Below are 72,089 nucleotides of genomic sequence, written 5' to 3'. Positions count from 1 at the left end.
CATGAATACATCAAAGGACGGTTTTTGTTGATTAGTACTTGATTTTGATAATGAATCTTTTCGCTGAGACAAGAATATTGTTAACTACATGATTGTATGTACAAACTCCAACATGAAAGTATATTTTGTGAATTCAAGTTCAATATTACTGTTGATAAATATTTCTACCCGTGACCAGGAATCCTTGACGTTTTCACATTCATAATAATTATGTGATAAATCTTCTTTATAGCACTTACATAATGTACAAATATCATCATCAACTAAGTTCATCACAAGAAATTCTGGCTTTTTGAAGATTGTCCTATAAATAAACTATACTGGAAATCCAGCACCTTCCAGTCCTCAGAACATTTTTCTGTAGTATGAGAAAATATCTTTCCAATAAATAGGAAAAGTGGAAAATACCATTCCGGTATTCTAATTCTTGAATACTTTCCCTTTTCATCTCAGAGAATGTCAGAAAATCATTGTTGATGCTTAGTTGACATGAATTTAATTATTGTTTGAAATGACAACTTTCCAAGCTTTAGGAATATCGATAAACAGCTTTTGATAGTCCAAAACAGTTATATTCTGTATCTGCTCTTAAAATATTCAAAATTTATGTTACCATTTTCATTACAAATATCTCTTATAATATGTAAACCATGTTGAAACCAAATGCCTAATATATGAAGATTCAAAATGATGATTTAACCAGAGTGGTTTAACCATGATTTGTTCCATATCATCATTATCAAACTCATGTTTTCTATAAAATATGCCCCATACAGTCAAACATCTCTCAAATAAGGCAAGTATTCTGTTTATAATGTTTTATATGGTTTCATTGTATTGATCACCCATAGGTCCTTTTATGCATTCTAGGTAATGATTATAAATTAAAGTTATATTACTTGCCGACATTGCACATATCCAGATTGCTTTAGTCATATCAACATTCATTATAAGGCTAGAAATTAAACAAATTTTTTAAGTGTTTCTATGGCAGCATTTAGGCTATTTTCGGATCCATTCTGAAAGAGTTGAGTATCATCAGCATATTGTCCTAATTTGTGTTCAGGGTTATTGTCATGCCCTTTATGTTAGAATTAACCCTGATCTTTATACCTAATATTTCGAATACAAATATGAATAGATAGGGAGATACCGGCTCTCCCTGTCTACACCCCCTTTCTAACTAAAAAAAGAGTGAGTGAGTGAGTGAGTTATGGTTTATAGTCACATCGGCAATATTTCAGCCATATCGTGACTAAATCAAATGAACTATAAAACCTGTCGACAAAGGACAGTACAATAACTAGAGTATCACAGATTTTAGTTAAAACTAGTTTGAGAGTATATAAAAGAACAATGGAACAATTCAACAAAACAATATAAAAACGGGTTATAGATCGCCAGCAACCAAAGTTCGGCCACCACACTAGGGACCGAGGGGTCTTACGATGCTTTTGCTACCTGCACGGCTCCCTAGCAGGATTTACACCATCCCTTCAGTCGCTGGCGATTGTAAGCAAGAGTACCACCAATTAAAACGAACAAATATACTACGATTAAAAATGTGATAGCTATAAATTTACTTTGAAAGAATGGAAGTTATGGATCCTCTCCAGGGGACAATAGTTTTACTGTACTTTAACCCCCTTCGAGGATACAGCCATTTACAATCACAGTTTTTAATTTATTCTACCAAGTTGAAAACATAGTTTATATACAATATTATTTATCAAAATTTTGAAAACAATTCAATATGTTTTAAAAAATCTATAATTAAACGAGAGTTGATATTAGTAAAAAGATCCTTAAAAGATGATGTTTTGAAATATTGATCCCTTGTGATGGAAAAATCAACACAGTCAAGCGGGACATGCTTGACCGTGATTCTTTCATCACAAGGGACACAAAACGGAGGATCCTCACCTTTCAATAAATACTCGTGGGTGTAGCGACTGTGACCAATGCGACATCGTCTCAGGACAACTTCGTCGTGTCTGGACTGGCAACCCAAGTAGGTATAGCCTAATGTGGGTTTAAATTCATGAAGTTTATTTATACCTACTTGGGTGTCCCATCTTTTCTGCATCAAACTACGAATATATTCCTTGATGCCTTGTTTAAAATCACTGTAGGGAATGGTAAGATGGGACATTGGTTTATCAAGAGCTGCTTTAGCTGCAGCATCAGCTCGTGTGTTACCAGCAATACCAACATGACTAGGCAACCAACAAAGTACGATGTCGTATTGGCCAGTAGCAAGGTCATTATAAAGTTCTAAAATATCAAGAATTAACGGGTGTTTCGATTTAACAGTCTTAAGTGCTTGTAGGCATGATAAAGAATCGGAGAAAATGATGAAGCGTTTACATACAGTTTGTTTTTGAATATATGTCAAGGCTGTGTGAATAGCCTTAGCTTCAGCAGTAAAGATTGAGCTGTTATCCGGTAATCTGGAGGAAACGGTTTTTGAACCAATGATGGTGGCACTGGCAACTGTGCCATCGTCCTTGGATCCATCCGTGAAGATGGAGCGGTGAGAATTATATTTAGAGCGTAACTGGACATATTCTTGCTGAAAGATTAATTGGTTTGTATCAGATTTCTTAAAATTGGTAAGTGTAAGATCTACTTCTGGTTTGACCAATTGCCAAGGAGGCGTGGACAATAAACGGTAGGGTGCAATAATATCAAGGTCTATATTAGCTGCTGTTACATGGGGTTGTAATCTGATCCCCAGAGGTGGAACCAGTTTTGGTTTAGTTTGGAATAACTCCTTGTAGAGAGGATTAAAAACACAATCATAAGCTGGATTGGACGGGTTTGATTTTAGTTTTGTTAAATACTGTAATGCAAGTTTTAAACGACGCTGTTTCAACGGAGGCTCATCAGCCTCTACATACAGACTATCGACAGGAGAGGTCCTGAAAGCTCCAAGACAGAGTCTCAAGCCCTGGTGATGAATTGTATCTAGTTTCTGTAAATTAGTTTTACAGGCTCCACCATAAATGATGGAACCGTAGTCTAATTTTGAGCGGATCAAAGATCGGTACAAATGGAGGAGGGTTGTCTGATCCCCACCCCATTTAGAGTGTGATACGACTTTCAGCAGGTCTAGTGCTTTCAGACACTTAGCCTTGAGATATTTTATATGTGGCAAGAATGTTAGGTGGCGGTCAAAAATAAGCCCCAAGAACTTGGTCTCCTCAACTACCTTTATGGGTGTATCAGATAGAAATAGTTCGGGGTCTTTGTGCTGTCTATATTTCCTGCAGAAGTGCATACATTTAGTTTTTGTTTTAGAAAATTTAAAACCGTTAGCAAGCGACCATTTCTGGATTTTATTGAGACACAACTGCAGTTGTCTCTCAATAGTGTTCATGTTTCTCCCGCGACAAGAAATGTTAAAGTCGTCTACAAATAGCGACCCATCAACGGAATCATTCAAAACATTTGACAGACTGTTAATCTTGATACTAAATAATGTTACAGACAAAATACTGCCTTGTGGGACACCCTGATCCTGAGTATAATGGTCAGACAGGGTTGAACCCACTCGGACTTGAAATTGTCTGTCTGTTAAAAACTGGGATATGAAATGAGGCAAACGGCCTCTCAAACCAAAATCATGTAAATCCTTTAGAATGCCGTGCTTCCAAGTAGTATCATAGGCCTTTTCAAGATAAAAAAAGACTGATACTACATGCTGTTTGTTTACAATAGCATTTTTCACAAAGGATTCCAAATGTACTAAATGGTTGATAGTACTTCTATTTTTTCGGAAACCACACTGAATATTGGTAATTAGATTATTGGTTTCCAGATACCAAATTAATCTATTATTCACCATTCGTTCCATGGTTTTACACACGCAACTTGTTAAGGATATAGGTCTATAGTTAGAGGGATCTGTATGATCCCGGCCAGGCTTTGGTATTGGAACTACAATGGTATTATGCCATGAAGGAGGAAAATTCCCAGATATCCATATTTGATCAAATATATCTAAAAGTGTCTCCAGACAGGATTCAGGTAAATGTTTTAAAAGCTGATAATGTATGTTGTCAGCACCCGTTGCTGTGTCATGAGCTTGCCCAAGGGCGGTGTGTAGCTCATGTAATGAGAAGACTTTATTATAGTCTTCACCATTATCAGAAGTGAAATTTAATTTGATCTTTTCCTGTTGTTTCTTAATTTTTTTTAAACTCCGGGATATAATTAGATGTTGAAGAATGTTTTGCCAACGTTTCTCCAAGCTTATTTGCAATGTCAGTTTTATCCGTTAATAACCTGTCATCATCCTGAAGATGATGAACAGAAGATTTTGAGCCTTTGCCTTTTATTTTCTGAACCATGTTCCACACCTTGGACATGGGCGTACGGGAATTTATTTTGGAGACATAGTTCCTCCAAGATTGACGCTTATTCTGATTAAAAGCACGTCGTGCCTTGGCATTTGTAATTTTAACTCTATCCAAATTATGGACTGTAGGATGTCGGCGAAAATATTTTTCTGCTTTCTTCCTACACTTTCTGGCCTGTTTGCAGTCATTTGTAAACCATGGTTTACGAATATGGGGATTTGCAGAGGACTTCGGAATGGTTTGGTCAGCAATGTCATTCAATAAATCCGAAAACAACTGTATCGGATCTGGAATATTCTGGAAAATGTTATGTTTTAATTTGTCAGTACACAGTACCTCGTATAAGGACCAATTGGCCTTGGTAAAGTTCCACCTGGATGACGGTGGTTCATCAGTAGGGTTAACAGTTTTAAGTATAGTGGGAAAATGATCACTCCCGCAGAGGTCATCATGGACTGAGTGAGTGAGTGAGTGAGTTAAATTTTACATCGCATCGGCAATATTTCAGCCATATAGCGATGTTCATCATGGACTGACCATGCAAATTCATTATATAAAGTAGAGTCTGTGAGTGACAGATCGAGGGCAGAATAAGTACCAGTGGCTGGATGTAAATAAGTGCTGGAATCATCATTAAAGATACATAAGTTATTGTCAGAAAGAAAATCCTCAATGATTTTTCCTTTATTATTAGCATTTGGACTTCCCCACAACGGGTTGTGTCCGTTCAGATCACCCATGATAATGCAGGGCTTTGGAAGTTGATCATATAGATTTTGAAGATCAGATTGACGAAGATCAGAGGAAGGCAGAATATATAAGGAGCACAACACAAAAGCAATGTGGAGAGTCAGACGAACAGCAACAGTTTGAAGATTTGTATTAAGAGGGACTAGGCTATGTATGATGCCCTGTCGCACCAAGATAGTTGATCCTCCTGTTGCCTTATCTCCAGGAGGAGAAAAGGAATGATAATCATCGTACTGTCTTAAAGTAAACTTATCTGTACTTTTGAGGTAGGTTTCTTGAAGACATAGTGCTGACGGCTTGAAATCCTGTATCAATAATTGGATCTCATTGAAATTATGTCTAAGTCCTCTGCAATTCCATTGCATTAGATTGGGCAATTTAGTCATGGTGGCTCAATCGGAGATATTTCACGTGAATGTGAGGAGGAACTACTCCTCCGCCTGTCCTGTGAGGACAGGGTGACCTCCATATCCAGAGGTCCAAAAAGGTTCTGTAGAGGAACCTCAGAAGGTGTAGGGACGGTTGGTGTTGAATGTCTATTTAGTTTTTTTCTTTCTTTTCTTGTTAAAGGAACTGTGGCTGGTTGTGAAACAGACGTTGAGGATTGTTTGTCAGGCTGACTCTCTGTCTGAGATCCAGCACTAGACTGAGTGACTTCGGCAATAATCTGATGGATTGAATCTTTGTCAACAGGATGTTTCGACTTGACCCATGTCAAGTCAGTCTGACATGAAATAGAGGACATTGCTACAGAACGAGTGACTGCAGCAGAGTAGGTTAAGTGAGAAGGAGTCGAGGTCTGATTAGTAAAGAGTTTCTTGGCATCTAGGTATGATAGGTTTTGTTCACTTTTAATTTTCATGATTTTTGATTCTCTTTGCCACACAGGGCAGGACCTTGATGAGGCAGGATGTGGGCCATGACAGTTAAAGCATTGTACATCATTTACACAGTCGGAGTTTTCGTGGGAGCCACCACAACGATGACACACCACAGAGTTGTGACAAGATTTTGACCCATGACCGAACTGTTGGCATTTGTAACATCGGAGTGGATTGGGGACATACACCTCCACTCCGATATTGATGTAACCTGCCTTAATTGATTGCGGAATCGATGTACGCGCAAACGTCAAGAGATATGTGTTTGTATATGTTATGACACCTTCTTTCTTGACAGTGAAACGTTTCACTGCAGTAACAGCTTGCTCTTCTAACTCCGCAGCAATTTCCTCTTCCGACATGTCCGACAAGCAACGAGCCCGGTCGCGAACGATGCCTTTACAAGAATTCAATGTTCTGTGCACAGACACAGCAACCTCAATATTAGCAAATGTTGTGATAGACAAAAGATTGAGAGATTGCTGTCTCCGTGCACACTCAACCAGAAGTGAGCCACTACGGAGACGTGTGACATTTTTCACCTCTCCACAAATTCCAGATACTGCTTTAGAGATAGCAAACGGGTTCAGTTTAATGGGTAGTTGATCCTTAGCCTCAATAACTAAGAATCTAGCCCAAGTATCAATGTTTGAAGAAGTATTTCCATTTGATTGATCTATATCCTCAATACGTTTCTTCTTTTCATTTCGAGAGGAACCAGATTGTTGTAGTGACATGATGAAAGAAAATTATTCCACACCCCTGCTCCCCAGCCACCACCGAGTGACAACAAGGACGGAGTCAAATTGCACTGGATATCCAGGATGCAGACACCAGGGATACAGGGATGCTATACTCCAGAGAATATGACGCGAACAGCTGTATTTGTCTACCAATTTAATGCCAGACTGGTTCGGCCCATGACAAGAAATTGGAAACATACATCATTCGGAGGTCAACATCACCAGATTGGCCCATGAGCCACCGCCTTCTGGCGTAAGACTCTAGGCAATTTATTCAATCCAAAATTGAGAATTCACACAAGTTATGTATGGCCAAGACCAAAATATGTTTCAAAATACAACACAGGTGTGCATATACAATATTACACACAGGGCTTGGCATGACCAGCCGATTGATAAGACCGGGCCCATCTTACCACCCGTCTGGGCGAAGTAAGGGTCGAAGTAGTGTGTTGGGCAAAGGAACACAGTTCCAGGAACCAGTGCCCTCAACTACCAGACTCCCGTCCTCCGCCGACACAGGGACGCAACCCACGGCAAACAGGTTGCCCATTTTAGTCGCCTCATACGACCAGCAATGGGAGGCTGTGGAAATATTCTGCCCCGGTTCCACACGGGGGAAGAGCTATTAGCGTTACCCAGCACTCACCACGAGGAGGTTGCTCTTCACGAGTGCCAAAAAAAGATCAAATATCCCCATAATAATAAAGGTAGGTTGCAAAACATCGATATATGCATCAGAAACTGACCTTTTTGTGATCAAGGTTTATAGGATGAATATCATCATCTACTTGTATGTATCATGCGTATGAAAGAAGAGCTATTTGTTAAACAATGCTTAAAATTATGTATTCTGCCACTTCCATACTTACAAATTGTTATTTGTATATAGGCATATGGCCTTCACACTGCATTAGGTATTGAGTGATTGATTGAAATCTAATACTGGTTGATAAATTGCTTTTAGACTGTGTCAAAAGCTTTTTTCAAAATCAATTATAACATCATGGCTGGCTTGTTTATTTTTCCAGTTCCAAAGATAATTACATAGAGTATTCTTATTTCTTCAGTTACACATCTTCCAGGAATAAATCCCATGGTCCCTGGTATGGTGATCTCTCTTTAGTTACTGTCGATCCCTAGCCCATGTTTATATTGTGTTGTTCACTGATACTTATGGCTTTTATATATTCTCAACTCGTTTTAAATCGACTCTGTGATATTCTAGTTATTGTACTGTCCTTCGTTGACAGCTTTTTATTTAGTCTAAATCTATGTATTATCAATGTACTTCTCGTCACGATACGGCTGAAATACTGCCGATGTGACGTTCAATCTTAACTCACTCACTCAATCCAGGAATAAATCCTGTTTGGTTGTCATGCATAACTGTATTCAATGTTGTCTTTAGTCTATTTGCAATACATGTACGTATCATTTTATAAAGGAAAATGAACAATGTAATTGGACGCCATTTTTTAACACTTGTCTGTCTTCAGTATTTAAGTGTAAACCAAAGCATTAAAAAACAACAAATATTCTACGATTACAATCCAGGAAAATGAAATATACTTTGAATGAAGTCGGAATTACGTACCCTCTCAGGGGGACAATTATTTTACGTTCCTTCAGCCGCCTTTGAAGGTACAACCACTAACAATCACAGTTGTAAAATCATTCTACCAAATTAAAATCACATACCTTTTGCAATATATGTTATCAAAATTTGTCTATTCAGTCAATTTCCTTTAAAAAACCAAGAATCCTTGATGTATGAAACCTGTAAATAAGTATCCCTTGTGATGGGAAAATCAACAGGATATGCTTGACTGTGATTCTTTCATCACAAGGGACACAGCATGGAGGATCTTCACCTTTTAAAGAATATACATGTGCATAACGCGAATGGCCAATACGACATCGTCGCATAATGACCTCTTCAAATCTGTAGTACAAAAAGTGGTGTCACAGATTTGTTGAGAGCTGCCTTTGTAGCAGCATTAGCCATAGAGTTACCAGTGATTCCAACATAACTGGGCAACCAGCAAAAGACGATGTCGTATTGGCCAGTAGCAAGGTCACTGGATAGTTCTAAATTATCTAAAAGGAATGGATGACGTGAAGAGCTTAGAATGGGTTAGATTGTAATTTACTAATGTTTCGTAGCGATAATTTGATACGGCGTTGCTTCAATGAAGTTTCAACAGCTTCTACATATCGGCTTTCCACAGGAGATGTCCGGAATGCGCCAAGAGTCTTAGGCCCTGATGGTGAATCAAATCTAACTTTTGTAAATTGCTTTTACAGGCTCCACCATAAAAGATGGAGCCATAATCTAAGTTAGAGCGGATCAGAGACCTATATAGGTGGAGGAGGGTCGTCAGATCACTTCCCCACTTTGTATTAGCAACAACTTTCAACAAATCTAGAGCCTGCAGGTATTTAGTTTTAAGATAGTTTCTATATCGAAGAAGATTGATACTGCATGCTGATTATTGACAATTGCATTTTTGACGAAAGATTCTAAACGTACCAGATGGTACTTCTATTTGACGGAAACCACATTGAATGTTACTTATAAGATTGTAAGTTTCCAAGTACCACACCAGTTGATTGTTTACCATTCGTTTCATGGTTTTGCACACACAGCTGGTTAGTAATATTGGTCAATAATTAGATGCATTAGTATGGTCCCCACCAGGTTTGGGTATGGGAACAACATTGCATTACGCCACAAAGGAGTAAAACTTCCTGACGTCCAGATCTGATCAATTATATCAAGAAGTGTCTCTAAACATGAATCAGGCAAATGCTTCAGGAGTTTATAGTGAATATTATCAACTCTCGTTGCAGTATCGTGCCCTTGACCGAGCACAGTATTTATCTCGAAGAGCGAAAAGACCTCAGTATAATCTCCTCCATTTTGAGAAGAAAAATTAACCCTCTTCTTTTCCTGTTGTTTCTGATATTAAATTTTTGAAACTTAGGATTGTAGAATTAAGAGCTGCAAATCATTATAACTATTCCTCTACAGTTCAATTGTATTAGATTCGATGATTGAGTCATAGTGGCTCAATTGCTGATCTCTCACGTGAATGTGAGGAAGGAGAACTCCTACCACTACTGTGAGATGATGGAGTAATCTCCATGTCAAGAGCATCGAAGGAGTTGTGGAGCGATATCTCCGACGAAATTTGAGGATTGGACATTTGACTTCTGTTCAACTTTTTCTTATCTTTTATTTTTGTGGGGACTGAGGTGGAGACTGAGACTGAGTCTGAGTCTGAGCCTGAGCCTGACTGGTTGATCAGATCTGACCCATGTCAAATCAGTCTGACACAGAATAGATAAAGTTTGAACAGGACGGACGAGAGCAGCAGAGTAATTCATGATTCAAGGAGTTGTTGACTGACTGGCAACAAGTTGCTTAGCGTCTGCAAATGATATGTTGTTTTTTTTTGGGTAGTTAGTGTTAGGTCTACCTCCAGTTTACCAAGGAGGTGTAGATAGGAGAACCGGTATGGTGAGATAGTAGAAAGATCAATAATAGCTGCGATAATATGTGGCTGAATTCTGAACCCTAAAGGAGGAACAAGTTTTGGTTTTGATAGAAATAAATTTTCATACATGGGATTAAACATGTACATGGGTTTTGCAGAAACCACATTGAATATTTGTTTGTAGATTATTGGTTTCTAAGAACCAAACTAATCTATTATTTACCATTCGCTCCATGGTTTTACAGACACAACTGGTTAAGGATATAGGGCAGTAATTTGAGGGACCTGTATGATCCTGGCCAGGCTTTGGGATAGGGACTACAATGGCATTATGCCATGAAGGAGAAAAATTACCCGACGTCCATATTTGGTCAAATAATCTAAAAGTGTTTCGAGACATGATTTAGGCAAATGCTTCAGGGGCTGATAGTGAATATAATCAGCACCAGCTGCTGCATCATGAGCTTGCCCAACGGTAGAATGTAGCTCATGGAAGGAAAACACTTCATTATAGTCTTCCCCGTTATCAGAGTTGGAATTAACATTTTTCTTTTCCTGTTGTTTCTGATATTTTATGAATTCAGGGGCATAATTAGGCGATGACGAATGCTTTGGCAATGTTTCACCAAGTTTATTGGCAATGTCTGATTTATCAGTTAAAAACTGACCACCTTTCCTTAAGATGGTGAACAGAAGACTTTGATCCTTTGCCTTGGATTTATTGTACCATGTTCCATACCTTGGGTTACACTCCAGCGAGTGTCTGTTGAAGCTCTGGTAATGCACCTGTTATGCACTGATATTTATCCGGGTTACACTCCAGCAAAACTCACCAATGCACCAATTACACACTTGAATCATTCGAGTTACACTCCAGCGATGCCCTGGTAAAGCTCCGGTAATGCACCAGTTACACACGGGTGTCATTCGAGTTACACTCCAGCGATGCTCTGGTAAAGCTCCAGTAATGCACCTGTTACGCACTGGTGTCATTCGAGGTTAAATCCAGCGATGCTCTGGTAAATCTCCGGTAATGCACCTGTTACGCACTGGTGTTATTTGGGTTACACTCCAGCGACTCTCTGGTGAAGCTCCGGTTATGCTCTAGTTCCCGACGCAGACTATTCCCGATGTTGAGTCATACGCAGATTCTGATTGATTCGTCGTATTTTCGCACATAAAACTTCATCGATTGGGCCACGAGTCTTCTTGCAGGTTACGGAAACGGGCGAGTGGTGACGAATGTCCTCTGTTGACTGATCTGTATCACATACCTTTATTACATTAATAAGAGAACAAAATATATTTTTTGCAGGTTGTTTTAGATTCCTCAGAAAATGATCACAACTATATGATGGATCGTATATCACAAACTATGTACGCACATACATGAGAAGATTTTGAAATTTGTGAAAGAAAATGCTTAGTCCAACATTTGTTACAATATGTGTCTTTGATCTTGTATATACCGACACATTTCGAAAACGCAAGTTGTATAATATTTGGCGTAATGTCCCAAAATTCAAATGAAGTTGTTCTGTGCATGAGATACCAGACAAAAATGTCTCCACTACAAATTCTGTGATGGTAAAATGACACGCAATCAACCAAGTCACCGTGTCTGACCGATTACAACCGATCCATTGTCACCTCTCACCACAAGCTGGAGCTCACGTCTAACTCTGAATCACCACGGGGTTTGAATTTTACATTGTGGAAATTATTATTAAACCAAAACCCACTTTCTAATTGTCATTTTATTAAACATCTAATTTTACAATCTTAATTTGCACACCATTAGAAGAAATGAGCTGAGTTGGTTGATAAATGTCCTCTTTAACAAAATACGTGTTTCTGTCGATAAACTTTGATGCTGGTACAATAGGAGTTATCGTTCTTGTTTGAAGCAGCATCTGATGTTCATGCCTCTGCATTCCATCAAGGGACACCAGTCTCCTTTTGGCGCGAGTCAGTCACGAAGAATTCAGATGGCATTCAACATGATATGTGTCCGCCATTAGCGTTAACTGTCACACATCTAACACATTTTACTATTTGTGTTTCTGTTGTCGTACATCATATAAAAGCCCGTTGTTTATGATTCTTGTCCTGTATGTTTTGTTGATACCAATTTAGAGGGAAGAATTTGGCAGTAAGACTGGCTGTTATAAATGAAAACCACTCTCCATTATAGTCAGGGACCCCATGTAGGGGGTTAACGCAGTGTTGAACAGTATTCCAGTCATATCACAGCGTATCAGCTTGAGCACTTGAGTGTGTTTACAAATTGGGATCTGGGATTCGAACCCACGCTCAGGGATCCAGGCAAGAGACGTGGGAGCAAATAGTAACCAGGTGACAGCTTGACAATATGATATAGCTGAGTTTAAAACTTTATTAAAAACAAATTTACAAATGTCATGAGGGAAAGCACCAAATAATCACACATTTAAACAGCCACATGTTCTTACAAGATGTTACAATGAGACAATGAAAGGAGTATCACAAATATATAGAAATATATACATGTTTTATCATGGTTTTGGACTGCTTTTAGCTGTATATTAAGATATCAGAAAATTGTTAACAATCGAACCTAACCCTTCAAACACTTCAACGAGGATGTTGTCACCTCAAGGTAAAACGTTTATACTTATTGAATGTTTGACCAGTTATAGATATGAAATATTTATCGTCATTAATTTCACTGGAATTTACAATGACAAGATCAAACGTGACCCAGATCAAATTTCCGATTGACTTTTTGACTTGTTTGTACATTTTAATTATTGTTTGATACCCCTGTTTGTATTCATACTTTGAAGACTATGCTTGTTTGAAGGTATCAAATGCATATATCCAGAGCAGCATGGCTCAACCACATCTGTATATATCCATTCTCATGGAAAGCCGAAAGAAAGTTTCCAAATGACAAATGCAGACATAATTTGAAGCATGGCGGCAACCTGTGTGTATCCTTAACTACAAACACTAAACTTTTGAATTCCCCGAGGTGACAACATATTCACGTTTGATCTGTACTTATTTGTATTCAGATGTATATATCCAGGGCAGCATGGCTCAACTACACCTGTATATATCCATCCACCTGACAGACCAAAATAAATTTCATATGACGGTTTTGGAGTTAGTGGTAATAGAACAGGGACGTAAGAATTACGTTGTACCCCAAAATAGTTGACGTTGAAAGACAATTATAACTGATCTAGGAGAAGGGATTTGAATTGAAGAAAGACTTAGTTACTGTATCAACTGACATCTGATATGTAGTCAGCATCCTTTGTAACTATGATTATACAGATTTTCATGTTGTAGTCTTCAGTGTGACAAGCACAGATATGGGAGCAGCATGGCTATTGGGACACTCCAGTCCTTGAGAGTTCATAAACATCGTGGAGGACAGAAGCTGGGTCCACACTAGTTCATTTGTATTCGGAGGAAATGCCTGTTGGAGAGAGAGAGAGAGATACATTCGTTTTATATAAACGCAGATGGAGGCTGGATTAACATGCATGTATATATATTCATGTGTATTATGTACACCGACACATTTACTATAATATTGGGGCAGGACTGAGTAACCTACTGGCAGTTCGGAGTGACTGAAGATCTGTCCTGAGGGAATTTATTTGTCCAGAGCCTTGACAAGGGCGTTCAACATTATTTCACTGGGAACGTGTGATCCGTCATTACGAGTACTGAGTAGGGTTATTATATATAGTACCACAGTCACCCAAGGTATTTTTGTGTTATCAGTAGTCGAGACATAATCTAAGTTCCAATGACAGATTGACTAAGTCACAAACAGACTGACGTCATCAATAAGGAATGGTGTCATTTTTCATTATATGCAAGCCATGATTAGATATGACGTGACGTTGCTGCCGCACGCTTCGCAAACGATGAAAGCAATGTGACAACGGAAGGACGTAGACAATAAGCATGCAGAAGAAATGTTAATCCTCGGTGAGATTTTACTGAAAATAATTGCACCGGTACCCTTGCCCATATGGATAAATATGCTATACTACTATTTCGTAGCATTATTTGCCTACTGATATATGGCAGGGCGGTAGTATGGAAGCGCATTAGTGCAACAGTCTAAAATATAGGATCTACGTATATAATATTATCTACGTAGAAGATATCGTCTACTATCGAATTGTCGCACTGTTTTACAACGGTAATAAGTTGAGTACAAAATGTTCTCCAACTACAAACAAAGAAACAACTAAAGGCCATTACTCATATTCTCCATTACGCAAAGTAGGTCTACGTGAATATGAAAGCGTGAGAATGATCCAAACTATAAAAAAACGTTTTCAAACCAATACCCGTCATCAACCAATGAAGCACTGAAGGTACAATTCTGCAGTTTCTGTGTTTTTATTTTAGAGCTGATTGACAATTTGAAATGATTCGAGTATGTTATACAAATATGGAAAGGCCAAATAAACATGCTGCCAAACATTTAATTAGTAATCAGCTAAACATAAAGGTTTGTATAAACTAGTGTCCAACTAGGGTCACAACTTCACAAGACAATATCACTGTCTGAGTAACGAAACGTATATATAATATCTAAAATCGCATACGCAGACGAAAGTGTAATAGTAATATGTTTGGAGACTGGCACTAACATGCTTCCATTCTGCGGTGAGCCACGGTCACTACTACAACTAGTATACAATCAATACTACAGTCATAAACTGCAGCGACGGAGCGTACATACACTTACCATAGATTAGAGTGGTGACGGTTACAGTAGACGGGTGCGGTAGACGGGTGCGGTAGACGGGGCGGTGTATAGCTGCGGCAAGGGTGCCTGTAAACGTTGAGATTGTGATCAGATGTCATTGCTCACACACAGGAACATAAGGTTAGAACTGAATGGACCAAATGCGTGTTTTGGAAAAGGGAAAGATAGGTAGGAAGTTTTGTACTTCTTAAGAAAGTTGTTTGGAACAGTCTGTCTATAAGTGAGTGTAATCATTTGTAACCATCATATAAGCGCAGTTTGTAACTTACCTTATCACTTAGTTCTGTTGAACATCCATGGACGTCAGTGGTAGACTGATACTGCCAACATCCTACCTTACACCGCACATGATTGGGAATATTCTCCATCAACTCATTGTATCATGAATGTAAACCGAAATATTTTGTTGAGGTGACGTTTTAACCAAATGCAATTTCATACGTTCTCGGAAGATACCAGTGAGATATGACATGCTCATTTCAAAACGAGTACATACTTCCTGAATAAAATCTTTTACAACAATCCCCTGACTAAAGACGTTGACCAAATACAATTACCCGAGAAATGTTTGTGAATACAACCGAGTCATCGTTCAACAAAAAAGTGTTAGCGGGTGTTTCAGGTAGAAATGTGAGCCATGAAACATGAAACACCCCTCAACACCTCAGAGCTGCCGAGTCATCAGAAAGTACACATGGACAACATCCGGGACTTGTAAGTGGACGATCGTGTCAAAAGCAGGATGTTGTACCAAGTTTTAAAAATACAAAACAGATCCTGATCATTCCAACATGTTAAGCTGGCATCATTGGATCATCCTGGTTATGTGAAGATTGATGAAATGCTTTGTATAGTTTAGTAGTAAGATACATGGATAAAGAGTATATCAGAGGGTGTCAATTCTTGCACATGAAGCGGTGTAATTGGTGGATGTTGGAGAAGGTAGCTGTCACCGCACCTGAAGAAAAACAATATTTTGTTAATTTCAGAATTATTTCATCCATTTTTTAACCAAATATGACGATCAGTTCACATTTTTTGAAGACGGATAAATAATTTAGGAATTAAATGCACTAATATGACAACTGTATCTTTATACATTAAGAATTAATTCCTACAGTATAAATGATTCCTTTACAGCTTCAGTTTTACTTACTGCATCTTAGGAGGTAACACCAGATGGCTTGAAGGAGGAATGAGTCAGTGACTGTTGGACTGTTGACGGTAAGACCAATGGCAGCTGGAGGATGAGGCTGATGTTGGTGGAAAGTGAGGATGGACGGTAACTACGCCTCACAACTGTTAAGGTGACTGAGGCTGCACTCTGGTCAGTCGGAACGACACCTGAAGTGATGAGATTTTCGTTAACATATATGAAACAGGCAATTAACAAGAATCAGGATAGGAACATCTATTATTAGCCATCAATAATCTACTAACAATAACTTTAGAAACTATAACTTTGTTTACCTTGAGACCATGGACAGCTGGACATGTTGGCTGGTCCGGATTAGTTTGATAAGAGTCTGACAAGTTTAGAGTATGTCAGGGGATGTAGCTGAGGCAGATGGAGGTTGATGCAGGTGGAGGTGGAGGCTGGTGGCAACTGAGGCTGCAGGTACCAGGTGGCGGCAGAGGCTGGTGGAGACTGAGGCAGGTGGAAGTTGATGCAGGTGGAGGTGGAGGCTGGTGGCGACTGAGGTTAATGGCGACTGAGGCTGGTGGCGACTGAGGTTAATGGCGACGGAGGCTGGTTGAGGCTGGTGGAGACTGAGGCAGGTGGAGGTTGATGCAGGTGGAGGTGGAGGCTGGTGGCAACTGAGGCTGCAGGTACCAGGTGGCGAGTGAGGCTGATGGCGACTGAGGCTGATGGCGACTGAGGCTGGTGGCGACTGAGGCTGGTGACAGGTGGCGACTGAGGCTGGTGGCGACTGAGGCTGGTGGCGACTGAGGCTGGTGGCGAATGAGGCTGGTGCCGACTGAGGCTGGTGGCGACTGAGGCTGGTGGCGACTGAGGCTGGACACAACCTTTAGCAAATAAATTAATGTAACAGTTTAAAAAATCTTATTCTTAATTCAAAGACTGGTTGACTCGTTTGTTATTTCAGCATATTCATGAATTCCCTGGCCAAACTCGATATACACTGAGTTTTGTATTTGACAAGAATTGTGTTAACATTTGTTATTGTGCTTGGTCTTTACACACTAATATCATATGCGTTAGACCTGTTTCTCCTTGACGAGGTGTATTGATTTGGAGTTTCTGGAACATCTAAGGGTGGTAGAGTTACCATTGCATGTGGAAAGGTGAGGAAGTGAATGTTGTAGAACGCCCCAGACAGCAATATTACAGCTAACATTTGATTGACAAGCGACTAGTGGTCGATGGGATTGTAGAATGATCAACGGGGGTACAATCACACATGTGACTGCCCTAAGTGTATTCAACAACTTTTAGGTACCGGGTTATCTATTCTGCCCTGGGTCATCTCGAGAGCATATAGAAGAACCCTGTTAAATGTGGGTGAGTGGGTGAGGCCCAAACTTGCTAAATGCAATGTCTGTTCCCAATACAGGATATTTATTATCCAAAAATACACTTGCGTGATAACCTCTATCTTTAATTATTGATATTATTTGCCCACTGGTGTCTAAGGCTTTAGGTGAAATCGAGTGGCGTGAATATAAAGTATCGAGTTAAATTGCATGGATCTAGCGTTCATATAGTAGTACTCACCATAGACTAGAGCGGGGGTGTGGTAGACGGAGGTGTGGTAGACGGAGGTGTGGTAGACGGAGGTGTGGTAGACGGTGCGGTGTACAGCTGCGGCAAGGGTGCCTGGACAAGTACAGGTTGTGATCAGATGGTAATTCTCACAAACAGGAACACGAACTTAGAACTGAATTGATCAAAGGCGCGTCGATTCAAGGTATACATAGGTAGGACGGTTTGTACTTCTTAAGAAAGTTGTTAGGAACAGTCTATAGAATTTAGAATTGAATTTACAATCGCGGTGTTCTAGAAGTCTGGGAGTTCCGAATGTCTTACGACAGTTGTTTGGAACGGACTGTCTATTAAGTAAGTGGCCCTTTTTAACCATCAACGCACAGTTTGAAACTTACCTTGTCACTAAGTTCTGTTCAACAAACATCCATCTTCGTTGTAGACTGATATTGCCAACATCCTACCTTACACCGCACATGATTTGGAAGAGACGTCTTCAACTCATTGTATCAAGAAAACAAACTGAAATATTTTGTTGAGGTGACGCAACCAGTAAGGTCTGACACGCTCATTTCAATGCCGGTATTGAAATCGTTCACAACAATCCCATGACTGACGTTGACCAAATACAAATTACCAGAGAAAATGTTTGTGAATACAACCGAGTCATCGTTCAACTAGAAGGTGTTAGTGGGTGTTTCAGCTAGAAATGTGAGCCATGAAAGATGAAACACCCCTCAACACCTCAGAGCTGCCGAGTCATCAGGAAGTACACATGGACAACATCCGGGACTTGTTAGTGGACGATGGTGTCAAAAGCAGGATGTTGTACTAAGTTTTAAAAATACAAAACAGATCCTGATCATTCCAACATGTTAAGTTGGCATCTTTGGATCATGCCAGTTGTCAAGATTGATGAAATGCTTTGAATAGTTTATGGAGAAGATACATGGATATCGAGTGTATCAGAGGGTGTCAATTCCTGCACATGACACGGTGTGATTGGCAGGTGTTGCAGAAGGTCAGATGTCACCACACCTGAAGAAGAAACAATATTTTGTTAATTTCAGAATTATTCAATCACTTCTATAAACACGTTTAGATCATGTCTGTAATGTCCTTGAAGTTGTTTTTAGTGGACGGACGAGTATCGATAATGAATGCACTAACATAACCACTGTTAAAGTGTTCTAGCAGAAAATCAATCTTGTTTCAAATTGACGGGAAAATGTTTGCTCTAAAGAATTAATTCCTAGAGAATAAATAATACGTTTATAACTATAGTTTAACTTACCGCATTTGAGGATGTAACGCCAGAGTAACCTTGTGACAGCTTGTGGCTCCCGAGGGTGGACATCTATCGCTGCCTTTTACGGATGAAGGAAGCCTGGTCGTTGGTTACGATGCCTGAAGTGGTAAGGAGAATCATACCATTTAAACACCAGGGTGGAAACACCTATTCATTGACCAAGATACACACTAATCTACTTCTGCAAGCATCTCCCAACACCAATTCCGACACAGATCTATCTTGTCTGTAAATCTTTAAAATTTCACAATTTAAAGAGTCGTTGGCTCAGTGCCGTACAGTACTTCAGTAATTGATGTAAATATATGTCTATGTATTTTCATAGTGAACAGAACAGCTTGATGTTGGAGGAAAGCAAGAATTGATGCAGGTCTCAGATTTCACCACTTTGGTCAGAAGGGTATGGTGCTGTTGAACCTAGAAACAATCATGTCAAACCAGGATTCGAACACGAAATCATAGGTGTCTGGGAGGTCCGAGGGAAGCAGAGTCACTATTGCATGTGTAAAAGTATATATCAGCCATAATCAGCAATGTTCCAGCTATATGACGACGGTCTGTTAATAATCGAGTCTTGACCAGACAATCCAGTGACCGACATGAACATCGATCCGCGCTATTTGAATACAATGACATTCATCAACTAAGTTACGAGCCTGACCACCCGATCCCGTTAGATGGCTGTTACAAGTATGGGTTGCTTAAGGCCACGTCTGACCCAGATCTTCACGGGGCTAAATGTGAGTGGATGAGTCAGTGATGTGACTGTATATCATAATTCCACCAGAGGGGGACAAGAATGGGCTCAACACATGGGATAACGTAACACTAGTTGTGTATGACAAGCCAGCGGTTGAGACTAGGTCAACCAACGTAGAATAGTTCGATGTGTTGACTGCCTCCCTTTGTAAATGATACATCTCGACACATTGGGTCAACTTACTGGTGATGCCTCCTCCCAGGGTCATCTGTAGAGCACCAGCGGGTTTGCGGATGCGTCCCCTTCTCTGTAATGAATCAAAACAATACTTAGAGACTTTTTCAACCAAAGGATACAGTCCCACTGACCGGGATTATATATACAAACGATACAAATCATTCATCACGTTCCTATTATAGAGGGCGTCTGTCTGTTTGTGATTAGACACCGCGCTCATCAATATTCCAGCGGTCCCATATAATCGAGTCTGGAACAGACAATCCAGTGATTGACATCACGAACATAGAATCACGCAATTGGTATACGATGACACGATGTTACTGACCCTGACCACCCGATCCCGTTAGTCAGCTGTGACAAGCAAAGTCGCCTTTCATGGCAAGCAAGGGTTGCTAAAGACCTACTCTAAACCGGATGTTCAAGGGTTTTGTGGACAGTGAGTTGGGTTTATTGTCGGAGTACATAAGTGTTATGGTGAAGTATCGGATTAAAGTGAGACCAGGTTCTAGTTGAAAGGGAACAGTCACCTTTACAAGTATATAGTAACAATAACGACACTTATCATGTATCGACGGTGTTCCTATTGTAGAAAGTGAGCGAGTGGGGGTGTATTGTTCAAGTATATTAATATAACATTTGAGAACATGGTTCTAGAGTTTGATGTCGCAATATCAAGCTTGCTGTTGAGACTGGCAGATACGGAAATACCATTTACGATGAAAGATAGTGTATGTCATACAAGCTTAAATAAGTCGAATTCCTAATCTCAATTGAGGATCAAGTTCATTGTAAAACAATCAATTAATATCATACAATTACAATTTATATACAGAGTAATAGCATTGCTATTACAAGAAACGTCCGTCTATTGGTGTAAGTGTAGAACAAGAAACGTCCGTCTATTGCTGTATGTGTAGAACAAGAAACGTCCGTCTATTGCTGTATGTATAGAACAAGAAATACCAAATTGTAAATCTGATGCATAGTCACGCTTGTTGCAGGTATTTTGGGACAAAGACAGTTTACTGAATATAAGTGTCTATATATATATCGCTATTACGGTTAGGAATCAGCTTTAAGTGGGACGAGCGTCTCTTGGTAGCTAGCTTCGCCAGTCAGCCTGACTAACACTGTATAGGGCAATACGTGAGTGGATGTTTTACCGCCGCTTTGATTAAGGAACTGCAGAGCGAATTGCGGCGCCTTAGATGACTTGCCCACCCCTGCCCCGCATGTGACAATGAAACACACTAACGCACTATTGTCCTCTGTCGGCCTCTTTCATGAACTGATTACAGCGCATTGGGAGTGTTTGTTGTAGTTGCATTAAGGAGGTACGAAAGAGGTACGAAGTCGGTGCACATGACACGAAATCTCACCGAAGTCCTTTGCGCCTCATCTAAAACACGCAGCAGAGCCTGGTAGGGTTGTTGCTGTTGTTGCTGCTGCTGCTGTCGTTGCTGGTCCCGAGCAAGCCTCTGTTGCTCCTCCCTTCTTCGTTGTTGCCGCTGTTGCTGCTGTTGCTGCTGCTGCTGCCGTAGCATGTTTACTGTCCTCTGTCTATGTCGTTGATCCCTTCTATTGTTGGCTATCTGATTCTGAGAAAAACAATATCCATTGAAGATATAGAATAGTATAACGTATCTTATAAAGACGAAATAATATAACGGTTTGCTGTAATTATAGATATTTATATAAATTACTGAATAAACTGTACTATATACTGAAGCTATGTGACGGCGATCTGTAAACAGTATTGACAGTCCAGTGATTGACATCCTGAGCATCGATCAACTCAATTGGGATACGAGGACATGCATCAACCAAGTCGGTGGGCGTGACAACCAGATCCTGTTAGTCGCCTCTCGATTATTTACAGACCTCCGTCATGTTGTTGGAGTGAGCGAGTTAATATTTAACGTCACATGGGCAATATTTCAGCCATATTGTGACGAGAAGTTATACATTATCAATACAGATATTTAGACTATCTAAAAACCTGGCACCTATGGACAGTACGATAACTAGAATATCACAGATTAAAATATAAAACTAGCATACAACCATAAAAAGATATCAATATATGTAACAATACAATATAAAAAAAGGTCTATACATCGCCAACAACTGACGGTATATCACCATGCTAGGGTCTCGTGTGGCTTGAATATTGCTGAGTGTGGCGTTAAACAACAAACAGATCAATGTACAAAATCATGACCATGTGATGGATATTGTGAGCAACGATCCGATCCTGATCCCCCCGATCCATTACGTCACCTAGCCTGATCCCCCGATCCATTACGTCACCTAGCCTGATCCCCCGATCCATTACGTCACCTAGCCTGATCCCCCGATCCACTAAGTCACCTAGCCTGATCCCCCGATCCACTAAGTCACCTAGCCTGATCCCCCGATCCACTAAGTCACCTAGCCTGATCCCCCGATCCACTAAGTCGCCCCTTACGAGCAGCATATGTTGATGTGGGCCATTCTATCCCGGAATCACGAGATGTTTTTGTGGAACATTGTGTTATGCCTAGGAGGTGTCGAACAAGAGGTTTAACTGAAAAGCTGAGGGGAGGAAGAAAAAGCGATGGTGAAGCTAAACATTAAAAATGGGGTCACTTTGACAATGTCATGGACGATTAATTCAGGCATCTTAGGCTACATGGCATGAAAGTTATTCAACAACGACGAATCTTATACTGTCAATGAGAATTAACTACATAGTATACTCACAGTTGGAACCGCCTGTGTCGCCAAAGTGCCTAATGTGACTGCTGTCACTGCCGTCACTGGTGCCGCTGAAGTGGGTGCTGCCGATGCTGCCGATGCTGCCGATGTAGAAGCTGTCGCTACCGTTGCTGTCGCCGATGTCACCGTTGCTGTCGCCGATGTCGCCGATGTCACCGTTGCTGTCGCCGATGTCGCCGACGAGAAGCCCTAAGATGGAAAGTAAGAGTTGACATTATGCAGGTGTGTACATGCATGTATACAGACAGTGTACGTGCTCTTTGTCTATATTGTGTAGCGTGCCTGGACAAACTCCAGGGGGACCAAACAAATGTTTTCCATGCCTGTTACCGACGAACATACCTTGTTTCTTCAGGGAGATTTTTTTTAACAATATATGACTACAATAACTAGCTATAACCCTGACAATAAAACAACGCTTAGTAACCAATGTCAAACACTGACTGTCAAACCCTTCATTTTTCCTTAGCTCATTTCTTAAGTACAGGTTGACTGGAATACGAATTCATGTGCACATCTCTCGTTTTCATAATTATGAAGTTCCAAGAACTGATTACAATACATCTGGTAGTTCTATTAATAATCGAAGAGAATATCTCGCTGTTCAGAGACTCGATTACGGTATTGTGCAGACAGAAGACGTATGACCAACTCTGTATGTACGGTATCGTGCAGACAGAAGACGTATGACCAACTCTGTATTTACGGCCTGTGTCAACATCAAGGTGTCACGGCACTACAAGACTATTACTGTTCACATTGGTGTTAGACCTGAATTCATTCTTGTTTCTGACTTACATTGGCCTTCAGTCTCCTGTTCTCCTCCTTAATCTTCCGGTTCTCCTCTTTAACCTCGCGGTTCTCCTCCCGGAGTCGCCGGTTCTCCTCTCGGAGCTGGATCAGCTCGGCCTCGACAAGCTGCCACACAAACAAATGTAAGATTGCAGTTTTAATGCTTCACCTATATATATTTCAGCCATATTGTGATAAGTTGTACATTAAAAAGTACATATATTTAGACTAAATAAACACCTGTCATCGATGGGGGCACGAATGGCTCAGTCGTCTAAGGCGACACCGATTCGCTGTGCAGAGTTGCGTCCCTTGGCCACGCCAGAAACCTATGATTGTGGGTTCGAATCCCGATTCGCGCTGATTATGTTTCTAGGTTTGTCAGCACCATACCCGTGCTCGTGGGTTTCACCGAAGCGGTACACGTCTAAGACCTGCATCACTTCGGGCTTTCCTGCCACATTAAGCTGACACGCCGTGATATAACTGGAACACTGTTAAAAGCGTCGTTAAACCAAACAGACATATCAAGCCAAAACTATTGTGTTTACTCACATTCATTGGCGCCGCCCCCCGATGACGTGGCACTGCTGACCTCCTCGATGCTGCCGGTGTGGACGTCATCGGGGTGGCGAAAGGCGTCGAAGAGGTTGACGACATCCTTGACGTTGATGGCGTCTGGTCTGCCGCCTGCTGCCTGGTAGCCTGCTGGGTTGCCTGCTGGGTGGCCTGCTGGGTCGCTGAGGGTGCCTGCTGGGTCGCTGAGGGTGCCTGCTGGGTCGCTGAGGGTGCCTGCTGGGTCCCTGAGGGTGCCTGCTGGGCCGCTGGGGGTGCCTGCAGGGTCGCCGGGGGTGCCTGGTGTCCGGTCTGAGAAGCCTGCGGGGCCAACCCAAGAGACTTGAAGAAGGAAAACATGATGACTGGTAATAATTACTGAAAGTAAACCGCTAGAAATAATTGTCAGAATGGAGATGTGCAGAGATCGTAAAACGAGATGCGCGATGCGACTGTGGTAGGATCCATGTTTTATAGTCGAACCCGAAGGAGCATTCATTTGATTTCATGGGGGTGGGGGGTGGGGGTGTCGTGGTGCTGTCGGATGGTGTCGGAGCTTAGTTTGGGTTTGAGCTCAGTTCACTTTACACAGACATTTGACTCCTCGATAATACAATACCCACCTTCTGTAAGAAAAAGGCACATAACTTTTTTAAAGTAAAACAGGGGATTGCGTCTTATATAAGAAAATATCGCCCCCCTCCACCGACAATAAGATGGTTGCTCCCTCAGCCACAGTCAAACCAGCAAGCACGTGCCCAGGGACTATTGGGGTATTCAGTGACAAGCAACTGAAAGCGTGTAGGTTGATTTATTCTACTGCAGCTCAAACATACAGCCATGTCGCAAGCGCCTTGAAACAATGGGAGATGTCACCAACCTCACGCCCCAGCTGACAGTGTTATGCAACGACGCTCTGGGTGGACATGTCGACCCTGCTCAACTCGAGTAACAAGCCTTGCACCTTTCATGGGACATCAGCCAGACAATGGAAATCAACATCGTGTAAAATCATCGGACACGCAATGTTTTACCAATACTATTATTTTAAGTTGATCATTCTTGATCAATATCCACGTTTCAACGCCCATTGTCCACAAGCTATCGCTGCAATATTCAGTATTGTTAGAATAGTTGTACTTTTCATGCCTTTCCTTATTGGCGTGCAGGTCATATTTATAAACTTTATTATCACGTGTTACGGATTTCATTAAAACACATTTTCAGAATTAACCTGATTGATACGTTCGTGTTATTTGATTTGACAGGGATCCCTACAAGTAAGCACTTTAACTTGCAGGGGGAGGGAGGGTAACCTATAGGAAAAAGCATTCGCTCGGTCATCCGAAGACCGGTTCCATTCCTCACATTGGTGGACAGCCTCCGTGGTGTAGTGGTAGAGCGTCTGCCCAGAGAGCGGAAGGTCGTGGTTTCGATCCCAGGCGGGGTCATACCAAAAGACGTTACAAGATGGGAATTCTTGTTACCCTGTCTGGCACTCAGCATTAAGGGGCTAAAACAAGGATTGGTCGACTTGGAGTCAATATACTGTGTCTGAGTGGGGTATTCATGTTAAACTGCAGCATGATATATCAGTGTGCTAGAACTATAAATCGCCATCGGTCCGAACTAGTACAAGCAGCCACACACACACGTGTATGCACGTCGCTATATAAGTGCAATAATCTTGGACGCGACGTTAAACCCCATTTAACCACCACACCTATTTTGATTTATTTTTCATACAATAACTTTTGAGTATAGTTGGTTGGTTTGTGGTTTAACCCCGCACTCGGCAATATGCCAGTTATATGACGGCGATCTGTAAATAATCGAATCTGGACCAGACAATCCAGTGATTGATATCATGAGCATCGATCCACGAAATTGGGATCGATGATATGCATCAAACAAGTCAGCGAGCCTGACCACCTGATCCCGTTAGTCGCCTATCACGACAGGCACAGTCGCCTTTTAGGGCAAACATGGGTTGCAGAAGAACTGTTCTACCCCGGATCTTCAAGGGCCTTGTGAGTACAGAGCCCGATCTTGTGAGATATATTGAGACATAAACCGCATGAATGCTAACACGAACTGTTTATAATCAAATGTCACAAACATGGGTTTTACATGTACACCTGTGTTGTGTATAGAGAATAGCGTAAATGAGTCGTTTAGCGTTATATAATCCCATATGTGGCACAGACACTGTTATCTTGTTTAATTAATTCGTTTCTGTGTTAAGTAAGTTTTGACGTAAGTCTCCAACTTTCAGTGTGGACTGTCGGTAACCTGAACAGCCAAACTAGCTGCTGATAGAATGATGTACTAAAGTACTCACGGAAATGAAAAAAAAGTTTTTTCTCAATTTAAAAATCGGCACAAAGTGTTACGTAGCTGTAAATACGAAATAACAAAACAACTCGAAAAGTACTAGTCTGGATTTGCTAGTTTGATCACAGTGAACAATACAAAATGTACTTTACAGGAGCTAATTTGTCGGCACTTTCAACATTCAAAAATAAAACAAGTCCAAATTGACATAGCAGAAACAGACTATAGGCATTATGCACCTGTTCTCACCTGTCGTCAAGGTGTCATAGGTCACCTTGATCTACTTACACCTGGTCAAGCCCTGTTTCACAATAGTCTGTTTTACTACATTTTTACACACTTTTACACACTTTTACGTGTAAAAAGGCATAAAAACATTTGATTCGCTGTATTTGTGCCACGGCCCAATTAGTACTAATTTAGTTGTTTGAATATTTACATATTTTGTATATTAACTGCATTTATTTAAGATCTGAGGTCGAAAAAACAGTTTTTTTTCATTTCCGTGAGTACTTTACTACCGTCGCTGCTACTACTACTACTACTACTACTGCTACTACTACTACTACTACTACTACTACTACTACTACTACTACTGCTACTACTACTACTACTACTGCTACTACTACACTACTACTACTGCTACTACTACACCGCCACAACGACGACGACAACCACCACTACTATTACTATTACAACCTTCTTCTAAGCCTACTGGCTGTTTGTGTAACTCGATATGGAGTTTTTGAAATTGTGGTAACACCTCGTCCTGTAGTGAGCAATTCATCGGTTTCAGATGGAATCCAACGGACTGTACGAGGTATTACAACGATTGGTAACACCTCGCAGGAGGGCTTACAATCATTGTAAACCCTTGATAGAACAAAAACAACGAACAGCCTACGGGACGCACGTGCATTTTTCGTGCCATTGCGAGACGCACGTGCAGATTTCGCACCGTTGCGAAACCCACATGCTGAGGTCACCGGTTTCATTGAACCAAGTTCACGACTGCAGGCGATATTTCATTTTCGATACAGGTTATACATTTGAGAGTTTTTATTACAGTTATTTAATCAAAAACGTTGTCTATGCGATGAGTCGTTTTATAAGTTGGACAAACCATTCCTCCTCGAGATTACGAGAGATTGTAAACCCTCACATTCGGGAACGTCCCTCATGGGTGGGGGACATGGGTGGCCCAGTCGTCTAAGGCGCCGTGATTCCCTGTGCAGAGTTGCGTCCCTTGGGCACGCCAGAAACCTATGATTGTTGGTTCGAATCCCGGTTCGCCCCGATTATGTTTCTAGGTTTGTCAGCACCATACCCGTGCTCGTTGGTTTCACCGAAGTGATAAACGTCTGAGACCTGCATCACTTCGGGCTTTCCTCACACATCAAGCTGACACGCCGCGATATGACTGGAATAATGTTAATAGCGGCGTTAAACCCAACTCACTCGCTCACTCACTCATGTGAGGGTTTACAATCTCTAGTAAATCCTTCGGAGACATGGTTTCTCCTACACATCTACCCCTACTACCCACCCGTGAAGATCCGGGGTAGAAATTAATAGGTCTTCGGCAACCCATGCTTGCCGTAGAAGGTGACTATGCTTGTCGTAAGAGATATAACGTCGCAATCAAGATGACAAAACTTCTTATATACACACAACCTAAATGACTTACAACTAAACGCATCACCAAACAACTCTTTCATTCCCCAAATCGACATATCTCTCTCCACCAAACTAAATAGAGAAACCGACTCATTAATTAGGCTCCAGGCTATAAAAAGACCAAATCTCGAAAAAGGTCCAAAACTAATACTTCAGATACCTAAAAGCTACGACAATCTCCGTACACTAGGCAAAGACATTGAAATAGGAGTGTTTGATAACAAACATGGCGTAGAGCAGCTAAATCGACACTTTAATGAGAAGAAGTAAGCATCAACCTTCCAATATATTGAAGTGGAATTAAAAATACTACTAAGGAAAAGTTTTTTTCCAAAAGTGGCAAAACAACTATCAGACATCAAAATGCAAACTAAAACACATGCTACAAAAGCCACACCACGAATATGTTTTACGAACATCGTTAAATATTTTATATATTAAATACTTTACGCTATTGCGGTGGTGGTTAAATGGGGTTAAACATCGCGTCCAAGATTATTGCACTTATATAGCGACGTGCATGTACGTGTGTTGTTTGTGTGGCTGCTTGTACTAGTCCGGACTGATGCCGATTTAAAGTGCTAGCTCACTGAGATACCATGCCACAGTTAAACATGAATACCCCACTCAGACACAGTATATTGACTCCGAGCCGACCAGTCATCGTTTTAGCCCCTTAATGCCGAGCGCCAGACAGGGTAACAACAAGTACCATCTTTTAACGTCTTTTGGTATGACGCGGTCGGTGATCGAACCCTGGACCTTCCGCCACGCGATTGCGTATCATCTTCTGTTGCAAACCCTGAACTGCAGGGACAAACCACTCACATCAGCGATCATCAACAAAACAGAATACAACTTATAGACCGACGTAAAATGAAAACACAAAAGTGCATAATTATAAATTGTTTGCTTTCACCCCATTGAAGACGACCGTGTAAAAATGATATTTAATGCAGAGTCATTGTTTTCTTACAACACCAATTTCCTATTTAGAAATATATCTTAATAATCTTATATCAGTAAATTAATATGCATATTCTCAAAGTAAATTCAATGCATTAACTGACCGCCGCATACAAGATATTTTATGTTTCACATATGCGACTGACCAGTCACTCCAGCTGTGAGACAGTGGACCATTACGCACGTCTACCTGGCCAGGCTGACGCAAAGGTAAATCCCTCAGATAACCATTGATTAGTGTGTTTACGTCCATCACAGGGTCGGCACACATGGTCAGTCCGACTGTACAATAAGGGTCAGTTTGGACAGTTAACAGCTTTCTTGTATGCAATTCGTAAACAAACACAATCTTCAATGGATACAACTGATAAACCGCTGACACCTGGATGTTGTGAAAGATATAGGAATTCGTAATCATTAGTGATGTAACTTAATGAAGGCCTGAGTTGTGTATAAACGGCGGTCGGTGGTAGCAACTTCATTCTGCTACCACGATTAAAAGCCACCACCTCAGCAGCCTGCTCTGGGTTTCAAAGTAAGAAACTATTTGACTTTAACTGTTAACTTAATCTTCTAGCTACGATTTTAGTACGTTAGGTTTAAGTTAGATCTATTTGGACTATATGGTAGCGTTGTGGCAGTTACCATTGCGTAAATATCTAGTTGGCAATACTTCCTCTTGCGAACATATTCTATGTATAGTATATTAGTATAATATTCGCATGACAATTTCCCCATGTGAGTATGTGTACCAATATCAACAAATAGTACGTTCCTACATTCAAAGATACACACTCATAACAATGAGAAATAGTACCAATGAAAAATGAGTCGGCTCTGTTCATTATATTCTGAAAGATGTTTTCTTTTTAGAATATGTCTACCAAATATCCACGCATGACAACGTGACTATTTCATAATTCCTTTTTATCGTATTAAATGCCTATGACATAACTATCTGTTAAACCGCCAGGTACAATGTATTGTATATCTACAATATATATAGAGTCATAAAAATATAATCATGATCACAATTCAATACGTGTAGAACACATATACACCCTCATCACAATGGTATAATCGTTATACAACAATTAAGGAACTGAATATATATGTATGATGTATGATGATGTATGCGTGTTGTAAACGTATTGGATTGTTATTGTGATTATATGTATATGACTCTGCCTCTGTACAGGTGTTGCCCACGTATTATATTATTATTATGAGTATATGTATGTCTCACCGACACGAACAACTCAGCAGCCTTCTTGGTTCCAAGGTTATAGCCATTTTTGGCCGCTCTACTACCGCTAGGGGCGGTCGGGTAGCCTAGCGGTTAAAGCGTTCGCTCGTCACACCGAAGACCCGGGTTCTACCCGACATGGGAACAATGTGTGAAGCCCATTTCTGGTGTTCCCCGCAGTGATATTGCTGGAATATTGCTAAAAGCGGCGTAAAACCATACTCACTCACTTACTCAACTACTGCTAATTCCCCCGATTACGTTGTAAAGTTGAAGTGCGCCATTTCCTATGGTATTCTTAAAAATACATTTTGACATTTGATAAAATATCATATGTAAATGTGCTTAACATATATGGTCTATTTTCTATTATTTAAAGTTTCAATTAGTATAGCCTAGGTTTTAACCCCCTTATGCTTCTTTGTTTAAATCAGTTCAAGTCTCCTTCAAATACAAATGTATCGGGTTAACTATATATGTAAACTTGGTTACATCCAAGAACAACACAAGAACAGAAAGCACGTGTCAATTTGACGTTGACCAGAAATAGTAAACAATGGCGATACAGTTGACCAATCAGAGTAAACTGTTTGTTCTATCCCATCTTCAGAACACTGAAACGCACACGTTGCTCTACGTCATCGACATTATTCTTACTTCTACTTCAAGGTAAGTTTTTTCATGTGTTGTCACCTAATAACACTTGAAATTATGTGTTTATTTTATGTTTAGTATGTGTATTGATACTGTGAACATTTGATACTTGTATGTGTTTGTTCAACGTCAGGAATATTATTAATAATCAGAGAGTATATGTATATTCTTGTTAAAAGGCTTTCACAAATCACTCCTATCGTGAGTTCATGCTAAATACCAATAACATGACCTGTCGTTAGTGAAGCATGGTATTCCGTAACGTGAATAGCGTAGTCATTCCTAAATAAGATATCATTAGTATAATATATTGCTGACGTTGGCAATGGTTGTATTTTGTTTATGTTTATATATGTGTGTTATCTGTTATCTGTAGTAGACACATATCGCACTGGTAGATTGGAATATCACACTGCCCATAATGTTATAAACTTGCCATTGTACAATGAAACACATACTCACTATATTAGTTAACATGAGACTCAGCGATATATACTCGATATATACTTTTTGTACAACTAACAAGGATGACGACGATGCAGTTGTTGACGACGATGGTGGCTGCTGCACTGGTGCCGTCTGTTACTAACGGGATATGTCTGCGTGAGTATTTAGGACAGGCCTCCTTTCGGACCGACCATTTCATGTTCTTGGGAACAACCCCCGGCCCCCTCCCCACACCCCCATACAAACACACAGACACCACTCCCATCACTCACACTCCCCTTTCCTAAAGTGAGTCTTCTGTAGTTCCCACAGGTTACTAAAAAGGACTAGAGTACAGATTGATTAACTTTTCATCTGGAGTTTTGAGTGTTTGCACAATCGCTGACGAATAGGTCAGTCTGCGTGAGTATTTAGGACAGGCCTCCTTTCGGACCGACCATTTCATGTTCTTGGGAACAACCCCTTCCAAAGTTCAGTGTTCATGTTAGTACAAGTTTTTTGCCAAAGGGGAATATATGTAATGTTCGTGGTAACATTACTAATAGGCCAGCACCACCTGCCAAAAGGGTAATATATACCTTATGTTCATGGTAACATTACTAATAGGCCTGTACCTAGCTGCCAAAAGGGTAGTATATACGTTATGTTCATGTTAAAGTCCTTGAGTTTTAGTTGTACTTTTTGGTCGTTTGAAGTCAAGGTCACACACTAGGGTATAACGTCAGTAAGTTGCGTCAGATTATTGCAATTAAACATAACAAGCAAAGGTTAAATGTACTATACGTTCTTTGTAAATATACATTGTACTTTATCCAACACGTTCATTATCTTTTCTACACGTGTGCTTGTGGTGCATGCGGATGTATCCGACCACGTAAGTTATGACTACCTACTCCAATATAAATACGTTTACTGAGTCAATGGAGAAGGACTGCATCCATGAGTTTGTGATGAGGATGCCATCTATTTCATGTCATGACATCCAAACAATCTTAACATAGAATAAGAATTTACCATATGCAGCTGCTTTTCCTTTGACTGACGAGTCTTAAAGATCTGTATTTCCCTTTTCTAATCTACACTTTTCTTCAAACATGTGGTGTAGCCTACGTGGAACTTGCGACTACCACAACTCACAACTACCAATCCCTCTCCGAACAGGGCGTGGATTTGGCTCCTGGTACAACGTCATTTAAGTTCAAGGCAAGCTAATGACTATCACCATGTCAATATCTGTTCATATAAATAATCACTATTTTGGGTTCCGGTATAAACGGACAGCCAAACCAAAGTTTGATCTTTGTTATTACATGGGAACATAATAAAGCAAACATTCTATAAATTCTGAACTTGCGACTACCACAACTCACAACTACCAATCCCTCTCCGAGCAGGGCGTGGATTTGGCTCCTGGTACAACGTCATTTAAGTTCAAGGTAAGCCAATGACTATAACCATGTCAACATCTGATCATTTAAGTAATCAGTATTTTGTATTCTGGTATAAACGGACGATCAAACCAAAGTTTGATCTTGGTTATAACATGGGAAAATAATAAAGCAAACATTCTATAAATTCCGAGTTGTAAAGTTTACTTGGTTTCTCCAAGGTCCGCGCGTCAAATGATGCTCACCTGGTCCTGCTGCAGGCCGATGGGGTAACCGACGAGAACGCATACAAGGTGGTGATTGGTGGATGGAACAACACCCAATCAGTTATTAGAAAAGGCATGACACAAGCCAACAGAGTGACAACCAGACACACGCCATAGTTTGCGTTCCACTCCCATGATTTCTGGATTTCTTGGGAGAATGGTGTGATCGCTGTTGGGACGGGGATGGAGGTCGGAGTTGGGACATTCATGTCGTGGACGGATCCTTCCCCTCATGCTGTAAGGGACATCGCTGTGTATACTGGATGGGGATCCACGGGTCTGTGGCAGTTTGGTAAGTAGCCGTCAGCAGAGGTAGTTCCTGAGTGAGTGAGTTGTGCTTTATTCCTCTTTGTACAGTATTTCAAAGTGTGACCTGCGCTGGATGTAGACGCTTTACCGTGAATATTGCAGACATTTTTTTCTTTAAAATGTTTACCTATAAAACTCAGAGCCGACGACTGGCTACTTGTGCACTACAGGGCATTTCAGCCCATGAAGAAACGTTTTCTTATGTTAATGTTTTTGAATATGGGATGAATATGTATTCGGCTAAAACTATACAATCCTGTTGTCCTGTATGTACTACCTGACCGAGCAATGACACGATATAATATCTGTACACACAAGTTAAACAACCATAATTAACCAGAAACAGTTTTCTCGACAATATGAATACAACAACATAACTGTATTTGCTAAGTTCGTATTGCAGAGAGCAACCTTCCATTGGTTTGTCTGGAAACGGCCGACGACTACCACTACCACTCCGTCGATGACGGTGGATTTCACCTAAATGGACACTCATCCTTCACCTTTTGGGTAAGGACTACCAATGACGCTCACATCGCGTTACTAAGAAACAAAGGCCTCTACGAGAATGACATGTACGAAATCGTCATCGGAGGCTGGCATAACACAAAGTCTGTCATCAGAGACAGGAAGGGAGGGCCAATCCTTGCGCTTGCGCGCCACGCTCCACTATCAGGGAACAAGCACCTGCCCTTCTGGATCAGCTTCAGCGGTGACACAATCTCCGTGGGTGCTGGCACAGTGGTCGGGACACGTCAGTTCATGTCGTGGACAGACCCAACTCCAACACTGATCAGATACGTTGGCGTGGCAACGGGCTGGGGGTCCACGGGAAAATGGCTTTTCTGTAAGTAATTGTTTTTCACCCCATGACGTTACTGACATTATTTCTCGTTGGTTTGCTTCAGACTTAACAAAAAGTTCAAAAGAATTCTAATCCTGTCCAGCTGGCATTTAATAGCAAAATAGATATGTGTCTTACACAACCATCAAAGCAAATACTTTTATCAACATCTGTTGTCTGTGTGCAGTTTTGATAGCCACTGGCGACCACACGGTGAAAAAGTTGGAAGAATTGCTTTGGATGATAAATAGAATCTCGCCCTCATAATCTTGTTAGATTCTCTCTCTCTGTATTAATGAAATAGATATGTTTCGCTCATGCCAAACTTGTCTCTGTTTTAGAACCAGCCGATCCACAAGATGACAAAACGGGACTTTTCACAAGCTGAAACCATAGCAATGGTTGTGAAGATGGGAAACAAATACCTGGCTCCACCTGTTGGGCGAGAACAGCCGAACAACTGAAGATCCTATTCCAATACATGTACATGAATAAAGTAATAAAGTAACTACAATATGAATGAGTATTGTGTCTACAGTAGGTTATGCGCATACTTTATACTGCAAACTGAAGTGAACAGTGTATTGTCCAGTGTGGTACGTGCATATCTACAACAGAGTCACGTCAGTTGACACACTGTGACCATCTTCACGGGCCAGCACTATAATACATACAAAGCATTAATACGCACGCACGCACGCACGCACGCACGCACGCACGCACGCACTGTATAAGGGCAATGGTCTTAAAAAAACAGTTGACCTCATCTCACCTTAATGCCAGTTAGTCATTCACATTTCTCCCTTGTATAATGGGGAGACATATTCTTCTTCCTTGCGGTAGCATTGCCAAGATGTGAAACAACGGTGACTTACTGACCTCAAGTCGAAAGCATATAGATATTTATTATTATTTTGAATGATATTATATTGCTGAAAAATGTGTTTCTTTTGAATTGACATGAATTTAAATATCAGTATTCTGTCAAATGTTAATGAACAATTGTCATTCATCGGAAGTTGCAATCGTCTAAGCGATCAGTCATTGCACTCCTCAAATCTTCACAGCACTGGGTTGTTCTTGGTAAAACACAGCTGGCGTCTTTCCCTGACATCAAAACATAATAGGTCCAAATGTTCTTTTAAGCGGCACAAGCGATTCGCTACCTCTCGGTAGACTTATTTTCTACTCCTGGGGGCAGCACCAAAGTCGATCTGCGAAATCTTGACCCGATCTGCATGTTCTACCTTCTTCATGACTTCAATGAAGCGGTCGATGTTCGGATGTCGATGTGGAAACCTTCCAGATTGTTGTTTGTTCTCGGACCTATCGTTGAGTGATGGTTCCACAATGGCAGCGGGAATCGTGCTCCGTCGTCAACCCAGTTGACAACCACATAGTCATTGCGTTCAACAGCTCTTGGAACTTTGGGAGTGTCATCAGTGGCTTCGATCTTCTCTTCGATGCAGCTCTTCTTATCCACGCGCACACTTCAAGGTCTTCTTTGTACGAAACAGCAAGTCCTAAGTCCTGTGTCTCCCTCCAAATGGCTTGGCTGTAATGAAATAGGCTTAAGGAGATCTACGACAGATACCGGATCTAACTGCAATTCTTGTTTTAACCGAGCCAGTGCTGGGGCGTGGTCTTGACATTCCAGTAACAAGTGGTAGATTTAAATACTTTAGGTACATTCATGCTTTAACCTTTATTCGGTTTTTAACCAGTTCTGTATTTCACGAAACAGTGTTAAAATAAGCAAACCTGCTTGTTCACCAATTTAGGTTTCTTTAGAAATATAGTATGTTTAAACAAACCAATCTTAAGTTGATCAATATAATCTTTTACTCAGTTTCATTCAATCATTCCAAAAGTTAATCCAGCTATCTTTACTTGGTTCATCCATTACTCTCATAGATTTACTTGGGACTGTTCCACTGTAAGAAGGTGAATTCCCTTTGTTGTTTTAACCATGTGTGGGGGCAGTGGACTGTAGGTGTTTTGGCAAGTAGGCGTTTTGGGAGATAACCCTAAGTTCCAGACTTCCATAATTATATTGGTACCAGTGAGGAATGTATCACCCCTTAACGTTGCAGACATGGGGTAATGGTCCGATACATCAATTAGAAAGTATCTAGTAGTGGTAGGCTTCAGAAGTGACGCCTGGATCATTTCATACTCAAGAATTGAACTTTGAGAGCTGGATGGCATCCTTCATGTAACTGTACAGTCTCTGTCCATTTGAGCCTAGTGATTAAAGCGTTCGCTCGTCACGCCGAAGACCCGAGTTCGATTCCCGACATGGGTACATTGTGTGAAGCCCGTTTCTGGTGTCCCCCGCCGCGATATTGCTGGAATATTGCTACAAGCGGCGTAAAACCATACTCACTCACCCACTCACTCATATTTTGATCATATGTTCATCATATGTTGATCATTTGTTGATATCATGTTGGTCACATGTTCATTACATACTGATCATATGCTATCTTGTTGATCATATGTTATCATGATGAACATGTGTTGATCATATGCTGATATCATGTTGATCTTATGCTATCATGTTGATCATATGCTATCCTGTTGATCATATGCTATCATGTTGATCATATGTTATCATGCTGATCATATGCTATCATGCTGATCATATGCTATCATGCTGATCATATGTTATCATGCTGATCATATGTTATCATGCTGATCATATGTTATCATGATGAACATGTGTTGATCATATACTGATATCATGTTGACCGTATGCTATCATGTTGATCATATGCTATCCTGTTGATCATATGTTATCATGGTGAACATGTGTTGATCATATGCTGATATCATGTTGATCATATGCTATCATGTTGATCATATGCTATCCTGTTGATCATATGTTATCATGCTGATCATATGTTATCATGCTGATCATATGCTATCATGTTGGTCATATGCATTCATGTTGATCATATCTTGATATCTTGTTGATCATATGCTATCATGTAACATCCACCTTGTCAAATACGTCGCAGAGCCTTTCTTCATATTCCACATAGCTATGATGCGAAGAGGAGAGATTGGCACATATAACAGACAGATCAACACAGTGAGCCAGTTGTACTGTTCCAGCACATTCATCTGTCATCAGCATGGAATGAATGACTTGCTGTTTTCTTTACTAATATTACCACACCAATTTCACCTCCCCAACTGCTCTGTGGTGACTTGGTGGTTGTAACAGAATCAAACGTCTCCCTCATAGCCTAGATAACATATTGTGTTGTCAGTGAGCCAACACTCAATCAAATTAAGAATGTCGCAGCTCTCTGCTTTTGACAAGGTATTGGTGATTACTCAATGCACCAACGAATATTCCATGTGCAAAGACTCCATGTAGAGTGAATAACTTATATCCATAATGGGGTGTTAATACGCATCTGTTTCCACATTTGGGGTCTGTGTGTTAAAACCGGACGACGGGAAACGTCGCTGAATATATCAGTCCCTGGTTGTCTGATTCAGATTGGTGTAGTGACACTCAACCGGCAAATAGTTGCACTATTGCTGAGTTGCGGCGTTACACAAACAATCACACAAGGCTAATGCTTAACGTGTCATGTAGCTGTTTCAGCTAATGTATATACACAATATAAGAATGAACTATTTTACCCAACATGATCATATGACTGTATATATATACAGAATTATATCTTCCTTTTCATGCCTCTATTTTTTTAAGCTTTATTCAGTAGCAGTTCTGTGAACGAAAAAGTTCTGCCTTATTATACAATGTGCATGGGTGCCTGCATCTAGAACAACTCTTGAATAACAGCAGTATCAGTGTCCCTGTCAGTATAATTCAGGAGCGTGCATGTGAAGAGCAGCGTGTTTCTGATTGGGATAACGAGTAGTGGACATGGTACGCCATATATTTAAGTTGCTTATGACTGTTATTTCAAATTGGTTCAAATATTAAGGCACAAATCAATGTTGTATCCTCTACACGATGACAAGGCAGTGAGTTGTCCGCGTAAACACAACGAAATAGAATTGTAGACTGATAGAGGTTGAATTAGAAAAGTTGCTGGTACATTACTTGCAAACAAAGAAGCAGCCGTACCACAGCCATTTCCAGAAATCCACAGAAATCATCACATACCACCTTGCACTTCAGAGGCGGTCGGGTAGCCTAGTGGATATAGCGTTCGCTCGTCACGTCGAAGATCCGAGTTCGATTCCCGACATGGGTACAATGTGTGAAGCCAATTTCTGGTGTCCCACGCCGTGATATTGCTGGAATATTGCTAAAAGCGGCGTAAATGCCATACTCACTCATTCACCTTGCACGTCAAGAGTGATACCATAACATAATGATGCGCCAAACCCAAAGTAACACAATCCTAATAATAGTCATACTATAGCATTGTACATTTCTGACGATGTCATTTGCATGTGTCCATGAATAATTATGCAATAGTAATGACAGCAGGCATTGGGGAACAGGTCACAAAAGCGCTACCACTGCAAAGACATCACTGCAAGCCAAATGATATCGTTTTTTGATTGGGAAACAGATGCCCAATGCAGTTTTAACACTGACATTAAAGTCACATTCCTCTAGCAATCTTAAAAAAGCAAAGTCAATATATTTTATGGATGCCATCCATCTTCTTTATTCTATTATGATGAATGCATCATAATAGAATAAACAAGTTGCCATCCATAAAATGTCTTGTCTTTACAGTTACTTACCAACCTCTACAAATGTCAATCAACCAGTTGAATTACATCGTGTTCCGTGTATCATATGCAGTCAAACCGGTCAATACTACTTGAATAAAAACGTTGTGTGCACTGCCAGTTTAAAGACATATTTTCCGGTTTTAGGAAAGACATGCACAATGACCTCGACCCTCATATTAAGGCAAGCACTGGCCTGCTCGTAGTCAGTAACGTGTCTGAGTTGGGTGACCATGTTGAAACTGAAGCAAGGTATTTCAATGGTCAAACACCAAGACCGGCATAAGTCCGGACGACTGCAAGCTGCCTAACACACACGTGCATGCACGTCACTATGAAAGAGAACAAAATCTTGAACGCCATGTTAACCCTCACTTTACCTCACCAACTCAAACCAACACAGGATCTGTAACAGATCTGCGCCATCGCTACAGGAACGGCTTATCTCCCCTGGGTTGTAAGAGATCCTCCAAACAGCCCCTTCGTGCATGGGTTGTATCCCTCGTGCTGTAACAGATCTGCGCCATCGCTACAGGAACGGCTTATCTCCCCTGGGTTGTAAGAGATCCTCCAAACAGCCCCTTCGTGCATCGGTTGTGTCCCTCGTGCTGTAACAGATCTGCGCCATCGCTACAGGAACGGCTTGTCTCCCCTGGGTTGTAAGAGATCCTCCACACAGCCCCTTCGTGCATGGGTTGTGTCCCTCGTGCTGTAACAGTTCTGCGCCATCGCTACAGGAACGGCTTGTCTCCCCTGGGTTGTAAGAGATCCTCCACACAGCCCCTTCGTGCATGGGTTGTGTCCCTCGTGCTGTAACAGATCTGCGCCATCGCTACAGGAACGGCTTGTCTCCCCTGGGTTGTAAGAGATCCTCCACACAGCCCCTATGTGCATGTTGAGTGTGTCACATTCACTGCACTGACTGCGCCTTTGCAAGAAAATGCTCACTCGATGGTGTGTGGTGTGTGTGTGTTGGGGTGTGTGTTGGGGGAGGGAGGTGGGGGGGGGGGGGGGGGGGAGGGGTGTAGGATGGGAGGGGTGGGGGTTACGTAAATGTTGCTCGTACATGTCACTTAAAACCTTTCGTAGTATCTGTCACTTTGATCAATGATCCATAAGGATATTGCACTAGTGTCTTTCATTTGTTCTATTTAGGATTAACTGGGTCACGTGAACATTTCCTTGAGGACTCGACTACGGGCTTTTGTGTACAGAGAACATTCAACGGAAAGATATTGCAGAATGGGGCTGTTCAAGGAATGCACCCGTGCATATTCAAGACATACACACGAATATGTATTTAAAGGTGAGGATCCTACGTTTTGATCCCTTGTGATGAGAGAATCACAGTCAAGCACTGTATTGATTTTGCCATTTTGCCATTACAAAGGATCAATATTTCAAAGACACGCCGCAATATAACTGGAATACTGTTAAAAGCGGGGTTAAACCAAACTCACTCACTCACTCACTCGCTCGTCACGATATGCCTGAAATATTGCCGATGTGACGTTCAATTTTAACTCACTCACTCATTACAAAGTTTCGTGCCGCATTCACTAGCTGCCTTAAGCGACGATAATTTCTGACTATGGTGAATAATTAATGATGATAAGAAACGTGTGTTGTAAAAAAGGTGTTTTTTTATTGTTAGATTTCCTTGGTTGTAAATCATCTAACCAAATCAGTTTCATAGAAGACTCCAAGGATGACGATAATCCAAGACTATATATCAATCAAAGATTAAGCCCTCACTGATAATCTGTAGTTTGCAAGTACCAGGGTATTATTTCCATGACGCACTTGTTGTTGTTTGATGTAAAAAAAAGAAAACATCTCCGAACTTTATATATATATGAAATATGCATAATTTACATTGACTCACGTGAGAAACCACGTGATAACTACTTCCTTCTATTTGAATACTCATGAGTATTTTGAGGTCTCTACTAAAACGAATCTATTTCCGTGTCACGATTTCTGTTTTTGTAGTTTCACCTGGAAAATTGTTTCTTAAACAACTCATCGACTGTTCAATATTTCTTCGTGAAAACGCCAAACGTACGCCATCGTCTATTTGAAATGATGATCTCTCTGACTAATTAGGGAAACATCCTTGATGCGTCGGAATTTTATTTATTTAGAATGATAATTATAGAGATGACTATTATCTGTGGCAAACATTCACTTTTCACAGAGAGAGGTCTGCATCAGGTTTGGTACATCATCTGACATACTTAAATACAAAAATTATTTTATTTTTTTTTACACCACGGCACTATGTAGAGAAAGTGAAAAAAAGTGAGTGAGTTAGTGAGTGAGTTTTGACCTTAAATTTTACATCGCATCGGCAATGTTGCAGCCATATGGCGATGATACTATATTAACAAATACATTAAGAAATATAAAATCTGGCTGCAAAGGACAGAACATAATTAGATTATCACAGCGCTGTCGTTAAAACTTACATGTAACGCTTAAATGATATTACTATATATAACAATACATTATACAAACGGACTATCGATCGCCAGCAACAGGCAACCAGCCACCGCACTACGGACCATGGGGATTTACAGTACCGGTACCGTCATGGTACCCATCCCTTTAGTCACTGGCGACAGGTAGAAAGTTGAACACATACCTGAATCAAGTCTCAAGTTTATGGAGTGGCGATTGGTATTTACATGTAGGAACTATGCGCTTTACTGAATAGGAATGATCTGCTGTGGTTGAAGGTCATATCTTTATAACAATACTATGAATAACCCGAACGCTAAAGTAGAAAGTGGTGATATCACATTTCCACATTCTTAATGGCTCTGAGCAACGTGTATTGATAAACAGCTTAACCACGATAACGAACATGATGACCACTGTAGTATAATATTAGAGCATATTCACGGGAAATTTGTCTGTTTAAGGAAAAACACCCGTCAACAAGTTTGGAAGCTTGTGCTTGTATAGAGACCTTGAGTACATATTACGAGAGCACAGGCGACCTGGACAATTTGGAATTATTGTTTGAAATTCAAACCTCAAAATGTGGTAAAGTTCAAACTTCAATGACAGATTTTTTGAAACGTGTATGTCTTTAATAAAGATTCAGTGGATGTATCAGTTTGCTCTGTCATCTGTCATGAGTTGCATAATTGAAGGGAAATAACTCTTCCAGTAAGAAGCTGGTTTCAGTTATACGGAAATTCGTTTATACGGACGAATTGTGAAATGACGCAAGTGTCCGTATAAACGAGGCACGACTGTACAACCAGGGACTCAGATTTGTATATGTCATAGACGCTCGTCATTGCAGCATGTACATGCATAAATTACTGCACAGAAACAACTATTTACTATTTACAAGCACCATGATTAGTCGTGTGATGAGACAGATATCACAGGTTACATGTATGTGTCATGGATAATTCACATGTACTCGCATGCTGAAACTCATGAGCTGTAAGGAAGCTGCTCTCTAGAAACCGCACATGCGCATCAAGCAATGCTTCTTAAAACATATAAATTAACATGTTATCTAAATTGTTGCATAATAACTTTACCAAAAGTACTTATATTTTTAACAATCTTATTTTTTAGTGGAAAATATCAAGACACAATTCAAAATGCTGGGATATTTACGATAATATATTGGTTTACACATAGTTCCGATTTGAAAAAGGGGACAGATTAATAGATCATGGAAATCACCACCGATGTTTCCTGTATCACATAATGAACGTTATCTATTTGTTAATAGTATTTTGTTCCATCTGCCTTTTTCAGTTCGAAGTCGGTGAAAATGTTCAATAATGACATATCCAAAATATTAAGAAACAGTTGGAAACGTAGATCAGATTTAACACAAACTTTTTGTACATTTTGAAGTGTTTCTATTTCGTTTCTCCATTATTGTAGATATCGATAGTGCATTGTGCATGGTACATGGTGCATTGTGCGTATTGTGGTAATGACATAATTTGGCGAGTTGACTGACTAGTTCAACTGACGTGACTCGGTGGTAAACATACACGTGAGGAGGCAGGACAATGAACAATAAATTGTAGTTCAGCTGACGTGACCAGGTGGTAGACATACACTTGTCGAGGAAGGACACTGAACAATACATTGTTATTCTGCTGACGTGACTCGGTGGTAAACATACACGTGAGGAGGAAGGACACTGAACAATACATTGTAGTTCAGCTGACGTGACCAGGTGGTAGACATACACTTGTCGAGGAAGGACACTGAACAATACATTGTAGTTCAGCTGACGTGACCAGGTGGTAGACATACACTTGTCGAGGAAGGACACTGAACAATACATTGTAGTTCAGCTGACGTGACCAGGTGGTAGACATACACTTGTCGAGGAAGGACACTGAACAATACATTGTAGTTCAGCTGACGTGACCAGGTGGTAGACATACACTTGTCGAGGAAGGACACTGAACAATACATTGTAGTTCAGCTGACGTGACCAGGTGGTAGACATACACTTGTCGAGGAAGGACACTGAACAATACATTGTAGTTCAGCTGACGTGACCAGGTGGTAGACATACACTTGTCGAGGAAGGACACTGAACAATACATTGTAGTTCAACTGACGTGACTCGGTGGTAAACATACACGTGAGGAGGCAGGACAATGAACAATACATTGTAGTTCAGCTGACGTGACTCGGTGGTAGACATACACTTGTCGAGGAAGGACACTGAACAATACATTGTAGTTCAGCTGACGTGACCAGGTGGTAGACATACACTTGTCGAGGAAGGACACTGAACAATACATTGTAGTTCAGCTGACGTGACCAGGTGGTAGACATACACTTGTCGAGGAAGGACACTGAACAATACATTGTTGTTCAGCTGACGTGACTCGGTGGTAGACATACACTTATCGAGGAAGGACACTGAACAATACATTGTAGTTCAGCTGACGTGACCCGGTGGTAGACATACACTTGTCGAGGAAGGACACTGAACAATACATTGTTGTTCAGCTGACGTGACCCGGTGGTAGACATACACTCCTCGAGGAAGGACACTGAACAATACATTGTTATTCTGCTGACGTGGCTCGGTGGTAGACATACACTTGTCGAGGAAGGACACTGAAAAATACATTGTAGTTCAGCTGACGTGACCAGGTGGTAGACACACAATTGTCGAGGAAGGACACTGAATAATACATTGTAGTTCAGCTGACGTGACTCGGTGGTAGACATACACTTGTCGAGTCTGGACACTGAACAATACATTGTTGTTCAGCTGACGTGACCCGGTGGTAGACATACACTCCTCGAGGAAGGACACTGAACAATACATTGTTATTCTGCTGACGTGACTCGGTGGTAGACATACACTTGTCGAGGAAGGACACTGAACAATACATTGTAGTTCAAATGACGTGACCCGGTGGTAGACATACACTTGTCGAGGAAGGACACTGAACAATATATTGTTGTTCTGTTGACGTGACTCGGTGGTAGACATACACTTGTCCAGTCAGAACACTGAATAGAATTATATTGTGGTTTGGTTTACAGTATAAATTATGGGTAGACCCTTGAGTAGAATTATATATAATAACACATACACATTCATGTTGCGGTCAGTTTTATTGGAGTTGGAGTCAGGTGTTGGTTTTGGATACCTTTTCAACACTTGCAATAGTTTCATCACACTAAAGATACAGATCGTGACTCCTGACACTTGCAATAGTTTCATCACACTAAAGATACAGATCGTGCTTCCTGGTTATGAGAGCCGTATATTGGATAGACAGAAAACATTTGAAACTATTGAAAGCAAGCTAAAAGATAGATGTTAGTTACACTGAATCATGCGCATTTCGTTTTAAGCTTGATTTCATTAGGGAAAAGATTACTTAGAGAAAAGCCATTTTCCCGTGGACCCCAATCCTGTTGAAACGGCCACATATCTGATCTGTGTTGGAGTTGGGTCTGTCCACGACATGAACTGACGTGTCCCGACCACTGTGCCAGCACCAACGGAGATTGTGTCATCGCTGAAGCTGATCCAGAAGGGCAAGTGCTTGTTCCTTGAAAGTGGAGCGTGGACCGCACGCGCAAGATTCAGCCCCAGCTTTTTTTCTCTGATGACAGAATATGTGTTTCGCCCTCCTCCGATGACGATTTCGTACATGTTTATATGGTAGACACCTTTCTTGCGAAGTAACGCGATGTGAGCGTCATTGATAGCCTTTACCCAGAAGGTGAAGGATGTTCGCCCATTGAGGTGAACGCCGAAGTCGTCGACGGAGTGGTAGTGGTAGCTGTTGGCCGTTTCCAGACAAACCAATGGAAGGTAGCGCCCTGTAACACGGACATAGTGAATAAAGTTACTTTCTTGTATTTTTCTTATAGAGACGACAAGATATGTCTGAAATCGGTGGTTTTACCTATTCTTATCAAGACAACCAAACATCTCGTTTATCCATTTGAAGACCGATCAAAAAGCAAAATAATAGTTCATGATTATCAAAGAAACATGCTTCTACACATATAAACTGAACAACAAAAGTCCCTGTGACATTGAATAAGATTTAATGCAAAGTTATGTTATGTCGCACAAAGCCCTGTGGAATATCTGTCCATATCTGCTGGAGCATGTTTCGAAGTTCCTGGAGTGTCTGTGGAACACGTGGTTGACGTCGAGGGCGCCGATCCATCTCATCCCACATGTGCTCGATTGGTAAGAGTTTAGGGGAGCGAGACGGCCAGGGGATGACATTCACGTTGTTTTGTTGAAGAGAATCCTTAACAAGTCGATCACTATAAGACTAGGCGTTGTTATGTTGAAAGGTAATGCCTGGGCCATGACGACGCCAAAACGGTAAAACAACAGGGCCGATGATCTCGTCGCGGTAGCGCTGTCCATTAAGATTTCCCTCTACCACAATCAAACTGGTCCCCTGTCTTGCTGTAATCCCACCCCATACCATAACGCTGCCGCCCCCGAACCGATCTTCTCCCATGACACAATATTAATGATTGAGGTAACGTTCACCTCGACGTCGGTACACTCGAATCTGTCCATCGCTGTGGTTGAGGTGAAAGCGAGACTCGTCAATAAATAGAACTTGTCCCCACTGCATGGCCGTCCAGCGTAGACGCTGTCTGCACCACTGTAGACGTGTTTGACGATGGTTTCCTGTCAAAATGGGACGTCTGGTGAGTCTTCTGGCGACAATCCCTGCACATCTGAGGCGACGACGTAGGTTTGTGAAGATATTCGTCGAAGGCCAGGGATGCTTCTTGCAGTCACTGCTGCTGGCTGGAATCGATTTCGTAGGTGTGTTGTTCGAATCCAGTTGTTTTGTTGATTATTGATAACACATGGCCTGCCACTCCGAGGATGGTCTCTGATCGCGTTCGTCTGTTGCCTACTTTGCCATAAACACCAAATGGTGTTTCTGTGGACGTTAAATTGTCTTGCAACATCACGTTGACTCGATCCTGCTTAAAGCATACCAATGGCTCGCAGACGCTCATTTTCGGACAGGCGTGTTGTTGTCAGCACGATGCTTAACAATGCATATTGAACCCCGTTAACGCACATGTTTTTATACCCATTCTTGGTTAGTGAAATGCATGGGGCTTGCATAAAAGTAAACTTTTGCATGGAATACATGCTTTTCTGTAGCAGTTGCGTTTTTGTGACTTGATTCCATACATGTACTACAGTATTGAAAACCAAACTTTACTTGTTTGAAAAATACACTAAAATATTGGTGTCAAAGGAACTTTGGTTGTTGAGTATATTACCCAAAAAATAAATACATTTGAATGTGACGTGAGACACACGCACTTGAACAGCGACGTGTAAGCACGTGTCTATGCATGTGTACTAATTCGGACGAACGAAGGCTTCAGAGAGCTATCCCTCTTAAATACTATGTCACACTATAAGAATGATACCCCAACTCATACACATTATATTGGTTACCAGGCAGAGTAAATACACGTTCACGTATCTTTTAACCTCTTTTGGGATGACGTGGGTGGGTTCGAACCCCGACTTTCCGCTCTTCCAGCAGATAGTTTGTGGACTAGATCTCAAATGTTAGAAGTAAACATTTAATTTATCTCTACTTGATTCGTATCATAGTAGGGCACGAGTACCCGAGTGGCCTAAGACTTTGGAAATCACTGTGCAGGGTTGCGTCCCTTATTGTATCAGGATCAGCTGATCACTTAGCACCATTTCTATTGTCGTAACTGCTTTCGGGCGTCCAGTGCGACCCTGCTACAGTTACTAAATGTATTGCCGTTCCTGGTCCTTGTGGTCAATTACGCCATGACATTGTCACTCGCCTTGTCCACCGCGGCTCGGCTCCGTCAAGGAGTGATTGGTCTAACGACCCTTACTCCAAGTTGAAACTATCAGCATTCACACACGCATAATAAAGAAACGCAACACCAGTTTATACTCACATAGTTTTACTTACTCTCAGCCCATCTATGAATACAGGACAGGATCAGACTGACCAGACTCGTCACTAGCTGGGGGAAACTTAGAACGATCGAGATTCGACTCGATCGATTGCAAACCGCACTCTCCTCTCCTAATATTGAAGGTATCATTTTATATTGTTCGAGCCTGGCCTGTCCTTGTCACATGTCACAATACCTACTTTTGATTCGTTAAAAGTTAGATCTGAACATGAACTCATGTGTGTCGTAATCGGAAAAATACAGGAGCCCACGTGCCATATTGCTCATCTCTCTATTGATTTTGTGACACGCGTCCGGAAGCTCCAAATGAAATATACCTTGAAACTCTCTATTTGTTTCATTAACTAATGGACGATAGCCAGAAACCAATCCAATGATAATTATGAAATGTCCAGAATACACTTGTGATAAATGTGAAACGTCTTTTATCTATTGATTCCTTTCAAACTAAAAGTTCTGTCACAAACTATATCTAATGCAACTCCTCATTGCAGCTATAATGGTTTTATTTGTTATCATTTTCTAATGTTTCTGAGATGCATTTTTAACCTTATAACATCCTCCGCCCGTGGACAAGAGCTGCCCACAGCTCAGAAGACCTAAGCATGAGTTCCGGTCTGAGATGTAAAATACAATCACAATAAACACAATGGAAGTAAAACAGGATCGATCATTCAATATATTAAATTGTAACCAATTTCATTTTTTTTTGGTAAAGATCCGGGAAACAGCGAATACCCTTACAGTCAAAATGTATATACCTGGTAAAGAATAAGAGAAATGATCCTATGTTACTTCGTATAACCACAAAGCATAATCACCACGAAAAATTATTCAAATACAATATAGAATTAATTAATAGCGATGCATAAATGTCAAATGTAACTGCACATGGCCACAGTATGGCACCACCATTCACGAAAGTTCATTTGTCGCTGGTCCCAATCGAATTCACTGGCTCCTTTCTTGTTTCGAAAAGTCAACTGGCGGAACGCTGTCCAACGTTCTTGAATCCTTGAAAACACACGGCCTATGCACACAGTCAGGTCCTCGGCTGGGGTGGCAAAGCGAGAGGTCGACTTTTCTTGACACTGCTTGAGTGTTGACCAGTCGCTGTCTAAAGATGTTGTATGCCGATAGAGTCACAGCGTGTATGCGGGGGTCGCGAGCACCTGTAGATGTAGACGGCGAAGGTGCTGACAGATATGGATAACCCTCTGTTGCTTGCGGTCTGTGTTTAGCGGCAGAGGTGATAGGACAGCGTGCATCCTCGACAGCAAGCGTGTAGCCAGAAGCCAGATTATTTATTTGGCGTGGACCAGACGACAGCGGAGGAAGTGCTTGACTCTCCGCCCTTTAGAATGGGGTACGAACATCATCTACAACACTTAAAAATACTGGTAATTCACGAACAACAAGTGAATAATACCATACCAACTATAGAAATATGATTACACATAAAGATGTGACAGCAACAGCTCAGACTTCTGCCTGTAAAAATAAGACTATATAAACAATAATAGTCTTCGAGCATATGCATATCTGGCAATAAGGATGATAACGGCAGGTATCGAATTTCTGGATTATTCGTTACAGGTTCACTTGCGTATAGACAAATATAATCATAAAAAGATGATTATAAGCACGAACAAATCGCAAAACCCATGGACTGCTGGAACATTACAGTAGGATAAATTGTCATAAAATTCTAACCAACAACACTCAGCAAATGCTTTGTAGTTATTAACACCAAAACGAACAACATATATAATTATTATGGGATGGACTGAGAGCACACATTGACACACCGATAGTAATTGAACCTAGAAAGTAATATAGAAGATACACAATAGTAGAATAATGTAACGTAATGTCACCAAGTGAGTATCAGATGACCATCATATGAGAGAACCAAATTCCAAATACAGGTCTTGTCTCTACAGAAAAGTAATTCATTCAATTTTGTCACAATAAAGAGATGCAATAAGTAGAAATAAACTTTTCTCCTTGTAATTCGGTATCCGTAAATGGGGATAACTAATATGATAAAATGTTTCAAATTCGTAACCATTTTATAGTCTGATCTTCTCAATGTACACTACTGACAATCGTTTATAACACTCACACGTAACTTGTCCGTAAAATGGTTGAAACAAAGCCATTACAATATGAGATATTACGGGCAGGAATAAATGAATCGTCATCATTATCTTCTCATGGCAGATGGCAATTAATATATGAATTATGTCATATGTCAGAAACGCCATTAGCCAACTTACATAAATGTTTCCCGAAATATATATAGATTGTGTCGGGGTTTGAATTTGCAAATTGTGACAATCAAACAGTAAATAATAAGTGAGGAATACCCGCTGAATACGAAAATAAGTTAAAGAATTTCCAGCCGTTAACGTGAGGTCTCGGGGACAAAGATAGAACTGTGAGACCATAATTATATGACAAGCAAAGGAATTTGTCAAATGTAAAACCAGTGACGTAACCGGTCGATTGACTTTTTATTCTTCGAAAAAGCAAAATGAATACCAGAAATACTGTCGATGTGATCAGAAAAACATCCATGGAAAAAGTGGATTTAATCAACGACATAAATGAAGGAGGGGAATGATTTGGATAGGGTGTAGTTTGATGTGTTTTCCCAATTGTCAACCCGTCAGTTGGGGAGCCTGCTGTAAGTAAGGTCAATGCAAAAAATAACCGTCGAACTTTAAGCCATAAGGAAAGAACGATTATTAAGAGAAATAGGGATAAACCCGCGGCTATGCATGCCGTTAAGTGATATGGGTTGGTTAAATCCCCATCTAAAGCGTAAGGTGGAAGGAAATCCATCCAATTACCATCAATTAAATTATCCGAAATGACCTGTGCCTTTTTCATACGTTGAGAAATAAGGCGTAAGTCAACTTGAAATTCTGTGTCCTTTCTACGAATTTCATCGAAAACTTTATCATCAATTAATAAATGTGGGATCTTAAAAGCGGAATCCTTCAGAAGGGGATGTAAACTATCAATGTTTTTTTAAGATGGATGCATTAAAAAATTCCGATAAAAGTAAAAGATTAGGTGGGTATAATTTTGAAGCAGTTGACTTTTTCTCACATTTATGAATTCTCATGTCTATGTCCAATTCATCCAGTTTCAACGCACAGTAACAAGGAATTTTGAATATACAAATCTGACAAGCTGGACGCTTCTCAATGCGACCCTTGCACGTTAGTATTATGGTTTTTATGCCAGTTAAAAGAATTGTGCCTGGTTCAATTTCGAGAGCCATTGAACGTAGCCCATTTAATCGGAATTTTGTATCACACAAGGATTTAATTTCTTGTGTGTCTTTAGTAAACAAAGCAAGTGCGCATGTGAGCGATGTTTTTGGTTTCGGACTATGAAAAATTGGACAGTGTTTTTTGTGTTCACCATAATATGTTTGAAAATCCCTAGCCGAAAATTCAATATACTGATCTTTAGCCTCCGAAACAGCAAGATAATCTGGTAAATTCATAACCTGAGTGACATGCGTACTTGATTGATTAAGTGGTAAGCCAAAAGAATTTATTCGATATACATCAAGGAGAGTAGAATGTGTCTGGATAGGAACAATAAGCGAAATTAAAATTGAATTTGAATTCCGAGAACAGTGAACAGTGCGTTCCCGATAATAATAACCTGGATCCTTATGTGCAACGTGAAACAACGGGTATTCTGCATTGAGACGTTTTGGAATCATTTTTAACGCTTTCTTTACTTCCGAAACTGGGAGTAAAGATGGACTCAATCGTTGATTAACTAACTGTTGAATGCCTAAATACATTTCATCAATTTCTTGTCTAATTGTAGTTAGGAACGTGAGGTGATCTAACAAGATTTTCATCTTAATAAAAAAAAATCTCTCCACATCTTGTTTTGTTTAGTGACTAGTATAATATCTTTATGGTTTGTTTCAATACCCGCGAGAGCGGATGAAATGCGTTCTTTTGATACTTTGATTGCCTTCCGTAATACATAATACTTACAATAGTGTCATGTAGGCATTAAGCACAAGTCACTAACTCACTCAGATACTACCAGTTTACTACTGACGGGGATGCTGAGCTACTTACAAAACTCCCACAGACCCTTTGACCCCCATCCAGTTGACACAGCGATGTAGTTTACAGGGTGAGGGGAGGGATCCGTCCACGTCATGAAACTCCCAACTCCGACCTCCACCCCCGATCCAACAGAGATTACGCCATTCGCCCAAGATATCCAGAAATCCCGGAACTGGGTTGCACTCAGAGGTCTGTGGCGAGCTATCACTCTGTTTCTGTACTGCTTGCCTGTTCTTATAACTGATTGTGTGTTGCCCCATCCGCCAATCACCACCTCATATATGTTCTGACTGGTTACTCCATCATACTGTAGCAGGGCCACGTGAACATCGTTTGACGCGCTGACCTTAGAGGAAACAATTTACCTTTACAACTCTGGATTTCTAATTTAGAACCAGTTGTCTTTACTTTTATCTCTTTTGATAACCACGATGAATCAATAAATGGCTTGGCTGTTCCTGTATACAGGAAATGCAAACTAGTGATTATTTACATGAACTCCCAGTGACATGGTTCTGTCTTGCCTAGTGCGGTGGGGTAGCCTAGTGGTTAAAGCGTTTGCACGTCACGGCGAAGGCCCGGGTTCGATTCCCCACATTGGTACAATGTGTGAACCCATGTTCCGGTGTCCTCTGCCGTGGAATATTGCTAAAAGCAGCGTTAAACCATACTCACTCACTTACTCCTGCCTTACCTTGAACTTGAATGATGTGGCGCCAGGAGCCAAATCAATACCCAGGCCATGGAGGAACTGGTAGCTGTACGTTGTGCTAGTTCCAAGTTCCACGAAGGCTACCCCACATGTAGTACAGAAAATATTAAATTAGAAAAGTGAAAAGAATAGTGGCTGTATATGGCACATACATCTTCTGTGTGAAGTTCACATATTTTTACTAGAAAACGGCATGAGATGACTTCATAAAACATAGATGCAGTCCCAACGCACACTCATGCACGTAGCCTGTGCCCCATTCACACAGAAAAATAGGTCCCCGTTGGACATATAGATCAGTAAAAGAGTCCCTTGAAATACACTCACGATTTTAAAAAACACGGTATATGACGGATACGAGTGTACTTATATATTTAGTACCCTTTTAAGGTTTGCTATAGCGAAATTCAGCGTAAAAAAGACGTCGTTGGTACAGGAGTGGCGTATGAATGCAATATTAGCAGCTGATGACTCGACCATGCTTTTGTTCAGGACACAGCTTTGTCCAATATCGATTATCAAACACCCAAGACATTCAAGAGATTGTACTGTGAACAGATGTCTTTTGTAGATGTGCAAACTTCACAGACATATCCGAAATAGGCGCACAAAAGGAGATACCCCTGCAACTTACACAGTCATATCTCATGAAGGGTCCAGCATTGTTCACTGTTTCCTCAATGACAATGCCTCTGCTTTAATGGTTTTACTTCGGACGGGATCAGACCATGGGCCACTTAAGATATATTACAGCCGTTTCAATCAGGACCACCAACCAACATTTTACGACTTACTCCCATGATAGGACGCAATCTTCCTGAATGTGAAACAACCAACTTCTGAGATGTTTTACGATGAACTCGTCCCGAACAGGTGTTTGAGAAATACAGACAATTAGTTTAAACAATTAAACACAGCTGTGGCTACATATAGGTTAACGGATATAGCTTAGAATTGTGGCTGTGAAATGTGTCTGCGAAATATGAAGATGCGTACTTTTTGGTTTATTTCTGTTTTTTTTCTTAATAAACCTTTGCGCCAAAATATTGTGGAGTGAATTTCTGTTTTTTTTATCATCAGTATGAAGCATAATGACCTTTTCCAAGACTTTTGGGGGACAATTATTTTTTTGCGATAATAACTCGGGCCCTTCAAAATATCATGTTGGATGAAATTGGAAAAACAAATTGGAAATCAGAAACATCAGACATGATGCAATTACAAATTCTAACTTTTTCCCATTACAGTGTGGTTAGAGTATTTCCCATTGCACAGGAATCTTATATCAATAATCTAGACGATCGAACCCTAAGAAGAGTTTTCTGTAAATTTAGAATACTTTGAAGGTAAATAGATCAAGAAAACGTAAGAAAATGTAGATAACACTTATGCCCTTTGAGTAGTGTTATGTTTATATATAAGTACACCATAAGTAGAAGAAGGTATTTTGTCGATCTCGAGGGGTATATGGTGTACGTGATGTACCCAATGTGAGCGTCTGGGTATCCCAAGCTGCCAGTCTCACATGCATCACACCATATGCCACGAGGCATCAGCTGACAACAAAAACATCTCACCGACATTCATTCATACAAACCCGGAATATATGTCCGGAGGTTCACTGTGGTAGCACAACTCGTTGCACGTCTCTTCAGTAAAAAAGAACACAACGGGCAGACTCTGTTATGTTTGATATGGTATTTGGGTTTAAGGGCGATTTGGACTATTAAAGGTATATTTGCACTCAACACTTTACATCGGTTCTTTGAAAGGCATTTAGAGGTGATACACGTAAGGAAGAGAATATATTGGTGTCAACTTCTTTATTATGAGGAACACAACGTCTCGGGGTATATGCTTACTCCTTCATCGGGGGAAGGAATGCCACGAGGCAGAGAACATATATATGTATATGTAAGGACAACCAAATTAACAAGATAACAAAAGGTGGAAAATATCAAAGGATAGAAACTAACAAGGGAAGCCGACAGATGATTGGCGCTGATACAGGTGATTAACAACCCACAATAGAAGCCAAAACTTTAGAGTAATTAGCGCTGATGGTATGGATTTTCAAGATGCTGTCACAAAGTCTAATATTGCTCGCTAAATTGAACCATAATATACGTTGGAGCCCACGAGTGTAATATGATTAATTGAGCTGTCTCTCTGAGATACTACACTTCTTTAATTTTATCTGATATGAGTGTGGTCAGGGTATTCAATTATGTAATGCTTCACTGTCTTGGAAGTATTTTCGTCACAGTGTGTACATTCAGAGGAGACCTTTTTATCAAAAACACTGCTGTGAGCATTTAACCCACAGTGTCCAAGTGTTGTAATTATGAATTACTCTAAGATGACGATGCAAAAATCATGATCATAATAGCATTTATACACAACAGTCACGAAGTTACATCAACCTTGGTTCGGAGCAGAGGAGAGAGCCTGTGGTGAAGTTATGCCCCTTGTTATGTTAAGACGTGTGTTGATGCGCTCCGTCAAAAATCATGTTAATGTCGTATTATGACCGAAATTGACAAGAATTGAAGCTGAAATAAGTGATTGACATAATACCAGAGACCGAAGTAAGACAAGAAATGGTGTCGATCGACGTCTATAGAGCAAGAATTGGACTTTTCACTCAACCAAAAGGCATCCGGCAAGTAGCACTTGACAAACATGGCAAGTATTCGCCGACTGCCGTTGGGTCTGATATACACTTCAGAATCGTTGTATGTGCAGCTGTGTTTTCTTGCATATTGGTTTAAACTATGTTGTTTTGAACGCATGTGAAAATGTTGATGTGTGTTCATATTAAACCCAAAGAGCATGTTTGTGAACTTGCTTACACCAGTGACGTCAAGTCATTCAAAACTGAATTGTCAGCTTGGCCATCTCAGTCTTCACGTGCTCCAGTCGCATGCCTTTTAGGTGGTAATCTGCTCGCCCGCTGAGGTAATAACACATAGAATCCTGTGTGCAAACGGCATCGAAATGAATCCTGGACCACTTACCTTAACATAAGTCAAAGATACCATTTTGAAGGGAATCCAATGCGTGAAATGTGACCTCAGAAGTCAGAATTCCACACGCTCAAATGAGGTTCGAGATTTGAGTACCAGATTTAATAACATTGAATCAAAGATTACCACAGAGTGACATGGAAACTGTACAACACAATCAGAGAATACGGCACGAGGACCCTCGTTTGATCCACGGTAAGATGGAAAACGTGGAAGAGAAACTAGCACAGTTCGATGGCGAGATCGACAAGCTAGAGGCATTCAGCAGGCGTGACAACGTTATCCTCTATAACGTGACAGAGGAAACAGGGGAAACGCACACTGATTGCAAGGTCAAGATACTATACATCTTGAACAACAACGTTCAGACCTAGACATGGGTTAGTGATGACGTTATTCGTGCACATCAACTCGGCGCCCAACGTGAGGATACTTCTAAACCAAGACCGCTTGTTGCTAAATTACGGCTATCAGATGACAAGATCGAAGTATTGAAAGCTCGAACAACACTCAGGAATATTGGTTATGGAGTCTGAAGTGACTTAACTATCCGCCGACGTGAACAACTTAAAGCCTTGAAATAAAGAGGGCTGATTGGATATGTCAAGAATGGTAAGCTGTTAACTAAACCACGAAATGATGAACATAACCATGGCACTCAGGAATCAGAGAGCTCCAAACGACAATTGAGGAGTACCTCACAGCGTGGTGGCTACCCTTGAAATAACAATCCGGTCAGGTCAAGTATTCGACACAGAATGGAAATAACACCGGTAACCATAAACATTTGTCATTGTTGTCCTGGAACATTTGTGTTTGATTGTGACTTTATTGCCTACCTCCAATCGTTTGATATTGTGTGTATCTTGGATACATTTATATCAGATTTCCCAACATAAACTGGCTACCTGGTAACCAAATGTACTTTGCCCCATGAGCTTAAACATCATTTTCAGGTGCATGTTCCGGTGGTGTGTGTCTCTTCGTTAGGCAAGATGTTATGAACCAGTGCATATATATCTTAGCACCGATATAGAAAACTTCATGTGTTTAAAATTTCCAAAATCTGTGTTTAATTATATGATTTAATGATGTTGTGTACATATGTCCCTCCGGCAGGTTCTACATTTTACAAAGGGAGAACAGATTCAGGTTGCCTTATGGAACAAGTGGAAGTTTTTATATTGGAGCATCGGTCTGATTTCACTTCTTCACATGTGCTATTCTGCGGTGATTTTAATGCCGCACAGGCAACGGAAATAATCCCATTTCTGAGGACATTGATGACTTTGGACATGATGATTTATACATTGATGTAGACAATGCCGCTGTTTAACAGCGTGTATCTCACGATGGCACTATCAATAGGTTCGGGCGCATTTTATTGAATCTATGCTTTGTTCTTCGTATGTTTATACTAAATGGGAGAGTTTATGGTGATAGAACAGGCGAGTTTACGTTTGTAGGAGATACTGGTTCTAGTGGGGTTTTTTCCAGTATGTAGATATGTTAAATGTTGGTGATCGATCAGATTCACACCATTTCCCTTTTGAGTTATCCTGCAGGTTTCCTTGTAGCAATCGTGCCATACATAGTTTAGACTGTGAGGATTATGTCGCTATGAATAGTACATTTTCACGGAACGAATCGAAAAAAAGTAGTTTTATCACAACACTAAGAGGGTCCTTGCATATTAATGAAAATTCCTTGATGGATAAATTTGTAGCTAATGCGGAGGAAGGGATTACATATTTGGTACAGTATGTTCTGGACACGGAGTCCTGTATGAAGAAGCAGACTAAATATGGTGAAAATAAAAACGATAAGCATGTAGGGCAGCAAGATCTAAATCCAGGAAGGCTTTCAGAAGGTATAGGTGTTGCTGCAGTGAATGCGACAGAAAACGCTACTGTAAACTGAGAAATGTGTATAAAACCCTTTGTAGGAAGTTCACATATGATCTTAAATTGTCACGGCTAGTCCGAATAAACAGCACTTTATACAGTCCGAAATTATTTTGGAAAACTATAGTTCTCTTCAGAGACATTCTACCCCCAGAGGACCTGTATCCCCAACAGAATGGTTACATCATTTCAAGAAGTTATTCTCAAAGGATGATTCTATATATTTGATAGACAATGAGTGCTTTGAACGTGATAATGATGGCGTCAGTGAAAACTTTAGTGATGTTGACATGCTTCTGTTAGAATCGCCTATCACGGAGACGGAAGTATTTAATGCTATATCTCGCTTTAAAACTGGTAATTAGCTGCGGTTGATTGTGTTATAGCTGAAATGTTTAAGTACTCTTTACCTGATATTATGCCTTTTTTGGTTAAATGTTTTAATCGGACTTTTGATACAGGTGTTTGTCTTTCTGTCTGGTCAAGATCTATTACTATCCCGTCATTCAAGAACGGAAACGTTAACAATACCGGTGTATTTCTCTCGCGAGTATCCTTGGTAAGGCATTTACTTCTGTCATCAATAATAGATTAACACAGTGGTCAAATATGAGAGCGTGATTTAGAAAGGACTATTCGACTTTTGACCACATATTTACTTTGTATGCAGTCATTGAGAAATATTTATCGTATAGGAAACGTAAGTTGTATGTGGCCTTTGTTGATTTTAAACGGGCATTTGATTCTGTAAATAGAGCTAAATTGTGGAGCTGTTTGAACAATAAGGGTTTCGGAGGCAAAATGCCTGCCACTGTAAAATCAATATATGCAAATGATAAAATCATGTGTTAGCTGTAGTGATACTAAAAGTGATTTTTTCGATTGACCGATAGGCTTACGCCAAGGATGTGTTTTAAGTCCTATACTTTTCTCATTGTTTATACATGAGTTATATGTTGATACACAGTCTGGTAGTCCTGGCGTACAGCTCTTCTCTGATATAATATATCTTTTCATGCTACTTTTTGCAGATAATGTGCATTTGATGTCTAGTACTATTATTGGTCTACAGAAGCAGCTTGACATACTTTCGGAAGATTCAGATAAATGGAAACTTAGTGCTTATCTTGATAAAACAAATATTGTTATATTCCGTAGAGGTGGTCGAGTGGCCACAAGAGAGTAATGTTTATTTAAACGTACATGTATTAATGTTGTGAATGAATACAAATACCTTGGCATATTGTTTATCCATACACTGAATCTGAATAAGTCAGTAACTAATCTCACAAACAGAGCAAAGAAAGCTCTTTTACAAGTCAACTCTGCCATGTCTAAGCTTGGAGTTATTTCACCGAAAATGTATTTTACATTATTTTATTCTCAACTACAACCTCATTTACTATATGTGTCTGAGATATGGGGTTGTAAAGAGTTCTGTACAATTGAAAAGGCTCATCTTCTCGCTTGTAAAAAGGTTATGAATATTGCTATGTCAACACCTAGTAATATGGTTTATGGAGAATGCGGGAGATTCCCTTTGTACATTGGATCTTACACTCGTTGCTTGAAATATTGGTGTTAAAATAATAATATTGCCTGAACACCGTTTACTTAAGAAAGCCTACAACATGCTTGTACACCTCGATAGTCTTGGAAAGAACACATGGGCTTCTTGTTTTCGTACGTATACATTGCTTTTTACATATGGCTTTGGTTTCATTTGGCTGTCCCAAACGATTGGTAATGCACATTTTTCATAAAATGCTTTCGCATGCGTGCCATTGATATGATTCATCAGAAATGGCATTCAGATATTTACGAAAGTTCAAGATATGATACTTACCGCCGATTCAAGTCATTGCTTGAACCAGATTCTTATTTATCAAACTTATGTACAGGAATTTTCGAAACATCATTATTCGTTTTAGGCTTGGCTTGAATGATCTACGAGAGACGAAAAATTAACACAGGGGGATTTTCACCTATTGAGAAATCCTTAAGGTTATGCACATTCTGTGACATTGTTGTCGAAGATGAATATCATTTTTTGTATATTTGCCCTTTTCACGTAAATCTGAGAGACAATTACCTACCGCAGTGGTCTTTATCTCATTTTAATGCGATAACATTGTCTTCATTACTGTCCTGCAAGGATCTTCTGACACAACATCAACTGGCTTTGCACATGCATAATATTTTTTGCTTACGAAGTGAATTGTTACCTTGACTTTGTATTTACTACTCAAAAGAAGTTAAGGATCACCCGATTCCTTTATATTACTACAGGTAATCTCTCATTTCAGGGCAGATTAACAATTGTTATATGAAAGAATCGATGATCCTTAACTTCTTTTGAGTAGTATATATTATAAAATATGTTTTGGTTACTCCGTTGATTATGGGCATGTGGCCTTTCATGTGAATTTCACCAAAGTGACATAAAGCTGATGTAACTGGAATACTGTTAAGTCGAAACACTCACTCACTTCAGCGACTGCGTGTAAAATCCAGAATAAACGTAAACAATCACATGCTATACCGGTTTTTATTGTTTATATGTGATCTGTCTGACATACAAAAGAATCACTTCAGGTAAGATGGATTGTACTAAATACTCACGCTGACAGAACCCGTTAGCAACAGATGGCAGCAACAGTGAAGCAGCCACCAACGTCGTCCACAGCAGCATCGTCGTCATCCTCACAACAATAAGTACATACTGTCGGCTATCATGTTCATTGATATAATAAAGACAGTGCTACTGGTCATGTTTCCAAGTCTGAAAGATTTGAGGAGATTACTCGACGGATGTAATATCTTATTCGGATACATATGGCACAGGTAATAACTGTATAAAATATGAATATTAATATTTGACTGAGGAAAACAATTACATGGCATGTGTACGTTGAATGGACATATACTAACATTAAGACTCTGAAATAAAGTGCTCTTATTTAAAAGTATATATAGTCAAATATGATGTAAAATCCAAATGGAGTCCAGACCAATGCTTAATTTCAAAGCTTAAGCAGTCTGGACTGCCAAATCATTCTAGACTTGATTTGGATGCTTTCCAAGATTATTCTCTAGGGCCCGTAAGACAGACTAGAATGCACCCATTACCTGTACGTACGGCAATGTGACACACTGTGTAACATTCAGCAAGGCACAATTTAAAGTTCTGTGTGTACGTAGGTCTAATACGATAAACGTGATCAAATGAGGAGTTTGGGAAGCTTGACCAGTGTTGGTGCTAGGTGAATTGTATTTTCGCCGGTTCCCACTGCCACTCTTTTGTAAATTGTGATTGTAATGACTTTGCACTAATTTGAATAGATTTGTAAATAAGGTGAATTGTTCAACATTTCTTTGTTTCGTTTTGTGGTTTTATTATATTCCGTACCGATTTCTTGGTTAACAAATTGTTAACATTTTGAAGTCGACACGTGACAATATTGTTAATTAAAACAAAATGTTCACCAATTATTCTGTTCGTAAAAGAACCTAGTGTGAAACAAAAAATGAAAAATTGTATTACAAAAATAACTATGTTTACAAATCATCACAAATTACTCACAGCAATTACAATGGCAGTACACAATCGAGTGGTTGTACATTATTCAATGGCAGTGCATAAAATGTCCGTGGTCATAATCAAATACAAAAATACAGTTCGGAAATAATAAAGCAGGCATTATTGATATGCTTAAACATGCGGATTAAAATGCACATTTTTATGAAATATTAATAAAGACATTAATAACCATATTTAATTGACTACAGTAACGAAATAGGAGTATATGCTGAGCTATAACGTCTGTAACTGTATAAAAACTAACCGTTTTTGGAATATTCAAATGATTATTCATGGTGATAAGTTTAGGTAAAAAATGAATAAAGATTGCGTTATTGATGTAGCATATTTTACAAGTGCGTATGGTGTTAGTCTACACGTAGAGCAAATGGATTTTACACTTTTCGCCTACAAATGCAGCGATTAAACGCACAGAAGCAAAACTGTTGCTCAGAGATATTTTCGGGCCATTTCACCGATTTTGTTTTACAAGTTCTCGGCACTTTCGTGGCAAACCATGACACGTCCGCCTCGAAATCTGTCAACTTCCTGATGACGGCGCCTCCATACCCCCCCCCCCCCCCCCGCCATCATCAAATCGAAGATTAAATCGCGATTCATCACTGAAGACGACTTGATTCCAATTCCTCTGAGTCCATCATAAGTGTCGCTGTGCCCGCAATTGACGTTGACGTCTGTGTAAATTGATTTAGAATCGGCCCGCAGTAAGGCCGTCGTGCTCGAAGGTGAGCGGTTCTCAGACGGTTTCGAACAGGTTGCGCACTCAGTCTACCCCTAAACAGTTCATTTCTTGTTGATGTAAACGTCAAAAATCGGTTACGGAGGTGACGTAAGACAATCTGACGATCCTCTGCATGTGACGTCACACGTGGTCGACCTGGCCGAGGGCGATCAGCGGTGGTACCCGTTTTCTGTAGACGCGTCTGTAAATCATAAACAGTCCGTCGACTACAACCCATCGTCCTTGCGACTTCAGCTACGGACGTTCCCGTCTGCAACATGCCGATGGCACGTTCACGTTGCACATTTGAAAGGCGTGTGTTTTTCTTTTTTTTGTTAATGACTGTTAAAAAGTATGACTGAAAACACGTGCGGTATTATGGCAACGTGACCAGTTGCACGTGAAAAAACACTTTTGCCACTATAGTGCTGTGCACATGATTTTGATCGATTCACCTGCACAAAAACGGGTGTTATCTGAATACAATACGTGGCTATTACTGTTTAAATACACAATAAGTGCCCACAATCATAACTGGTCAAAATGTTAGAATTTTAGGACTGTGAAGTTGTTAATTTGGTTCAGTATATATGTCATGGCTCCAGGGTAATTAAATGGTCATTCAGACAATGGGTGTCCCAAATCGGTCGTTACGACACAAACAACAACACTGCTTCTACTGGTATTACTGTTACTTTTAAATATCAGTATTACTGCTGCCAATACAAAGATGAGTACCATCATTATATTATCTATTAGGTTCTATCATAATCTTGTCTGAACCCCACTTTAATGTCGCATGGATTTGTTGCCTCTGGCTCTATTTCTCTGCACCACAAAGGCTGCAGTGAAGATAATGCAGGCAGTTATACTCGGGACGCTTTTCATTCTTGCTAGCTTATGTGACAGAAACTCATCCTCGAATCAATTTCAGTTTAGCCATATTGCTCTTCACAGACTCACTGACTCACTGACGCTCTGACTCGATCAATACTTCTATGATGTCGCTGCATGTATACTAGCTGTGCTCCACTCCCTGCAGGCGAGAGTGTGCATACGGTCGACAGCTATGACACATTGCTAGATGCTACACATGGCTACATATATTCGTGCAGACAGACAATATCAAACATTTCGACACTCCATAAACACACTGGTAGCTTGTACATAAAACACAATACGTATTAATTCAATTTGAAGCCTCTTAGATAATGTGCCAAGGTAAGCGAAATATACGTACTTTAAGCAACAACGTGATATTATTTACTTAAGCGTTCAACATTATCTATAGTCAACGTTAAAATTCGTTTCTTATGTCGGCCGGGCACTGTCGGCCGGGAAAACAGTCTGCCATTCCTATTATTTGCACAAACAACACGCTATGCTTTCAAAGGAGACCACTAAGACCGCCTCATTTCGATCTATGCATAAATATTCAGAGTGATAAAAGATTCTCCACAAGACTGTATGACAAGTGGGATGACTTCAACGTTCTAATTGTCAACTTTCCCTTCCTGTCGAGAAATATTCCAGCAGCTCCAGCCTTTGGTGTTTACATTTCTGAACCTTTGAGATACCATCGAGTATGCTCATTAATGGTGAACATGTGGAGGTCAGGATACGCTCACCTTTTCGCGAACCCCTGGTTTCATTACTTTTTGAATGTGATTCATAAACACATGCTCATGATTTAGTCGGAATTGTAAATCGACTCTGCTTTATGCATATGGAAAGGGTTTTGTCGCTTTATTATTCTACATACACTAAAAAGATTTACGAAATGTACATAAAATATGTTTGTATACTTGTTCTGACATTTGTCATGATGTCATATGCACGTGTTTGTCACAATGAAACCCGACTCGTGAAGATCATGGTTAGAATTGGTCTTCAGCAGCCCCTGCTTGTCTGTAGAGGCGACTTACATCGTGAGGCCTATTGGGTCGGCTGGTTGATGCATAACATTGTATCCCAATTGCGTAGTTCGATGCTGATGATGTCTGTCACTGGATTGTCTTGTTCAGGCTTGATTATTCACAAACAACCCACTTCTACTACTACTACTACTACTACTACTACTACTACTACTACTACTACTACTACTCTTGCCACTAACACTGCAATAATAGAATATATAAAGCTAATGGTTCAGACGTTCAGACTTCATTTGAAGTGGCGGGTTACATTCCAGGATAGTTGATGGACATTCTTCACGTTTACAGTACTATTGTGGGTAGGTATACCAGAAATGGCCTTCAAATATTTTGTCCACTTGGGGACTCGAAGCCATGTCTTTGTAGTGACTTATGGATTCCTTAATCACGGGTGTGTGGGGTGTGTGTGTGTGTGTGTGTGGGGGGGGGGGGGGGGGGGGGGGGGGGGGAGCTACATGTAGCCTAGCTGTAGACTGTAGCTGTAGACTCGGTTTCGATTCCCCACATGGGCACTGGAATATTGATAAAAGCGGCGTAAAACCACACTCACTCACTCACCTTAACCATGGTGTACCCCGTCTCCACTTACATGAAAGATAAGTATATAACTAATGGTACAATTTGTTCACATGTAAACGAATGAAACCCTTTCAAGAAAGCTCACTATCACATTCAACATCTGCATGTTTTGCTTTTTAACTGCACATATTTAAAGGTGTGTTTGCACAGAGGTTTTTGAATGTTCAGTAGTCAAAAGCCAGGAGACACATATACTTCATGGTCGGAGCCGGACATCTGTGGTAAATCAGTTCGCTTCAAACACACAAGGGCGGCCGGGTAGCCTAGTGGTTAAAGCGTTCGCTCGTCACCCCGAAGACCCGGGTTCGATTCCCGATATGGGTAAAATTAATATGACACAGGTGATAACGTGTGTTTAATGTAAATTTGATTGACGAAAAAAATTACATGGCGTATGTACGATAAATGCACACATAACCATTATACGAAGCATTTAACATTTACTGGGGTACCTGGGTAATGATTCATATCATTTAGTGCACAGATATATAGAGTAATTGACACTTTCATAAAGAATGTACGGTAAAGTGCACATGGAAAATCTATGTGAGATATTTTGTGCCGATTTGCTTGAATTCAGAAAGGATTTATGAATAATATTAAAAATATAACTTAAGGAATAAAATGTAGGTCATATATACGTAGATTTATTCGAATAAAGATGCGAATTTGAAAACATAGTTTTGTTCCACTAAGAGAAATGGTAGGTTTTATTGGTGATTTTTCGGGTGACTTCGGTAATGCATTACACTCTATTGACTACGTTTCCTATTATGACGGAGCTAGGCAAAAACATAACCACGGAGTGAATATGGTAATGGTATTTGTAAATATTGTAGATTTGAACGAACATTTTTATGAAGTACATGTATTCATGAAATTAATAACCATATTTAAATGACTACGGTAATTAAATTGGAGTCAATGCTGTGTTATTCTGTTTATATCTGATTTGTATATGTTATATTTTATGTTTAGGTTAAATACAAAAACAGAATGCGTTATTGCCGTATCATATTTTGTAAGTGCCAATGATGTTAGTCTGCTCGCACAGCAAGTGCACGAAAATTTCCCGACGACTTATGCATCACTAAAGTATAAACTAAATGCGTATTTTGAGGCAAAAACCCGAATTCTTGCGCCACGTTTGAGATATTTTCGGGCTATTTTCACGATATCACCTAATACGATACTGGCACCTTCCTGGTACTTTGTAGACACTACTTAACCACTTTCAAATCACTATTGCGCCACATTTGAAACACTATTGTGATGAAAAACAATACTTCCGCTATCTAAAGAGGTGCCTGGTTGTCACATGACGCACGTCAAGCAGTGCTATATTACTAGGTGAAGTAGGCAGTTATATGTGTGTTGATTATTACAGTCGATGTATAGGTTATTGGTGCAGACTTCATCACTTGGAAAGTTCCACGTATCCAAGGGCTTGCTATGATATGTTAGGGATTTTTTAGGATAATGGTACAATGAATTTATTATTCATAACTGGTTTATCATTTGTCTGGATCACTCAGGATTCTGGTAATATTAAAGTTTTTCAGCATGATTTCACAGAGATGTAAAGATATAGTGTTGCATTTATTGGCATGATCAGATATCAAGTTCCTCTTTTGTAAATTTGTATTATGGTTTCAAAACAATAATAGGTGTTCAAAAGTACATAATAGAATTATTTCCTTCTGAGGATTCATTAATGGTATATTGTAAATTTCGTTGTGCATCACAGTAGATGAAAGTGCAGTACAAAGCAGATGAGGACCCCTAAATGTGTTTTTAATGCAGTAACTGTAATACACGTCCTATTGATGATAAGTTTAATATTATCTTGGAATGCCCTTACATTCAGTGGAGTAGTCAAATGATTTGGTAGCCGCCTTATCAAAGCTTCTGTCATCAGCGAACGCTGCAGTTATAAAATGTATATCTGTATATCTAAAGAGAAACCTACACAGATTAGAACGGTGATAAAAGTAGACGGTAATAAAAGGATCGAAACACGCCATCATGTCGATTAAGATACTGTGTTTATGTCAAAGCTGGGCATCCCCTGACAATGTGTAGGACAGTCTCACTAATCATTGCATAATTTACATTTCATATTTACAGTTTAATGCAAAATCACCCATTGACGGTTTCGAGTCGGAAGTGACTGGTCCTGAGCAGCAAACAGAAAGCCTTCTGTTTCATTTTTCAGCCCAGCCGACTTCATCCAAGCGAAAGACTCTGCAGGGTTGCTGTTCATCTCAATATGTCTTGTTCCGATGACGTGTACAATGCCGCCATCACTTATCCCCTATCAGCCACATTCACCATAGTGCCAATGGCCACCTCTCATAGGTAGCATCTCAACATCAACCAACTCCACCATCATCATAACATCACTGTGCGATGCACATAAAACTGAATATAAAAAACAAGATTGTGCAGATGCTATGAGCCAAGTCAGCCGATACATGCACAAAGGAATGCCAATAAAGATTCAATGACGTAATCACTGGGCTTAAATAATGATATTTCTATTTGTAGCTTTCACAGGGAAGTGGTGAAAAAAGCGCGGTAATCCCATCACGATCCGTTTTTATATGTGAAGACTTTTCTCGAAGAAAGTGAGTGAGTGAGTTTGATTTTAGTCCGGTTTTAGCAATATTCCAGCAAAAACACGGCGGGGGACACCAGAAATGGGTTTCACACATTGTACCAATGTCTGGAATGGAACCCGGGTCTTCGGCGTGACGAGTGAACGCTTTAACCACCAGGCTACCCGACCACCCGTTGTGATGCCGGTGTAATGCCGGCGTAATGTCGGTTATTATAATAGATTATACGAACAAATAATGTTCAACAGTTGGCTTCTCAACCGTATAATGCACCGACGACTGTCACGTGTCCTGCCATGCTTCCCACCACGCCTACGTGATTCACGCGTCCCGGTACTCCTGTGTCACTCAAACTGAGCGCGTACGTGATTCACATGTCCCATCACTCCTGTGTCACACAAAATGGGCGCGTACGTGATTCACATGTCCCATCACTCCTGTGTCACTCAAACTGTGCGCGTAAGTGATTCACATGTCCCATCACTCCTGTGTCACACAAACTGGGCGCGTACGTGATTCACGCGTCCCATCACTCCTGTGTCACACAAACTGGGCGCGTACGTGATTCACGCGTCCCGGTACTCCTGTGTCACTCAAAGTGGGCGCGTTCTGAATTGCGTCCCACCACGAGTACGTGATTCACGCTTTGCGTCACTCGGATGTCACTCAACCTGAGCGCGTTCTGCATTGCGTCCCACCACGCCTACGTGATTCACGCGTTGCGTCACTCGTGTGTCACTCAAACTGGGCGCGTTCTGCACTGCGTCCTACCACGAGTACGTGATTCACGCGTTGCGTCACTCGGATGTCACTCAAACTTGGCGCGTTGTCCCACCCAAACGGAACGATTCATACCTAGGCAGACGGTAATATTGTTTTGAGTTGTGTTGTACTTCTCGCGAATATATATTGTACCTATGCCCATGAAATACTCTTTCACCAAATTTTAAGGCAAGACCTGCCTGCATTGAGATAGGTAGCTGAGAGTGATTTGGCCTGTGAACGTTCTCACCACTTCAGGTACCATTGCCATCTACCCCAAGACACATACACAAATATACAAAGTCTGCGGTCATTTGACAACGAAAACCGACGCTCAAACATACGAAGCCAGAGTGTCGTCAGTCTTTTTTAGTACCATGCCACTTTGCGTGCCATAACAACACAAGATAGTAACATAGCATTAATATATCATCTGAACATAGATTGTAGAAGAATACAGTTTGCCTTACCTTGCTGGAGAACTGTTGACAGTGTTCAAATTGATCAAATTTGTCAGTGTTATATAGATGGTAACTTGTGACAATATTGATTATCATCATGACTGTAGGCCTTTTTTTATTCAATCGGAGTGGCACCATACAAATTAAAATCCAGATCTAGGCGATTACAACGAACACATGCCGTGTGTACCTTGCTATCTAACACATTGTACCATGTAAATAGAATGTTACCTACCAATAAAACAGGCGGTACTAAAACCCTTCCCAAGATTTTATGGCTGGTAGCTGCATGGGAGGCAGACTTCACAACACAAGTGCATCAGTCAGGTTCCGAAGGTGCAAAAACTCTTATCGACATTTTGTATCAGTTTACATCAAACCTCATATTTGTTTAACAAACATGGTCCACCAACAACGGCTCACTGCCAATGTTTAAACCAAACGAGCACAGATTTTAACTATTCTTGCTTTTAAAGTTTAATCTCGTGAAAAGTTCTGATAGTGGAAAAGCGTTTACTGGCCGTTAAGAAGGATACATGCTAGTATTAAGTCAAACTACCCATTCGTGTTCATGAATCAGTGATCACATCCCCATGCCATATACGATAGCCAGCCTACGGTCAGCCTACGAACCTGTTTCGTTCAAAATCAGTTTGAGATCATACCTTTCGCTTGTATCCTGATGTTCGAACGGAGAGAATAAACAATTCAACACAATACTAGCAAAAGGAACAAATCTCATAAATGATTATTGGAATAAGTTTTGTGTAATTTTTCTGCTACAAATACAAAGTTTCTGGCATTCTTGTTACCAGGTAAAGATGAAATATCAATTGTTTGTTCCATTATTCGCCTGCTTCGAAGAATAAGGCAAACATGGCTTCTGATGTAGTCGCCCCGGTACATGATGTTTCCGTTACAAATACAGTCGGACTCCGTTATCTCCAGATTCCTTATCTCGAAAGTACCGATATTCTACGGTTCCGACAAACTCATTATATGTAACACCGCCAAAAGAAACGCGAATACCATGCATGTTGGTTAATATATGAAGACTTACTCATATTCGATGCACAAACGAACATACCGGTATGTTGTGTGAACCGATGCTCATGAACGCATCACAAGTGACGTCATAGATCCATGATTCGAGATGCACGATTTGTCTCGTGCAGGATTAGCGTGTACAGTTTGCAAATCACGTGCAGAAACCATGGACATTAAGTGCAAGCAGACTTACCTTTTTAAAAAAAAATAATTTCAACTTCATGTAAACAGCGAGAACATATCACGATCAACTCCCACAGCTGTTGTAAATCCTATACGTAATAAACCTACGCATGTACTCTTGTCACAATCTTTATTGATCATCTCTTGCGAAACACATTTTAATTAGCCATCTCTTACATATGTTGCATTTATGTTTCATCGTATGTGCAATCGTAACGCATGTTATATTTAGGATATCGGTTTCTGAGTAAAGTACAGAGTCTCGAAATGTTTTGAGTTGAATCTGTACTTTATTCAGGAAGCTCCGTTTGGCTTCTCAAAGTGCTTAAAATGGCAAACCCGAATTTCGAGATAAAGGTTCACAATTCTATATTTAAGTCAAAGTTGGGATCAAGTCCAAAGCATTATCCCAAATATAACATTTGTTATATTTGACCACTATCTGAATGGCATTTTGTGTTCATTATATGCAATCATATTGCAAATTCAGTCTGTGACTCCTGCAGGTGAAAAAATACCTCAGATTTTCCATTTAAAAAAACATTATTCAGGAAAATGTTATTACATGAAAGTGATTTGTGAACTCACAATTATCATATATACACTCAAATCTTCCATTACATTAACACATATTTCCGAATCATAGTTAATGTTGAACTGCCCTTCACGCCGGACGCCGGGTATCGTTGCATTTTCAAACGTAGCCAAGGTAAAGGCATCTATTGTAGTCGTATTAAATCCCAAAACTCTCCCTGTTCATTCGGTAACAAGCAAAGTAGCAATGTCTCAGGATCTTCATGTGGATTAGACAAATCGAGGGAAAGGTTCAATGCATGTAGATTTTTACTTTTTGTAAATACACATAGCTGTACATCTCCCGGATGTTCCAACAGAAAATGACTTGATAACCTTTGCGGTACGAAATAAGCTGATCATATTTTATCCAAGTACATGGAAAGAGGATAACCCAGTTGTTGTTTGTTCAGTCATGACAACTCTTTTGCCGGACATTGTAATTTGCGATAAACAAAACACGAATGGAGATATAATATATTTTAACATGTAATTAGCGTTCAGGTTAACGCAGTCATTCTGTGTGACCCATTGATCACTTGTAAGGGAAGTGCACCAACAGAACAGGCTTTATGAAAATCTGAGTTAAGAATTCTACGCCTTGTTTTATAAAATATAGGGCATACCACAAATATGGTAATTGTCACCGATACCTTTTAAAGTAAATAAAGTGCATACTACTTGTATGACATATTGCCATCTACCTACTTTAATTCACATGATATTACGTCATCTAAATATAAAACACTGACGCCAATGAAATTCTTTCAATTTTGATCAATAACCTTCATTTAAGAATACTTTTACTGCATAATAGATGACATCTTTAGAGGAACATTTATTCCTCAAACCTCTGTGTATGTCAGTTTGCTGAAGCATATATATTGGTGTTTTCGATATCATTGAAACATTTGACATCTTATGATATTTATTGATATTTCTCTCGAAATGAAGGATACAAAAATAAAGATTTAAAATTATTCTAAGACATGACTTAAGGCTGTTGTACCCGTGGGTAATTTGTGGCATGTTAGTGGTGGTTGTGTTAGTGCCTCAGAGTAAACAGGAGTACAAAAGATTAATCTGCAGGTCCTGAATGGCAAGTACAAATTGAACAAAGGTTCGCCATGGATTACTTGATGAATACAAATAAAACACGAGGTCACAATCCCTGCAATGCACGCTGGTTTGTCTCTTCATTATTTACATATCGCCGTCGTGTAGCCGGACATGTGCTGATTGCGGGGTTAGAAAAATAAGCATCATAGCTCGAGCACAGGAATCCAAGTAACTACTCTTTACAAGCCTCAATACCCCCAAAATCTCCACTATTACGCCCTCTCCACGTCAGGGCGTACCACTTATCAGCGATTAACTCGGCACTTTGGTTTGATATTAGGCTATAATGTACATAAATACTATCGATAATATACTCACCACGAACAGAAATGCAAATACCATAGAAGTCATGTTGGTTAATATATGAAGACTTACTCATATTCAAGAGATATTAGATTGGTTCGATGCACAAGCGAACATACTGGTATGATGCGTGAACCAGTGCTGATGAACGCATCACATGTGACGTCATAGATCCATGATTCGAGATGCACCATTTGTCTCGTGCAGGATAAGCGTGTAAAGTCTGCAAATCACGTGCAGCCTATCGTGATAAAAACAAAGTCGTTCTGTGGTAAAACTTGATTGATTGTTAGTGTTGTCATTTATTGGTACACATTGGAAACATCTCTTCCTATCGAATATACTTATCTATATGTTTCTACGGTTCGCGTTTCTTTTTTGCGGTGAGTATATAACTACATATTAATTTGACCGCTTTGTTTGCGATACAAATATACGGTATATCGAACTTTGGACTTGATCCCAACTTTGACTTAAATATAGAATTGTGAACCTTTATCTCGAAATTCGGGTTTGCCATTTTAAGCACTTTGAGAAGCCAAACGGAGCATGTCACATAGTTGTGAGTGAATGAGTGAAAAAGAGAGTGAGTGTGGTTTTACGCCGTTGTTGGCTTCACACATTGTACCCGTGTCGGGAATAGAACCCGGGTCCTAGGTGTTTCTAGTAACACTTTAACCACTAGGCTACCCGACTGCCCTACACATGGTTGTCAGCAATTCCCCTAAATACAGGTTGTGGAATCAAAAACAGAGAATACTTGCAATATTGTCTAACTTAGTGTAAAATATTAGGGTTTTGTTTGATAAATTCTGATGGTAAACAGAAGTCGTTCATGTAATGTAATCAGTGGTTCAGAAAACGTTGTTACGTAACGCACGTGCAATGCGTGCTCGGGCTTGGCTACCGATTGTCATTTGTCTGAGAAATAAACGAAGTGGGAAGTTGGCAGGTTGTCTCTTGGTTATTGAAAGAACACTACAATTTTGGCGACGAGGATG

General features: G+C 40.3%; 1 protein-coding gene and 1 pseudogene across 1 annotated transcript; one reads left to right on the top strand and one right to left on the bottom strand.

Moving 5' to 3' along the window:
* The first annotated feature begins 31,497 nt into the window (after positions 1-31,497).
* LOC139448630 (uncharacterized) lies at positions 31,498-34,235 on the top strand (annotated as a pseudogene).
* Positions 34,236-44,842: 10,607 nt separating this feature from the next.
* Positions 44,843-59,888, bottom strand: LOC139448445 (uncharacterized). Its single transcript, XM_071229994.1, has 4 exons — positions 59,810-59,888; positions 52,240-52,337; positions 51,555-51,891; positions 44,843-45,294 (listed from the first exon to the last, which is right to left on the bottom strand). The coding sequence occupies exons 1-4, from the start codon at positions 59,886-59,888 to the stop codon at positions 44,843-44,845; spliced, it is 966 nt and encodes a 321-aa protein (XP_071086095.1).
* Positions 59,889-72,089: the final 12,201 nt, after the last annotated feature.

The sequence above is a fragment of the Haliotis cracherodii genome, unplaced genomic scaffold (genome assembly GCF_022045235.1).
Source record: "Haliotis cracherodii isolate W230 unplaced genomic scaffold, xgHalCrac1.p SCAF_7, whole genome shotgun sequence".
Classification (NCBI taxonomy): Eukaryota; Metazoa; Mollusca; class Gastropoda; order Lepetellida; family Haliotidae; genus Haliotis; species Haliotis cracherodii.
The sequence above is the reverse complement of the archived record's forward strand: the minus strand, read 5'-3'. Positions and strand labels throughout refer to the sequence as shown.

Coding starts and splice junctions, on each gene's coding strand:
- LOC139448445 (XM_071229994.1), bottom strand. CDS start 59,888: ATGACGACGATGCTGCTGTGGACGACGTTGGTGGCTGCTTCACTGTTG. Junction 52,338..59,809: donor TGCTAACGGGTTCTGTCAGC/GTGAGTATTTAG, acceptor CATGTGGGGTAG/CCTTCGTGGAACTTGGAACT. Junction 51,892..52,239: donor CCACATCATTCAAGTTCAAG/GTAAGGCAGGAG, acceptor GTTTCCTCTAAG/GTCAGCGCGTCAAACGATGT.